Raw genomic sequence first — 72,089 nt, forward strand, 5'->3', positions numbered from 1 at the left:
CTTATGAACAGGGTGTGTAGACCGATGCTGGATCGGTAGGTGATCGTTTTCATTGATGATATCCTGGTCTACTCTAAGACCAGGGAGCAGCACGAACATCACTTAAGGGAGGTGCTGGAGACCCTAAGGACGGAGAAGTTGTATGCCAATTTCTCCAAGTGTGATTTCTTGCTGCGAGAGGTACAATTCTTGAGGCATATCATCAACCAGGAGGGTATTTCGGTTGATCCAGCCAAGGCTGAGGCTGTGATGTGGTGGGAAGTACCAAAGAATGAATCAGAGATTCGTAGCTTCCTGGGTTTAGTGGGTTATTACCGAAGATTTATCCAGGATTTCTCCAAGATTGCGGTGCAGTTGGCCTTCGAGACCTTGAGGCGGAGATTGTGAGAGGCTCCGATCCTTGTTCTACCATAGGGATTAGATGATCTGGTGGTGTACTGTGACGCATCGATCTCAGGATTAGGTGCGGTACTGATGCAGAGAGGGCACGTGATAGCATATGCCTCACGACAGTTGAAGCCGCATGAGGCAAATTACCCTACTCACGATCTGGAACTGGGGGTAGTGGTGTTTTCCCTCAAGATTTGGAGGCATTACTTGTATGGAGTGCGGTGTACCATTTACACCGACCACAAGAGTCTAAAGTATTTGATGGACCAACAGAACCTCAACATGCGACAAAGAAGGTGGTTGGACGTGCTAAAAGACTATGATTGCGAAATTCTATACCACTCAGGGAAGGCGAACGTAGTGGCAGACACTTTGAGCCGTAAGACGGCAGGTTCCCCGATTGGGAGTGTGTGTTTGAGGATGACGGTGATCTCTCCATTGTTGGATATGATCAACGAGGCTCAGGTTGAGGGAGTGAAGAAAGATAATTGGAAGGTAGAGAGGATCCGAGGACAATATCCTTTGTTTGTTAAGGATAATCGTGGTCTCTTGACGCAGTGTGGCCGGGTGTGGGTACCGGTGACTGGGAGAGTGAGACAGAAGATATTATAGGAAGCGAATAAGTCCAAGTTCTCTATACATCCAGGAGCTATGAAAATGTATAGGGACTTGAGGCTGAGTTATTGTTGGCCATGCATGAAGCGGGAAATTGCTTGGTTTGTAAAGCAGTGCTTGACTTGCAGGAAGGTCAAGGTCGAGCATCATCGGCCTCATGGTAAGGTCCAGCCACTACCCATTCTCATGTGGAAGTGGGAGGAGATCACGATGGACTTCATTACGAAGTTGCCAAGGACGGTGAGGGGTGTGGATGCCATATGGGTGATTGTGGATAGACTGACGAAGAGTGCCCATTTCATTCCGATATCCGAAAGTATATCCGCAGAGAAGTTGGCGGATATTTACGTGCGTGAGGTGGTGGCTAGACATGGGGTTCCTGTGTCGGTAGTTTCTGATCGTGATGTTCGGTTCACATCCAGGTTCTGGAAGAAATTCCATGAGGAGTTGGGCACTCAGCTACATTTTAGCATGGCGTACCACCCCCAGACCGACGGTCAGAGTGAGAGAACGATCCAGACACTGGAGGATATGCTACGGGCATGCGTGTTGGATTTTGGAGGGAGTTGGGATACGTATCTCCCACTGGCAGAGTTTTCGTACAACAACAGTTATCATGCCAGTATCGATCGAGCTCCGTTCAAGATGTATACGGTCGGAGGTGCAGGACCCCGGTTTGTTGGGATGAGATTAGACACCGGGTCATGGGAAGCACTGAGGTAGTGCTCAAGACTACCGGGCTGATTCAGCAGGTACGCGACCGACTGCGAGTCGCGCAGAGCCGTCAGAAAAGCTATGCTGACCGACGGCGATCAGATCTTGAGTTTCAGGTAGGGGATTTCGTGTTGCTGAAGGTGTCGCCCTAGAAAGGGATCATCAGGTTTCGGAAGAGGGGCAAGTTGGAGCCTCGGTATATAGGCCCGTTCAGGATCACAGCCTGGGTGGGCAAGGTGGCATATCGCTTGGATCTGCCAGAGGAGCTTAGCCAGATTCACAACACATTCCATGTGTCGCAACTTCGGAAGTGTGTCACAGACGAGGCTGCGGTTGTCTCGTTGGATGATATCCATGTGGATGAGAGCTTGAACTACATCGAGAAGTCCGTTGCCATCTTCAATAGGAAGACGAAGGTTCTTCGGAATAAGGAAGTAAGACTGGTGAAAGTGCAATGGCAACATCGGAAGGGTTCCGAATGGACTTGGGAACCGGAAGAGGAGATGCGAGAACATTACCCCGATTTGTTTGGGTCAGCAGACTTCGAGGACGAAGTCTAGTTCAAGTGGGGGAGACTTGTAACACCTAGTTTGATTTGGAAAGGTTTTATGCATGGACTCGGCGAGTTGGGAGATCAACTCGTCGAGTAGGGTCGTGGTATCATGGAACGCGGGACGGGACCGACTCGGTGAGTCGAAGGCTCGACTCGGCAAGTCCAAGCTGTTTAAAGAAAACCCTAAATTTTGGGGTTTGCCCCTATATAAACGACATTATACACCTTTGTAGCCTCCCTTAACATCATAAGAGATCGTTTACGGCCGCAAACACTTGGGTGTGTGAAGTAAGAGCTTTGGGAGCTTAAATCTTGGGGTTGTGGAAGGAATTCCAAGCTTGAAGAAGAAGTATCAAGGGGAAAACACTAGATCTAGCATCTAGTTCGTCTTGGGCATTGAATTGAGGTATGAATCTGTTACCTTAAGCCTAGATTCTATTTGAGAGTTGTGACCAACTTTGAGGAAATGGAAGCAAGCTTAGATCTGGACCTATCACAAGGATATGGTTCCAGATCTGGACTTTCTTAGGTCCCAAATATCATAAAGTCACACCTTTTTATAAGCTTATCCCCTCTCCATGCATTAAAACCTTGTTTGAAGGTTAGTTTTGGCGTTATGGCCATGTGAGGCTATGCATGCACGTAAAGTTTGCAACTTTACGTGACATCTTCACTAGGAGAGTATGGATCTGAAGTTTGAAACCTTAAATCCCACTGGAAAGAACCGAATACGTGAGAACTCGTCGAGTCCCTCTGGTGACTCGGCGAGTCGAGAGGGTTTTCTCATTTACGACCAAGGGTTCACGGTCAAGGGTGTACGGTTGGTGGTTTACGGCCGTGAACATCAAGGAACTCGACGAGTCCCTCGGGTGACTCAGCGAGTCGATGAGTTAAGCAGGGAACCCGACGAGTGACTGATTGTACTCGATGAGTCAAGGTCAATATGGACTGTTGACCTTAACTATAGACCTTGACTTTGACCAGGGTTGACCCTGGGGGTATTTATGGGATTATGCTGAGTTATTTACTCATTGATTATAGACAGTTTGGGAGGAGCAGCGTGGGATATATCTGACTACAGTTTTTCAGTTCAGCCTTTGAGAGGTGAGTCTTCTCACCATATCAATGGGTCTAAAGCACCAAGGCCGACCCATTTTATGAGATACGGTTATTGATTGAATGTGCGATATGATAGTATTATATTTGCATGGAAGACCTTGAGGCGGATTCCCGTGGCATTTGGTATTGGACATTGGAGGGTTTCCATGGCACCCTAAAATATTTGCTTTTATAGTTTGCATTATGTCTTGTTTGGTAGGAAGACCTTGTGGGGGTTCCCAAGGCAGGAAGACCTTGTGGGGGTTCCCAAGGCAGGAGGGCCATGTGGGGGTTCCCATGGCAGATAAAGACCACGTGGGGGTTCCTGGGGCATTTGGTATAAGACACGGGAGGGTTTCCAGGGCTTCCTTATTTGTCGAATGCATGAATTATGTGATATATGTAGCGTATGGCTAATTCGATATGTGTTATGTGGTTTATGTGTGGGATATGTTCTAGCGGACTCACTAAGAATTTGCTTATAGTTTGTGGATTTGTTTCAGGTTCATCTGAGTCCAAGGGCAAGGGCAAAGCTTAATGGCGCGGCGTGCACTCTCTCTCAAGCGATCTTATGGGACACTCTGATATTTGAAAATAAAGTTGTAATGAATATCGATTTGAAACAATTGTTTTGGAAATTCTTGATTTATGGAAATGTGTTTGGTTAATTAATAATAAATTTTTTTTTAGAAAAATTGGGTCGTTACAATTTTCGACTTCATGTTTAAACTCTTTGAACTTTTCAAAGGTTTTTGACTTATGCTTGATTAAGTAGATATATCCATATCTGCTATAATCATCGGTAAAAGTCACATAAAATTGATTCGCATACCTTGTGGTGGATCTGAAGCGTCCACACACATCCGTGTGTATGAGATCCGGTTCAGCCTTTGAGAGGTGAGTCTTCTCACCATATCAATGGGTCTAAGGCACCAAGGCCGACCCATTTTATGAGATACGGTTATTGATTGAATGTGCGATATGATAGTATTATATTTGCATGGAAGACCTTGAGGCGGATTCCCGTGGCATTTGGTATTGGACCTTGGAGGGTTTCCATGGCACCCTAAAATATTTGCTTGTATAGTTTGCATTATGTCTTGTTTGGTAGGAAGACCTTGTGGTGGTTCCCAAGGCAGGAAGACCTTGCGGGGGTTCCCAAGGCAGGAGGGCCATGTAGGGGTTCCCATGGCAGAAAAAGACCACGTGGGGGTTCCCGGGGTATTTGGTATAAGACACGGTAGGGTTTCCAGGGCTTCCTTATTTGTCGAATGCATGAATTATGTGATATATGTAGCGTATGGCTAATTCGATATGTGTTATGTGGTTTGTGTGTGGGATATGCTCTGGGGGACTAACTAAGAATTTGCTTATAGTTTGTGGATTTGTTTCAGGTTCATCTGAGTCCAAGGGCAAGGGCAAAGCTTGATGGGGCGGCATGCACTCTCTCTCAAGCGATCTTATGGGACACTCTGATATTTGAAAATAAAGTTGTAATGAATATCGATTTGAAACAATTGTTTTGGAAATTCTTGATTTATGGAAATGTGTTTGGTTAATTAATAATAAATTTTTTTTTTGAAAAATTGGGTCGTTACAATTTTCGACTTCATGTTTAAACTCTTTGAACTTTTCAAAGGTTTTTGACTTATGCTTGATTAAGTAGATATATCCATATCTGCTATAATCATCGGTAAAAGTCACATAAAATTGATTCGCATACCTTGTGGTGGATCTGAAGCGTCCACACACATCCGTGTGTATGAGATCCAACAATCCCTCACCTCTTTTACATGAACTTGTGAAAGGTGATTTAGTCATCTTTCCAAGCAAACAAGACTCGCATGTATCATCTGACCTTAAGTCAAATGATTCCAACACTCCATCCTTTTAGAGTCGGGCAATGCGCTTCTTGTTGACATGTCCAAGACGACAATGCCACAAGCATGCTTTGTCTAAACCATTAGACGCATCAATTTGTAACACACTATTTCCTAAATTTTCTACTATCATCACAGTTTCATATACACCATCACAAGGCAATACTTCAAAATAAAATACACCATTATGATAAGCATTAATAGAACCATTCTCATTATTAAAAGAATATCTAAAACCTTGTCTGTACAAACCATGAAATGAAATAATATTCCTTATCATTTCTGACGAGTAGCAACAATTATTTAAATCTAAACTTAACCCACTACTAAGCACTAAATAGTAAATCCCAATTTTGGTAATAGGAGACGATCTTCTATTGCCCATAATCAGGTTCATCTTCCCATGCTCCACATCCTCACTTCTTCTTAGTCCCTACAAGTCAGGTCAAATGTGAAAATTACATCCTGTATCAAGGACCCAAGAATTAGAATGCGATGAGTTTTTAGATTGAATAGTGTAAATACCTGCCGAGATTGGCTTGATCTTGCCATCCTTTATATCTTGCAAGTACTTGGGGCAGCTTCTCATTCAATGCCCTTTGTCATGGCAGTAGAAGCAGGTATCCTCTTTTGGATCAGAGGAGGGGGCTTTAGAACTAGGCTTGCCTTTACGACCATTACTTGACGACCCAGCTTGAGACTTTCCCTTCCAGTTATGTTTCGAGGGAGCTTTCCTTTTTTTCCCCTTCCCTTGACCAATGGCCAAGACGGGAGTAGCAGCAGTAGGAGTGGAGTCAATACTCTTTGTCTTCAATCCACTCTCAGAGGTTCTCAGTAAGCCTTGAAGTTGACTAAACGTGACTTCCTCTTTGTTCAAATGATAAGTCATTTTGAACTGATCATAACAAGGAGGTAAAGAGTGCAAGACTATGTCAATAGCCAGCTCCTCATCGAAGTTCATGTTAAGTTTCAGCAAACTATCCACATAGCGCTGCATGCGTTGCAGGTGGGTCGTGACGGACTCTCCGTCCTTCATCTTGGTGGTTATGAATGACTTGACTATCTCATACCTTTCTTGACATGCTATTTGATTGTACTTCTCCATCAAGTCCTTACACATCTCATAGGGCCAATAGTCGTCATAAAACCGTTGTAGCTCAGGAGTCATAGTTGCCACCATGATACACGACACTTTGGTCGCATCTTTGCAATGGGCCCTATACTCAGCTATTTCTTCAGGAGTAGCTTTTGTTTCATCTATCTCGTTCAACTCTTTGTTGAGGACGTATTCTTTGTCCTCGAATCGCAAGGCCATCCTTATATTGCGCATCCAATCATTGAAATTGGATCCATCGAATGTTACCTTGGCACAAATGCTCAAGAGCGAGAAAGTGTCTGAGGAGTTATTGTTAGAGGAACCAGAAGTATTGTTGGAAGTTGACATCTACAAAAGAAGAAATACATAAAAATGATTAGATAATGGAATCCTTAATATAACACCCAAATGAAATATTAAGGCTAGGACCCAACATAATAATTCACAATTCAGAAAAGGGATACCGTAATCCAATTGTAAATTATTTGAAGGTAGGTAAATGATGATTTATCAATTTCACCACGAAAAACGAAATTTAAATGAATTAGGTTTTTAAATGAAATTCCTAGATCTTTTGAGATTCATTAATTGCACTATTCAATGACATGTTTAATCTCGCTTATGTCATTTATATTTGTGACTGGGATACCGAGGATCACAAACAAGGTGTGAATAACCATGCAAATTAGTTTAGTACTCTCGATATCATTTATCACCTAATCAATGTGCCGGTTAACCACACACGCTTCATTGATCTATGATAATTTACGAGCTACTCATTTCCATCCTTTATCATTCCATATTAGTGCGTCGATTAACCACACACGCTCCACTAACGACTTTAATAAAGTGCAATGTGCAATTTCTTGGATTAGCATCAAATTCACATTTCCCTAAAGTAACTAAGATTGAGAATTTTTTATAAAAATATTTAGTTACTTCATATTTTCATTATACTTATTAATGAGAATTTAATGTCCTATCCTACCCGTTCGGCTAACGACCCTCCACTAGTCAAGAGCGCGGTGGGTAAGAATGGATACCCAATGAGGGTCATTTATAAGTCGCTTCCTTAAACACCCCTTATAGACCAGCTTCATGAATGAGGCCTACTAACGGTAAGACTGACATTTTCTTATATATATATATATATATATATATATATATATATATATATATATATATATATATATATATAAACTTTTAATCTTACAATAAATATATAAGGGTGTATTTTAAACTTTTAAAATACTAGGGTTCTAGAATTTAAGATTTCAAAATTAAACTTTTAATTAAATTTTAAATTCCAAAACCAAATGGGTATTTTTAAAACTTTTCAAAAATACTAGGTTAAATCCTTTTTAATAATTAAACTAATAAATTAATTTTGTGTTTATCAAAAATTTTAACCAAATCATGGAATCATGATAAGGATATAAGATTACAAATTTAATTTACCAATTTTAGACCATCAAAAATTTTAACCTAATCATGGAATCATGATAAGCTAGTGAGGCTCTCAAATTTCAAAATTCTCTGGAGACTTTGCAAAAGAATAACTTGATGAAGCAAATGCAACATTAGGCAAGGAAAAACAGGAGTCAGGCAAGAAAGCTCTAAAAAAGATGTTAGTTATAACAAATTATTTAAATTACTTTCTGTCATTTGTTGAGTAAATAATATTTTTATATTAAGTATGTCAAATTTATTTTCTTAAATTACTTTTGTCATGCGCATAGTTCTTAACTTCATAAAGAATTGTTAAAAGTAAAATAATAATAATAATAATAATAATAATAATAATAATAATAATAATAAAATAATAAAATTATCGAATCAAAACGAATTAAATAAATTGTTAATTGATATTTACGTTAAAAGGTTCTATATAAACAAGCCACGTGACTAATTAAAGTAATTCATGTGATGGTCGTACGATATTAGTTGGGTTTGAAAAATCTTACCCAAATGTATTTAAAAGAAGATGAAATAACACAAAAGTTGAGCAATGTTTCCAAAGTTGATCGATTCAATCATTAAAATTATTTTTGGTTTTATGGGGTATAAGGTAGGTTACGACCGACTCTTTTAGCCCCTTCAACCTCTAATAACCGGTACACCTTGCGACATGTGGTCATTTAGGCCTGACGAAACTCACATTATACCCCCATAAAGCCAAAGAAATAAGTTTGGGGATCATTTAAACCAAAACTCACAAAATCGAGTTCAATCGATACTTTCATCCCCGATTCTCTCCATCCCCGATCTTCAAAACTTTCTAGTCTCTGAAAACAGTTTTATTGGAAATTTCCAAAATCAATTCCAAGAATGCCCTTCGGTTTCGATTCTTGATCTTTCTTTTAACCAGTTCACTTCACTGGAACTGTTCCGGCGAGTATTGCTTCTTGCCAGAAGTTGGTGTACTTAAATCTCCAGAATAACCAACTCACCGAGAAATCCCAATTCCAATTTCTATGATGGGCACGCTCGATATTCTTGATCTGTCCAACAATTCCTTAACAAGCGGTATCCCCAAAAACTTCGGGAATTCTCCGGCATTGGAGTCGCTGAACGTATCTTACATCAGACTTCAAGGCCCAGTTCCGGTAAATGGTATACAAATAGAAGCCATTTCGAGGACAGATCCGAGATGGGAAAAGGAGAATGGCCATGGCGTTTCAGAAACTCAATTTTAACAGCAGTGACATCCTGAATTGCATAAAAGAATTGAACGTGATCGGAATGTGTTCGAAGAAGAATACAAGAAAACAAATCCTTAACAGAAGTAATCGATCTGAATTAGGAAACTGCAAACTCTCAAAGTTCCTCTTGCAATAAAGTGTTAGAAATGCATGTTTTTAAGTTTTGGTTTAAATGGTCCCTCAATTTATTTTTTTGGTTTTATGGGGGCATAAAGTGAGTTTTGTCAGGTCTAAATGGCCACATGTCGCATGATGTATTGGTTATTAGAGGTTGAATGGACTAAAAGAGCAATTCATAACCTACCTTATACCCCTATAAAGGCAGAAAATAACTTTATGAATTGAATCGACCGACTCTGAAAATATTGTAGGACTTTTGTTTCCCCTAAAAATGATTATTACAAATATTGAAATAAGCAACTTTGATGGTGAAGGCTTGAAGCAAGTTCTTGAACATGCTAAATGGACGATTAAAGACTTCCGTGGTCAAATAACCTAATCACCAATATAATTCTACGACTTTCTTATGTCCAATTAAACTTTTAAAAATAATTTAATCACCAATTTATCACGTATGAGTCATAAGTCGTGCTATGATCAGCTATATATATATATATATATATATATATATATATATATATATATATATATATATATATATATATATATTTAATTAAGAGAATATAGTTTTATATACAAGGTAACTTATGTTCATAAATAAACTGGTCATATCTCTATTTTAATAGGCATCCTAATTAATGCATATTTTATTTTCCTTTTATCATGTGTCACATTATTATGTCTCCTAATTAATGCATGTCATTTGTCAACTCCATTTCAAATTTCAAAATTTAAATTTCTCACTCTAATTAAATTAAATTAATAATATTAGAATAAAAATTAAAATAAAATTAATACAAATTATAAAATGATATAATTTCACATATTTATTTAAATCAATGATTAAAATTTATATAACTAAAAAAAATCTCTTAATTAATAATTTATTTAAAATAATTAATTAAAATTTTTGAGATTTTACTATAAAAATTTAATTAATTTTGTAACCGTGGTTCCCACGGGTTATAAACTAGTAACTATCAATAAAAATAAATGTATACACTTAATTTAAGTTACAAAACTATTCTAGATTCATAATTAATAGGGTTAATGTCATAAAAGTCCTTAGGTTTTCAAAAAATTGTTGGTTTTACCCTTTGATGTGTTTTGGGCTCGTTAAAGCCGGATATTTGATTTAATTACTGCACTTATGCCCTTCTAGGGGGTTTCCCAGTCAACTGCCGGTCACATAGAACCCATCTAACCCACTGATCTATAGATGCCTAAAATCATCTCCATTTCCATCACCTTCGCATCTGCAAATCGAATTTTCTGTCTATAGATATTCAAACTCTCCTCATCTCAACTATCACCATCTCTATTCTCCATAACTAAAGGTGCACACAGCAGCCCCTCACCACCGTTTCATCCTCTTCTCCGTCCCCTATTCTCTCTGTTCATCATGCTTTCCAAAAGCATCAAACCTGAAATCCACCATTGTTACCATCATTGAAATCCACCACCGATGTCATATCTACATTGATATCGTCCACATGATACTTCAAAAATACATTGATATCGTCCACTACCACCTCCACTAACACTCTTCTCTTCATTCACCCTATTCACCAATCACCATGGTCATCTTGGAAATACAAAAGAACACAAAAATACACACATAACACATAAATCAGTAGCAAATCATACATTGTGTGTTGTGTGAAAATTTTAATCACAAAACAGATATTAGTGAACCCCAAAATGGATGTGTTTTCCTAAAATCAAAGATGAAGAGGTCTGAATCGGTTGATGAACAGGTGCGACCTTGACTCCAAGGTCTGAATTGGGTGATGAAGGTGATGAACACGTGATGAACCCCTTTTCTCTGATTCATGTTCCAATGATGGAATCTGATGTATGTGAGCATGACAGAAGTAGGGTAGCTCCTTATATCAATCTGGAAAATCGAAAGGGAAAGATGGTGGAGGAGATCAATCCGTTCATCACCCAATGTCGATCTGAATCGAATTTCATGGAGGAAGAAAAGTCTGATCAGTCACATGCCCTAATCTTCAAGGTCTGAATCGGGTTTCATGGTGGTTGGGGTTCGATTTAGAAGAGAAGAAGAAGAAGGGAGACCATCATGGTTTGATTCATTGCACGCGAGGTTAGATTCAGAAGATAAGAGCAAAGAGAAGAAGAGGAAGAAGGAGGTCTGGGGATGAAGATGACGGTGGGTGGGGATTGAAGCAACGTGAGAGTGTAACCGGATAACCTGTTGGTTACCTGTTAAATGGCGATTTTGACGCAATTACTCTAAATATCCGGCTTTAATGAGCCTAAAACACTTCAAAGGGTAAAACCAACAATTATTTGAAAACTTAAGGGCTTTTATAACAATAGTCCTAATTAATAAGCAAAAAAACGTTATAATTGTGTGAAACTTTACTAAAAATTTGTATTGAAAATAAATTTGATCTTACCGTGTATTTTACATTTCTTAAAGATAATTTTATGTAGGGAAAATTTCACATATATCCTTACAAACCCTTACAAAAATTAAGAATTAGGTTTATATCCTTTCAAAATTCATATATATATATATATATATATATATATATATATATATATATATATATATATATATATATATATCCTTGTTAACCTAGTAAACTCACATTTATATCCAAGTTTATAATTTAAAGAGATATAAAGTAATTTAATATCAAAAAATATATTTAAAATCAAAAATACATATAGATTTACCAAAATACCCTTTAAACATTATTAAAGATTAGAACTAAATGCATTTAATTAGGATTAAACCTAATTAATTAGGATTAAACCTAATTAAATGTGGGAAAAGTCCACCACGTGAAACAGAACAGAAAAACCCTCCAATATCGAATACTGCCATATCGACGTGAAGAACTCCAAAGTCGACTTGCGGTTTGCGTTTCTTCATCATTCGACTTGCATTTTGCGTTTCTTCATCTTGTGTTCTTCATCGCAGTGGACTAATAAAGTCCGTCTTTTTCATCACAGGTATTATTTTTTCCTCATTTGATTAATTTTGATTGTATAGGCGCATTTTAATCACAGGTATATTTTTAGTCTCTCTGATCATAGTGTTTTTTCAAGATTCTGTATTAAACTGTAAATTCCAAGTTATCTACTAATTATTTGGTATGCTTAGAAATAACGACAAATTCAGAATGCATATTGCGAAATCCCAACTGCTAACTCTATTATAACTTTTCATCTTTTGAGATGAGTTTTTGCTTTGAGCAGTCAAACAAGTTTCATCTTCATCTTCACTGCTTTCAACATGGTTTCAACATCATCACCTTCATCTTCAGTCATGTATTTCACACTCTAAAAATATATGAGAAAAACCTGGTAAGAAAATGGGGAAGACAGAAAATAAAAGCTAGTAAAAATATTGTAGGGCATAGGATTTCATTCACAGAAATAGTAGAGCCAATAAATCAATAAGGAGTGGTAATTTCTCATTCAATTTTCCATTAATTTGTTCAATTAAGCACAAGAATTAACATTGACAACTCTAAATCAGTGTCCCCAAATGCAGAAGCATCAGTAAACACTGCAGCAAAAAAAAAGTATAACTTTTTGATGTAAACTACACAAATTACTTGAAGGGTATCACTGTAATTTACCATCAAGTTGAGTAAGATGTTGTAGCTCAAATGGGTCAGCAAATACTCCAGAGGGCAGTCTCTATAACTATGGCCTTACAACATCGATTCAGACTAGCAAAGAAAAACGACAGACAATGAGCATAAATCACAAATGCATGAACTCGATTTGTTCAAAAACAAGTTGAATTGATTGGCTTTCTCGATGGTTTCAAATATATCTCCATTTGAGCTCTTAAAATACTCCCTCCAGTAATACGTTCGTAAAGCAGATTTCGAAGCTGCCATTGTAACTACCTCGCCTCCATCAAACTCGAAAGGAAATCCACAAAGATCAAATACTTTGATTATTTGAAAGATATTTGACAGGTTGTACCCGATGATCAAAAACCCGATTCGATTGCACCCTACAAATTAAAAAGCTTCGATTGTGAAACAAATTTGATAGAAATTAGGGAATAACAAAATAATAGAAGAAAAGAACAACAACTAAGAGGGAAGAGGGTGATGGAGACCGGAAGATGGGAGGGAGAGATGAAACTCGATTTTTGGCGATGGAGAAAGGTGCTTGGTTGGCTGATCGATCACGACGACGGAGGATTCAATTTTCCCCTCAGCCTAATTAACAATTTCTAGCAATAAAAAGGAATACGATTTAATTTTGGATATAATGTGTAAAGGGTATTTTGGTAAATTTATATGTATTTTTGATTTTAAATATAATTTTTGATATTAAATTAATTTATATCTCTTTAAATTATAAAATTGGATATAAATGTGAGTTTATTAGGTTAATAAGGATATACATGTAATAAGAAATTTTGAAATGATATAAACGTAATTCTTAATGTTTGTAAGGATATCCTTTTCTCTAATATAGTACTTCATTTTATAATAGTTTTTATTTTAGATTAAATCAATTATTTCATTTAACTAAAACTCTATTTTAAATTAAAGTCCACACTATCATATTTTGAGGGTTGTAACGACAACCCAGGTCCCCAAATATGTGTAATTTTAAAGTTTCTTGAAATTTCTTATTTTTGTGATTCTGATTTTGGGATTTTGAATTTTGATTAGGAATTCCGATTTCTTACACTATGAAATTTGTTTTTTTTATCAAATCTTATTCTGTCATTCTAAATTTCGATTTCTCTAATGATGATTCTGTTGTATTTCGATGTCTTCCGCTGTCATTCTAAATTTCACATTTTTTATTATTGTGTATTGAGCTTTTTCAACTGAATTCCGCAGAGGTTATTAACAGCCAACAAGAATAGGTGTTTGTCTCGTATGCCACCGGTAGTTGCTAGTTTAAGGCATTAATACTAATTTTGTTGTTGGGAAATGTCATGTCTTCAAAACGTGCACCAACATGGGGAATTGATGGATAATCTTTGGTGTTACTAGATTTGTTGTTGTATATTAATCGATGTACCTTGTTATTTCATGTTTTGTCCCCAAAGTTCGGTTGTTTTTTTTTGTGACGTAAGTAAGATTTTAACTGATGAGATCTACGTGGCAGCATATTGCTCAAGTTATGTCCCTATAACTAGGGTTGTTCACTATTTTGATAAAACTGGATTGTCCAATTGGACAATTTGGATTGTACTATTTGGTTCGGATATTCGGATTTTTGGATTGGTTTTCAACAAAACCGAATTATTATTTTGGATTTCGGATTGGATTTGGTTTATAAAATAAGAACCAAATATTCCAAAGAAACCGAATAAATATTTATTATTTATTTATTTATAATATATATATCTATAGTTATTTATTAATTTTGTAATTTATTTTTTCAAATAGGTTCAAAACGTCTCACCCGATAAAAAAACATTAATATGCATTTTCTCTAAAAAGTTTTATATCTATAAAATATTTAACTATAATATATTTTCTTAGTAATTGTTTATAAATTTTAAATCACAACTAAATAATTTGTTTTTGTTTTTTGTGTAAGTTGAGTAATATTATAATTATATGTCGTTTTAAAATGTTTCGGTTTTTGAAAACCGAATTATAAAAACCGATCCAACCGAATTGTAATTGGATTGGATCAGATCGGATTTGAATTTAGTTTGGACTATTCGGATCAATGTTTTGAAAACCGAAATCAATTTGGATTCACACTATTGGATCGGATCAAACCGATCCATCCAAACGAACACCCCTACCTATAACCCACACAAATGAGCAATTGCGTATTGATAAGGGCAAACATTAAAAACATATTTTTTTTTTAATTGTTCCTACCATTTTGGTTCATACTTTCTGATGTTAAATTGTTATCGACTTGTTACAAAGGTTAAAAATAGAAAAATAATCTTTTTTTGCAAAGTAACTTTTTTATTCATTCTGATGATCATATGCCTTTTGGGTACTTTAGTTTTGGACCTGTTTCTAACAAAATTAAAAATTATCATAATCGTTTACTGATATTGTTAGACCAAAGGTGTATCCATCTTTCAACACTTATTTTTTCATTGTCACGTCAGTTTTCCATTCTTTCATCTTTTACTTACCAAAATACAGCAAATTGTCACCCTTCATTATCTTTAATTTTTTTTTAATGTATATATTTTATACAAATATTATACTTGTTTTTGTAGGGAATTAAAAACCATGAATTTTAATATATTTTTTATAATGTTTAATATATATATATATATATATATATATATATATATATATATATATATATATATATATATATATATATATATATATATATATATATATATATATAGGGCTACGTTATAATGTGGATGGACAACTATTATGCGGATATGTGGACAATGATATTCTATGAGAAATACTAAGAGAATAGGTTGTTTAATAATGTGAATACGTTCAACCTCACACAATTATTGTCATTTTCATGCATTCTCACTAATTCTTATTCATTTTTTTTCTCACACATCATCTTTTACTCATTTTCATTCTTACAGAATACGACTCAATAAACATTCTGACATAATGAGAATAATAATAAAAAAAAATATATAATAACCTTATAGACGATTTAATTAAGGTGAATGCATGATAATGACAATAGTTATGTAAGATTAAACGTATTCACATTATCAAAACAACATATTTTCTTTGTCATTCTCACATAATAGCATTTTCCACTCGTCCGCACAATAGATGTTAATCCACATTTGAACATAGATCTCTCTCTCTCTCTCTCTCTCTCTATATATATATATATATATATATATATATATATATATATATTAAAAAAGCTTGAAAAAAAAATGTTGACCAATCATACGAATAGAGAGTGAACGGGGTAGCCTCCCCCCACTCCCTAAACCACAGTGGCGGTGTAGTGTTCTGACCATGGTTCCGGTTCCCCCGCACATCTTCTCGCTACATTCCTCCGACCTTATATACATTTATTAATTTATTATATGAAAAAACAAATAAGATGTTAAATTCATTTTAATATCTCTTTAAACCTAACCGAATTACCCAACACCGATTAAACCATGTTATTTGGATTGGTTTGAGTTTTAAAGTTTTAAAAAACTAATTAATTCAAATCGAATAAACTAAAAACCAAGTAAACTGACCAAGTAACACCCTTTCAAGAGCATTATTTTTTATTTTGCCCTGACCTCAAATAAACTTGTAACGGATCTGAACATAGACAACCACACATTCATACATGCATATCAATTTAATGAATTTATAAAACAAACAGTTTAATGATTTTACATTTTGATGTTCTTACTGGGCCTTAAATTCTGAATTCTGAATTCTTCATCGTAAAGGTGGGCCTTGTTTACCACTTATAGACCCAATCACCCAAATATCAAGAAAAACAGAAATGGGTTGACGAAACTATGAACCGGCCGTTGTTAATAAAATATAAAGTAACCAGCCAATATTTTATTTGGCAATAATATAGAGTTGTCGTTTATGATCAATTCAAGTATATGATTATTTGTTTATGATTTATTAAAAAATTTTAAATTTATTAGAGGTTGAATTTTTCATTAAACTCTCGAATTTTAGAATACCTCTTGACATGCAATTATTAAGAATTTAATTCCCTTCAAGATCCCGGATGAATTAAAAAGACAAAAAAAAAAAAGTCGAGCAAGCATGCCAAATCAAAAGGTTCGAAAGAGATTTAATATTCATTTTTTGATTCGATTATGAGCAAAACCAAACCAAACCAATTCGATTCTCAGCCAATCATTTCCTTTAATTAAGTTATTTTTGGTAATTAATAAAAAATAATCTTAAAAATTAGATTAACAATATATAGGGGTAAAAGGGTAATTTTATTTCGAAATAATTATGGAAATAAGAGAAATTTTGGGATTCTTAAATTTTCTAAATTTTAAATTTCAGATTTATTGAAATTCATATATTCAAAAAATACTAAATTTTTAAAATTTGAGTTATAACTTAAATTTCGAAATAATATTCACTATAGAATATATTATACTAATATTCACTATAAAATATATTATACACTTTCCAAATACCAATTAACAAATGCATATTCACAACAGAATATACATATATCAATTCATATGTATTAATAACATAACAAATTCTTTATTGAATATGGATATAAACATAAATTTGTATATACTAAAGGCATAACAAAATATTAACATACATACAAATATGAACCTATACTAAAAATAGACAAAGAAATTATATAGGTTCTATGCATTCTATTATTTTTTGGTTCTTAGTCTTAACTATATTTCTTTCTCGACTTTGCCTATTTTCTTTTGTGAGTTCTTTTTACCTATAAATACAAAACAAAAAAAACATAAATAATAAGTTGTATGAAAAAATTCATTACTGAAATAACAAAAGAAAACTTAATGGTTTATGTTATAGAACAAATTCATAACAGAATAAACATATATTCATTAATAATCTATTATTAATATGACAATTAGCATTTTAAATTCAAAATAGAAATTCTAATAACAATTCGTTGAAGATTAAATTTTATCATTTTAAATTCAAAATAGAATTTCTAATAATTATTCGCTAAAGATTAAATTCACAACAGAATATTTAATAGAAAGTCTAAATTGAAAAGAGATTTTCTAATAGCAAATCAAGTTTTCTAAAAAACAACATTGATACAAGAATTATTGCATGTTACTTTGAAAAACCTTAAAAAAACAAGAAAAATCTACAAGAAATATTAGTTTCTTATATAGTAGGTTAACTGGGAACTTAATGTACACATATGGTGATTTAACGTTGTGAAAGGGAAAATGGATAAAAAAAATATATTCATTTGACATAGCCTGTCAAGTGGGGACTAAGCAAAAACTAGTGGACAAACGAAATATTATGGCAAAGGAAATGGAAATATTATTTATAGTTTTATTCAAGTAGCATGGTTATTAGTTTGCAAAGGATAACAAGGTGGGCATGTTTTTACACACTAATAAAATCATGTCAGAAAAGTTTTCATATCTATATATTTTTTCTAAATTGAAAAGCAGTGCCAATATTTAGTTTTTTAGATAATAGGTGTCCTCATTAAACAGAGAAGTAAAACACATCAAAAAAAATGAACAATGGGATTAAAAAAGGTAAGTGTGTCTGTCGAAAGAAATTTTCTTACCACAAAATTACATTGATGGTTTTCTGCCTGTTTATCAATTTCCCGGAAGATAATTGGAGAAATGTAATGAAGATACACAAGTCTAAACGATTGAAAGTTTTCAAGAAATCCACATGAAACCAACAACATGCTACTGCTCATCTCACTTCTTTACCGAAAAATCCCATTAATTAATATCCTTGTACATGCATCGATTCCCTTGCCGGTAAAATCAACTGACCTCAATCAGGTCGAATAGCACCCATATACCACTCCCTGCCTCGACCGGTGATACGACCGGGCATTAGAACCAACCCTGATGATCTCTCATTTTTCCCAGAAAAAGAAACAACTTATAATCATCGTCGACATCAATCGGTTTGTGACGAAAACTTCAGAGAATTAGGGTTCTGATTGGTAACACAGTTAAGATCGGAAAAAAGAGAAAAGAAAATGAAGATCAGCAAAGCATAAAAGAGAAAAACACACTTGTTGATGCCTTGATCGAAAACGACAATGACGAGGGGATAAATGGACCGACGGAGAGAGGAATGACTGAAAGTGGTGTCGGTGACCACAGAAGGAAGCGTTTGGTCAGTTTTCATCATCATAGACGTATAAATGGCAGCTAATCTCTCCAAAATCCAAACCCTAATTGGAGAGATAAACACTAATTTCCAAAAATACACGATTATTTATTAACGACATATGTAAAATACCACAAATGCCCTTTTATTTTCTTTTTTATTATAAAATTAAATAGATAAAATGATTGGTTGACAAATGTTCTCACGTTCTCACAATAATCTTTGTTTTTATTTGAACTTACCTCTCTCTCTCTCTCTCTCTCTCTCTCTCTATATATATATATATATATATATATATATATATATATATATATATATATATATATAAAGAGAGAGAGAGAGAGAGAGAGAGAGATAGGTTCAAATGTTTCTAACAACTATTGTGTGCATGAATGCACCAATAGGAATTTAGGAATAATTAATTAATTAAAAATTGTATTAAGGGTAATTATGTAACTTTAGCATGATAATTAAAATAAAATCCCTTAATACATGGAAATTACCATAAAAATATGTTTGACCAATTATTTAACCCTAGCCTCTCATATATACGTATTCTATTTCTGTCTCCTCTCATTTTCTTAGTGACGTTGTCGACGATGTGAATTGGGGGAAAAGGACTTCGATCCTCGTCTGATCGAGAAAGAGAAGATGAACGAAGGCAACAAGGCTGCTCGGGCAGCTCTACGCTTCTTCTTCCTCGGAAGGGATATGCGAAATCTGTTCCTCTTCTACTCCAGCCGTGAGGTGCGAATCGGAGGAGATTAGCGACTTCAGGTTAGTGTTTTGTTTATTGAGTTTGACTGGAAGAAAAGAAAACGAAAAAGAACTCGATCAAAATAAGGGAAAAACGAACGAAATGCAATAATAGGGGTGGATTGATGATGGATGCCCACTGCGAACAGGGAGTAGGAAAGTGGTGGTTCGGTGGGAGGAACTGACGTCAGTAGCAGCTCACATGGGGCGTTTTCGTTGCTCGATCGAATGGGAGAAAGGAAGGTTATCCCGAGTTCTTGATTGATTGAAGAGGGAAGACATCTGAGCCAAAGTAGAAAGAACGAAGGCAGCAAGACACTCATCGACCATGGCAGTCGTTTGGGTGGCTCCTCTTCCACATAAAATATGAACGGGATCAGCAACAGGTAACCTTCTTCCTTCATTTTTTTGTGATTCTTGACAGAATCGATATACCTAAGTGGTTGTTTGGGATTTGGTGTTTGATAGGGGTAAATGGAGCAGCCTATCTCCTGTGAACCATCTTCAGTTTCTTTCTCGTTATTGGCGGTGGGAAAATAAAGGGACAAAAATAGCAGCGGCCGGCGACGGTGGAGGAGGTGTTCAAGGTGGCCAATAGGTAAGTGGAATGGGGGCTGCTCCGGCAGCCTCCCTGTTGCTTCTGTTTACTTTTTTTTACTGAAATCAATGGAGTTTTGGTGGGTTTTGGGTTTGATTTTTGACAGGAAATGAACAAGGGAAGATGAAATGTGATGAGGCTGCTTCTTCTTGACAGGAAAATGAAAGAATGAAAGAATCTGTAAGCTGCTATTAAGTTTAAATTCTTTAGGAATATTCAAAACCATTCTGCAAGACTGGTTTGTTCTGTAAGAATATTATTGTTGTATTCTGATAGTATTGTAGTTAATTAGTTATATATTTAATGTGCAGTTGTTACAAGTGTATCACTACAAAATATTTGGCAACGAATTTGTGATAGAAATGGCTTGAAGACCTGATAGGAAAGACTCCTTGTATAAAATCATTCCCATGCAATACAATTCTGATAGAATCTCAATCTTACAAAATGTCAATCTCATAGAATGCTAGCATATTTTTGAAGTGGCTTAGAGGTTAAACATACACAAGACATTTAGAAACGAAACAAGAAAGTGAATGAAGATTCTTTCAAGAATGCCGATATTTTTTTGCAAGAGATTTCAAGAATGAATGTAGTTTATGTTCATAGTTGTATTCTTTAAGAATGTATGTAATTACTTATTCTAAACTATTAAATTTCTTCTTATATAAAAGTTGTATTCATTAAAAATTATTGGTCCTGATAATATGTGTTTATAATATAATGTTCATAGTTATATACCATTCTGACAGAATTACAAAATATCATTTTAACAAAATAACATTCTGATAGAATAAAATCCGGTTATGTTTACAAATTACGTTTGAAATTAAATTAATTTGATAAAAATCAGATTTTTTAAATCAAAATCATTAATTATCCCATAAATCTCGATTTTTCCTTTTTTAATTTTGTCTCAATTGACTAAAATGACCTTATACTGAAATTTATATGATTATATGGTACATGTTACCCTATTGTACTATTATAGACCCTCAGATCGTTACCTTTGATTATATTCCATCCGATGATCCAGATCTATGCATTCTCGCACACAATAGTTCTATAAAACAAAATAACCTAACCCTACATTATATATATATATATATATATATATATATATATATATATATATATATATATATATATATATATATATAAACCTAAACTATAGAACATGGTTATCATCATTAAATTTCATATATTTTGACTAGGGATAAGCTCGGTTCCAAACCTGGATGCAACCCGATAGGAACCGAACCGTAAAAAACCTAAACCAATATATGTACTTCGGTTCTGATATCGGTTCTAGGTATTCGGTTCCATTACCGCAAACCTAACATTCGAATGATGACTTTTATTCATTCGTGTCATTGCACGTGGTTTACTAGACTCATGTTTTTTAAAGTATTGTAGTTAGATTAAATATGTTACTTATGGCATAGTAAAAAATAAATAACAAATCAATAGAAAACAATAAAAGTTTTGTCCAATGGTAAAATATAATTTAGAAGATAAAATAAAATATAATAAAATTATGAGCGTCAAATATATAAAATATAAAAAATATATTAATCACTCAATATATATTGAGTAGTCAATAAAAAAACAAATAAACTATATGTTCTTGTTGGTTGTAAAACAATTTTAAAACATTCTAAAAGAAGTTTAAAAACTTTCTGAAAATGTTGTAAAAAAATATTAATAATGTTGTAAAAGACATTATAGAAAGTATAAAAATAGTTGTAAAAAGTTTATACAAAAATTACATTTTTTATAAAAAAATCAAAAAAGAAGTTAAAAAAAATCTTTAAAAAATTTAGTTTGTAAAAAAAATTAATTTTATGGCAAATTTATTAAAAAAATTTGGAAACTTTAGACATAAATTGTAACAAAATTAAAACTTAGACCAAAAATATAAAATTACGAAATAACTTTTTATAAATGGTATAACAAGTAAAAATAAAAAGAAATGTATCTACTTCTGTAATAAAATCGGTTTATTGAGAATATATTGAAAACAATTATATATCTTCTAAAAACCAAAGTCGGTGGCCCTGACTTTAGTTTTCAACCCTTCAAGTTTTTAACAACTTAATTTTCATCCTTTAATAAGTTTTTAACAACTTAATTTTCATCCTTTAATATCTTTTGCTTAATCCCTTCAAGTTTTTTATTTTTAATTTTCACCCCTTTAATATCTTTGACTTAAAATTTTACCTTTTACTTTTCAAAATAACATTTTCATCCCTACAATTTATAAAATATCAATTTTACCCTCTTAACTTTAAAACAATTATAATATATTTTTCACCTCTTTATTTTCTAAATTTTTATGTTTATCTCTGTAGTATATAAAGTTTGACTTTTTTCTATCCATTGACACTTTCTATTCGTCTACTTTGTAAAATTATATTTTCCGTCCGCCTATTTTTTTAAATATAGCATTTATACATCAACTTTGAAATTTCTAAAATGTCACTTTCAACATTTCTATTTTTTAAACTTTCGTGTTTATTCCCTTAATATATATAATCCGATTTTTCGATAGTTACCACGCTTCAATTTTATAATGTCACTTTCACACCCTCGGCTTTGGACTTTATCAAATTCGTTAATAATAAAAAAAACTAATTTGTTACATTTTTATGTATATGCCAGTATAAATTTGAGATGATCAACATTTCGGCGTAAATTTAGAACTTTCTTTCATTAATTAAAAGTAAATTACTTTATTTTATATGTATATGGTGGTATAAATTCAAAATTTTATATGTTGTAATTTTTTTTCTACGTTTTAGTTCTTATTTTTAAATATGTTTCCCGTATATAAGTCAGATCACATATAATACAGTTTTTTATTATTTTAACTTTCATTCATTAAGTGAAAAATAATATTACTTACTTATGGTGGTTGTACTTTTGTTTTTCCTCTTTTTTATTTTGTCCATTTGATTCACCCCTCAACTTTTTACCTACCTACATTTTCTACCCATATTTTGAAAAATAATGTTTTCTTATTCTTTACTTTTTTTACAATATCGTTTCTAGCTTATAAACTATGATGTCTTTAAAATATCATTTTCATCTTCTTTATTTTTCACCATCTACTTTTTAAAATGTTATTTTTTACCCTTTAATTTTTAACCTTCTACAATGTTACTTTCACCTTTTATTTTTTAAACTTCTTGTCTAACTATATCTGAGAGTTGTAGATAATCATTGTACGTTGGTACCTCCTAAAACTACAACTTTTAAAATATCAGTTTCACACTATTTATTTTCTACCATCTACTTTTTAAAATGTTTTTTACCTTTAACTTTGAACCTTCTACAATGTTACTTTCAACCCCCCCCCCCCCCCCACACACTTCATTTTTAAGCTTTCTTGTTTAACTACATCCTAGAATTATAGCTAATCATTATACGTTGGTACTTCCTGAAACTGCAACTGAATTTTTGAATGTATGAATGTACATAACTTTTCCAATCTAATATGGTGTATGTAGTATAGACATATATACTCAAAAAAATGAAAATATAAACAACTTTTTGCCTATACTTACAAAAATAACAACAAACTTTCTACTACTATTTAAATTCATTACCGCCGCCGCAATGCGCGACAGGTTTTTTTTTTTTAGAACGGCAAATCTAAACTACTCCTAATAACACCTCCTAATACAACCTATGTCTCCAATGAGACTTGAACCCTCAACCTCTAGGAGGGATGACAACATCCGGTACCGCTGGACTAGAAGCCCTTTGGTATTTGTCGTTACATATCCGTAGAAAAAGCAAATAAAAAAAGTTAAAAAATAAAATAATAGAAAGAAAGAAAAATTATACATGAGGATTCTAGCGAAAGAGAAACCCTTTGCCTTGAAGGCGCCAGAAGCCTCTGAATTCATCTACAAATACCACCACCTTCTTCATTTCCACCATCCCAACAAATTCTTTCACGATCTTTAGTGTTCAAGCTTTTCCTAACTTTCCTTTGCAAATATGTCGATAATTCCTAGCTTCTTTGGTAGCCGGCGATCCAGTGTCTTTGATCCCTTTTCTTTAGACATTTGGGATCCCTTTGACGGTTTATTGACCCCCTCCCTATCTGATGTTCGGGCAACTGTCCGTGAAACCACCCCCAGAGTTGACTGGAAGGAGACCCCAGCAGCTCACATTTTCACCGTGGATCTTCCAGGGTTGAAGAAGGAGGAGGTGAAGGTTGAGGTGGAAGAAGGTAGGATTTTACAGATCAGTGGAGAGAGGAGCAGCGAGAAAGAGGAGAAGACCGACAAGTGGCACCGTGTGGAGAGGAGCTCCGGCAAGTTTCAGAGGAGTTTCAGATTGCCGGAGAATGCAAAGGTTGATGAGATGAAGGCTTCAATGGAGAATGGCGTGTTGACTGTGACTGTGCCAAAGCAGGAGGTGAAGAAGCCTGAGGTGAAAGCCATTGAAATCTCTGGTTGAAGGTTAAATAATTGAGTGTGTTCATGAATGGGATGGAATATGGATATCTTTATATTGAATAAAAAAAATAAGATTTAAAATATGTGTGCGTGGGAAATGGGAATTAAGGAGATTGTATAAAAACATAAGTTAAAAGTTTGTAATTTGTTCTGTCATGAAATAAATTTGTTTGCGTTTATTTAGTTTTTTCTGCTCACTTTATTTCTTCACTCTCAATTATCTCTCTTTATGTTCTTTTTTCAAAGGACTAAAGGAGAGCCAAATACTGGAGTAGTCTCACCATGTTTGTGCCCATGGAGAGTGAGCCCGCTGGATAGCGAATTGACCGGATGTCGTTACCCTTATTGAACTACAAATTTGGATAATATATTTATGATATTTAGGGTTACTTTTAGTGATAGAGCCTTCTTAGATGCAACATGACGTGATTTGTTGACAAACCATCACATATTTTACTAGCCATGACAGGTTTTCAGGACATGACTTAAGACAATAAAAATTTAACTAAAACTCAATGGTTTTATGCAGGAACGGATTTAAGGGGTTCTCAGGGTGGCTAGTGCAACCCCTCAAATTTTGCAGGATAGTGTATTTTTTTGGAAAAAATTTCAGCATAATGTAAATTCTCTGGCGTGCAACCCCTAAAATCATGTATGCAACCTTTGAGATTTTGTCATGTGTCCGTTATTGTTTTATGCCCGACCAATTAGAAAAAGCAAAAAATATGCCTTGAACAAAACCAGCACCATGGCGTGCCTTGATTCGCTTTGTCAAACGTCACATCCAGTGGCAAGTCTAGAACATAAAAACTATGTAGTTCACTATTTAAGTGAAACGTTTTTTGTTATATTTTTTTATTTAAGTTTAAGTTGTATTGGACTATCTTTTATCATATTATATAAAGTAAATTGGACATTTCGGATTTTAGGCTATTGAAAAATAAAATTTTTCCTGTAGAAATCCTAATTTTTGTACATATTTTTTGTCAAAACATTAAGCTAGATCTTCTCAAATATTTAAAGTATGTCATAAATTATTATTATATATAACTATTGCTATTTTTTTATTTTAGGTGGGTCAAGTGACCCACCTTCTTTAGCTATAACCTCCCTCGTAGTTATGCCAAACATCATCGCCATGAGGATTTGTGGGGGTTGTAGTTGCACCTTGCCGCCATGGCACGTCTTTGGTGCATTTTTTTAGAACCCTGGCAAAAAAGTTATTGTTTTATTGTGATTAAACTGCAAAATTGGTTATTGTGGTTTCGTAAAAAATATGGATATGATTCAAAAAGTTTCCTACTTGGATATGTCAAAAATCATTAATTTTCTATAGTTTTGGTCCTGAAAAAATTAAAAGGACAATTTTACCGTTTTTATTTCTTCTTTCGTGTTTTGACATTTAATTTATTACTTTAATAATTAACAAATAAAAAAGTCCCCTCGTCCTTTCCCAACACCCACTTACGGTACCTTCTATCTCATACATATACATAAATAATAAAAAACCCTCAATAAAAATCCCACCTTCCTTCGTCCCATTCCCGTCTCCGCCACCTCTATTCTCATATTTACTGCCTCTATTCAGTGGCAGAGTCATGATCAAAGTAAAGGGGTACCCCATAATTTTTTTTTCTGGGGTATCACCGCAACGGCTGAGCATGGCCCGGGTTAGGTCGGTTTTGACCTAAAACCGAACCCAAACTCATCGGTTCAGTGTTTCAGTTTTCGATTTGACTTGGGTTTCCCTGGTTCGGTTCCGGTTTTAAACCTAAACCTTAATCAAATCATTAGCTAACCTCAAGTCTTGTTATATAAACATGAAGTTGAAGTATCTTTTGATACTTAAATAGATGTGGGACTCAAAGTTGATATCAAATGAAGCATGTTGACGTATGGTCCATTAGCATGTCCCAAACGTCAAGACCTGTCGCGCCAGCCTTGTTAGGCGCTTGCCTGCCAGCCTTGTCTGGCGCCCGCGTCAGGAGCTCTCATGGCGCCCCCGGGCGGTCTTACCCAGCTCTTTGCTAGTTGTGTCTGATTTGGGCTGGCCCAAGGCCTGACCCAACTCTCCCTTGACCTAATTTTCCATATAAATAAAACATAACCTCCTTCGGAGGAGGACCTTTTCCATTACACTCAGTCATCTCCCACCTTGGGAGATCAGCCTCCATGGCCAAACTCACACCAAACACACCAAGATGTTTCTCTCCGGCTAGGAAGAACCATCTCATATCTACCAACCAATCTAACTTGATCGTCAGAGCTTGCTCCTGGTGCACATTCCCTGGGGCAACTTTAACGACTTTGATGTGATGGCAGCTTAGGTATCTCACCGGGAACTCGCTAACGGCACCACTTCCAGATCTCCGATCCAGATCCGAGACATCAAGACTCGGCGGCCTGAGCTCATGTCGCAACATTTTGCATCATCTATGGGAACAAGAGCGAACAGTTATCATCTCTTGGTCTCAACCTCATTTTCACCACCGATCTGTTCAGATCTGTTGTTCTTCGCTTCAGGTGTGCTCAGATCTGTTCATTTCAGCCATTATCTGTTCAGATCCGTTCGGCTCTTTCCAGGATCTGTCCATATATGTTTCCCGAACGTTTAGATCTCTAGTTATGCTTCGTTTTTTCCCTCGTATCTCTATATCTGCTTCGTTTTGCTCATCAAAATGTTTTTTAAGCACAAGAAAAGTTTCTCAGATCACTTTTCGTTTATATTTTGGTGACTTATTCAGAAAGTTGGGGAGGAAAGAAAGTTTTATGAGTTCTTACACCTTTACCAGTTCATATTCCCAGAAAACTATTTTTAGTTTAGCTTTTCATGAATATTTGATATTCTATGAAGCATATGCCCATAAAATCTCATATGCCTTAGACTCAAACCCTAGCTCCTTTGAAGGTCTTGACTCATTAAGCCTTTAAAATCTCATCCCATCGACCCAAAACACAGATCTGATGTCCAAGGGTGGATAAATCACGTAAAGTTTCTAACTTTACATCCATGCATGCGTGAAATACTCTCCAAGATCCATTTTAGCCTTCATTGTGGACATAATGCACGAATGGGACATGGAGGCTATAAACTTTTTCAACTTTAATTTTTCTAGAGGTCTTATAGAGGCCAGATCTACACTCCTAACCTCTGGAAACCTCTTATCTTGGGACATCCAACCCAAAGTCCCAAAAAAAGCCCTAAACTACCAAAATATGAGATCTAAAACACTACATTTCAAGGTTATGGCTTTATACCTTCAAAATGCAGCTCTTGATGTAGAGTTTCCGGATCCAAGATCACTCCTCCAAGATTGCCACTTCTCTCTTCAAGGCTTCCTTCAAAATCACACCACATCACTCAAAACTTTAATGAACAAGAGGGGGAGGCGGTTCTAGGGTTTCTCTGAGTAAGGAGGCTGGTAAGGAGGCCAGACCTAATGGTTAAGTTCTTTAAATAGGGTTCTAAACCCAAAAAATTAGGGTTTTCCTTTACAGTGTCTACTCGTCGAGTTGGGGCCTTCCAACTCGTCGAGTAGACCCTAACTTCCGCGTCCAATATCGATATCTACACGTCGATTTGGGCTCCCTAACTCGTCGAGTCCCAGTGCAAAACCCTAAAAACTTAAAAGAATATATATATATATATATATATATATATATATATATATATATGGAACAAGTGTTACACCTACGCTACCCACATCAGAATGGGGTGAAATCAGCTAGGTATAGCCCATACAAGAAACACCTTGAAGATGGCTATCAATGCTCATGCAAAACAGACTATGTAGATGATTAATTGGTGGCATCCCACCAAGACACAATAGAAATGCCACGACATCCATGTTGCATATTCATATAGCAGCCTCGCTCTATATGTTATCATCGGGAGGACTTGTTGATGTCAGGTCCATTAACATGGCCTAGACAACTCTGGCGCACCGGCCGGATAGTAGAGAGGCACTAGAGCGGAGCTTGCCTCTTGGAAGCACAAGACGGGAGGCCCATCCCCAAACTTTGAACACGCATAATTTACGCCACATTCACTCCTAGAGCGAGGAGGAAAGGCAGAACAAGACACACCAAGGGCGAGAGCAATGTGATCTAACTCCAAGTGGATAATCACACCCCAACAGTTAGCTCTTCGTCATGGGCCCATTTTCGTGTCAAAGTTTATTATTATTCGAGCTTGATATTATTTCAATAAGAGGTTGTGCACATTTACCAAGTGATAATAAGGACTGATCATCCGCGTCACTTGAGTGAAATAGATGTGAGGATGAAACCAATAGGCTTTAAAGGCTCATAACCATTCCCTAAACGCCTCGAGGTGACGATCTCGACTTAACTTAGATAACTAGGACCAGAGTACAACTCTCATCGGCCCGAGATTTAGAACAAAGTATTAAGGGGTAACTAGAAAAATTTTCCTAAAGGTGAATACCCTAATAAAAGTGAACCAGCCAAGGTCCATAAAAAATTCTAGCCAAGGCTTTAGCCTAAAAACATAGGCTAATGACTCGAAGAAGGGACGAACCCCGAGCTCGCGAGCGGGAACTCCCGGGCCAAAACAAAAAAACTTTGGTTAAGTATGAACCCTAAATTGTTAAACCGAATAACTTTCCCCTATGAAAGGGAAGCATCCTTCGAGTCTTAACACCCCACAAAGCATTTGAGGTTCTTCAAAATGGATTGCATAGATTTGAGGTTTGAAATGGTCTTATTTATGTTTTATAATTCTAGTTTTAAAACATATGATATCATGATAATTGCATGCATCCAATTAATCATGGTATCAATTTTCTAAAAAAATCACATTTGAGGTTCAAATATAAAATCTGGTTTAATATTTTGACGCAGTTCAATTTTAACGATATTATCCAATATTAAGTTTGAGGTTGAGCCATATAGAACCTTATTTGTTACTTAATAAAACTTCATTTTATTATTAATATTTTGGAGTTTGAATAAGTTATAAAATCACCATTTTAGACTTATAATTTTACAATTTCAAAATTTGTCATTAAAATTTTAATAAAACCGGTTTTTATTTTAAAGTTATAACTTGTTACATTTTATGTTCTCATTTCTGAAAATTGAAAACCAAACTCCATGTGATGTATATTTTGTCCAAAAAATAGTTTGATTTTGTGAAAAGTTAAATATCAACCACACAAAATATTTACTTGAAAAATAAACAACACAATCATGCATTTAACATAAACAAACCTTAATCTAGTTAACACTTTTGTAATCCAACACAAAAGTTTTAAGTCCTTCCTAAGGGACAAAGGAATCAAATATTACAACTTGTTCTTCATGTGATATTCAAGCTCCCACTTGAAATGACAACTAACTTTGTTGCAATTTAATAAAGATTTTATAAAAGTTATGAACTTTTATAAAGATTTTATAAAAGTTATGAACTTTTATAAAATGCTCATAAAACTGTGGGTCTTCATGGTTCTTCAAGAAATGGCATCCATCTTCATATTGTTACATATTTTATAAAATAAATCTAGTATAAAACTAATCTATTACATAAAAATAACAAGAATAAAAAAACTAGCTACTTTTATTACATACTTTATGAATAAAATAATATTACAAACCATATTTAACCAAATCACACAAACAACAACACAAATGGTCCAAGGCTTGTTTATGCACTCTAATATACATATAAATATAAATCAACCTTTGTTTTTCTAAGACAACTTTAAGAATTAAGAAGTTGTCAAAGAAAATATGTATGAACTTATTTTTTATACAAAAACAAGTTATCCATATTCTCCAAAAACTAAGATTTCCAAAAATCATAAAATTTAACCAAACTTGCAAGGTGGATCTGATACTAATTGTTTGATTTTATTTCAAAAATAGTTTCTTAAACTAGAAAATTGGAAAACGGAAGACTTAATTTTTCTAAAATAACATAAGCTAGTTTACACCCAAGGATCATCTTGCAAGTTATAGAAAGATTAAAACGCCAACCAAAGAAAGGACGAAAAAATAACAACCTTTGTAGTTTTTTGGGTCCTCGTGGGAGGTTTGGAAGTTGATGAAGAATGTATGAACTTTTGAGACACCAACATAAAACCAACTCTATGTAGATGCTAGTCAAAACTCTTAAGTTGTAAGTCAATATCCAAATATGACTTAAAGAAAGCAAAATGCAAGCAAGTAATCTTCTAACACTTCTTTGCAAGAGGAGATATGAGAGAGTATGAGAGATATACGGTTTTAGTGAGTAAAAAATGAATGAATGAAAGCCTTCATAAAGCTAAATCATTACCCAAGAGTTCCTAACACTTTAAGCACTTTATACCCTAAATCCTACATGTCTCCTATGCCTCTTAAGTCATGCTTACTTTCCCTTATTATATTCAAAAGACCATATCTTGTTTCCTAGAAACTAGCTTGTCTTTTTATATATAAAAAAGAAGAGAAGTTTATAAAATTCTTATAACTCTTTATAAAATATAAACTTTAACTTTTAGCTAAAAGACAAAAGAGTCTTTCTAGTCCAAAATAATGTACATGACTTAATAAATCATACCATATGATATATTATGTTATTTTCTAATGAAAATTAATATTTCCATGAAATAAATAATTTCCAATTAATTATAAGAGTTTATTAAATATTTATTAAAATGAATTTCTAATAAATAATCAATTGTATCAAGTTGTTGTTAGTGTGACCCATTAGTATCATATATTAATTAGCAATATCACTTTAATATGACCCTTGAACATACTAGATCTTTCAGATAACAAGTTTATATAATACACGAAAATGGCTGAGTTTACATGTATGTGGTGATGTGGGATAGAATAGCTCGGAAAATAAAACAAAGGTAAACAAAAGATATGTAAGGAGCGAGAATCATTCCTAAGACCTTTGCTTCAATAAGCCAGCACCTTAACCAGCAGACCAGTTGTTTGTTTGTGTTTATAAGTGAAGGAATGCATATATATACACTACATAAAATGAAATTTTTCTTAAAAAATTACGCTACCAAAAAATTTTGAGGGGCATCCCGGGCTCTACATTGGATCTGCCTCTGCCTCTATTCCCCTTGCCATTACTAGCAGTTGCTTCCTCTTCATTCAAGCATTGATCTCAAGTTTGAGATAGAGAGAAAGATGAGTCAAGAACCAAACCTGCGGCTCAGGATTCCATCATCTTCTAGACCTTCTCCATCAACGACCTCATCTCCGCCCAATCTTGCAGTCCAATACTTGGATTTTTTCTGTTGTTTTTGTGCATTCGATTTTTTCAGGGATAAAGAGAGTAAATCATATCCACCTTCATCTGGGTATAAAATCAGGGGTATGGTTATTTGGATCTCCCCTCTATGATTATATGTCATCACCACTCATCGTGAACTTCGTTCGATGATCTTCATCAACTAACGATGTTGAGTTTTCATCTTCTTAGTTTTCACAAAGGCGATAGTGATGTTGGTGGGTTTTCAGCTTGATTCAGAGTGTGTATGTATGCTGGAAGTATGTGACGAAGGCACCAAAGTAATCTGTTATAGTGACCAAGCACTACTAACCGGAGAAGAGGAAGGCATCGTGTACATTGAGGAACAAAATATCAGAGTAACAGGAACTGGTGTTGCTTTAGGTGAAAGATAAGGCGAAGGGTAGTTGGGGTATGGATTAGGAGCTCTTGAAGAAAAACAACGACATGTTGTTTAGTGAGGTAAAGATAACCTTTGTTTACTCGATCATGAATCACTGAAAGCAAAACCATTACTAATGAAATAGTAATCTGCATTACACGTTTGATTTTGTATTTTTTGTAGTTACATGGATTCTTTAGTGGAAGAGATGGGATAGAGACATCAGTGATGGTGTTGCTCGACAGGAAGGAGAAGGGAGAGGGAAAGAAAGTCAAAGAGAAAGAGTGAGAGTGAGAGAATGGGAAGGTATGAGTGGTGGGATGGGTGAGGTAGCTTAATTTATTTTTTTATTTTTAAATTAAAAATGTATTAACATAAATATAGAAAAAGCAAAAATGGAAATTAAAAGGATAAAACAGACTTTCGAAGTTGTTCATAGGAATTTTGTAACGTCCCAAAAATATGACCCAAAAATTTCATTTTTAAATTTATAAAACGGTAATCCAAAACATTTTCATACAACCAAGAAAGACCAAAGTGTATCACTACATCACAAAATATCAGAGTAATTCTCAAAATGCGGAATAAAGTGATGTGTGCTCTACAATCATCCTGGGTTCTTCCCTTTCGAACCAGAAGTACCTGAAACATAAACTGAAAACCGTAAGCACAAAGCTTAGTGAGTTCCCCAAACTACCACATACCACACATAATAAACACATACTAGGCTCCCACCTTACATCGGGCCTCGCCCGTCATCGAGTCCCATTCGGCCACGGGCCCCGCCCGGCATCGAGCCCTGCTCGGACTACATACCCGTCATTCATTAGGCCCCACCTGACATTGGGCCCCGCCTGGTACACAAATAAACATATAAACATATAATCATGCTAACACATGCAATAATCACAAAGACAATAGCATACAATACAGTCATCGGGCCTCGCCCGACATCGAACCCCACTCGGTATACATACCAACACATAACACATGCAAGAGTCACGCAGACATCTAGCATCCTAACAAAATAATCAGGGGTCAGCATTGGTGCCTTCGACCCGCTAAACCCAGCGAGGAAACTCACCTCAAACTGCTGAATCTCATAGATAAATCTCTGGCTACTGGTCCGCTAAAATCTTCGCGCTATCAACATAAAATAACATCAATTAATATTTGGATCTCGATTCACATTAAGAGTCCGAACTAGGGTAAAATACCTTTCTACCCTCTACCTAACTTGGCCCAAGCCAACTATCCAAAAGGCCCAAATTCCAAAGTGATCACCACAAGCCCAAATATGGCCCAATATTCCAAATTAGGCCCAAATGCCTTCATAGGCCTTTAACCAAAAGAGTCCAGTAAAATAGCATCAGCCCAAAAATAGAATTATGATGGCCCAACAAGGCCCTAGACTCCTAAGGTCCAATATGGGCTCAATACCGAAAAGCCCAAAATTCTGAAGCCCACTGATGAGTATGTGGGGCGTACTCAGATCGTACACTTTAGCGTATATGCTCTGGGGATAGTATGTGCAACGTACCAACTTGTACGCTCAGAGTACTCCCCAGTTGGCCATCCCACATCATTAAGCACTTAATCCGTTCAGCCCCTACTCCATACTCTCAGAATTTGTCTCAAAAGATGATTTATCATGTAAAATTGTCAGCTTTACGTGCATGAATGGCTTAATGGGGCTCTAAAGCTCAAAAGAGCTTAACAAATGGTCTCAACACATGCAAAAGTCCATAAACACCTCAAAGCTTGCATTTTTATGGACAAAAGGACCAAAAGAAACGTAGATCTACCACCAATCACTTCTGGAGTGAATCAAGAAACTCATCAATCACTCCAAGGACTCAAAAAAGCATAAAATAGCCACATAACTAGATCTAGCATCATAGATTAGCAAGTTGTGAGATTTTTACCTTAAAAATCTATCAAGTGAAGAGCTAATCCCAGATCCTCAAGCTCTAAGCACAACTCCAAGTGGTCCACTTCTTCTTCTCCTTCACAAAGCAACAACAAACACTCTTTATGGCCCAAAACTCTCAAGAACACACTAGGGTTTCGATTTCTGGATAAAGGAAGGTGGAGGCTGGCTAAACATGACCAAATGAGGCTATCACAAAGATTAAATAGGGTGCAAACCCTAAAAATTAGGGTTTCACTCATGCCCACGTATGTCATGCATACTCCACATACGCCCAGCGTACGTTGTTAAGACCCGAGATCCAGCATTGCACTGGTACGCCCAACGTACTCCAACTTTCCTGAAGTTGGTAAATCTGCCCCCTAGGGACCAATTTGCAAAATATTAACATACTAAGGGTCTAAACTGAAAAGTACTTGAATCGGGTGTTACAAATTTTCCGATGACTCCACCAATACGAGAGGCATGACAGAGGAGGCAGAAGAAGCATGTACAGTTGACATGGACGGTAAGAGGCAGTTGTTTTGGTTTGTAACGCTTAGGACCACCATTGATAGTGTCGCTGCCGGTGGTGGGAGGACCTTTGAAGGGTTCAAACCTTATAGGTGAGGCAATGATCGGATAAGAATTGAAAGGGCTCAGAGGTCGCTAGGTGTGGCAGCAATTGGATGAAAACGAAAAAGGAGACTACCAAAAAAAGTTTTTAACCTATTAACAGGTAAAATTAGAGTTTTTTTTATAATCATTATTTTTATAAACAGAGTTTATGCCCTTAAAATGCAAAATAATAATAATAATAATAATAATAATAATAATAATAATAATAATAATAATAATAATAATAATAATAGAAATAACAATAATAACAATAACAATAATAATAATAATAACAATAATAACTAGGCCTGAAAATTGGGTTGGCATCGGGTTGGCGGGTTGGCGGGTCAAAATACCTTGACCCAACCCAATCTATATAATATATGGGTTGGTGGGTTGGCGGGTTGAAAACATCAACCCAACCCAACCCATATAACTTGTATAAGTATATGGGTTCATGGGTCGAATCCAACCCGTATAACCCATTTAATAAGCAACACATTTTAAAATGAAATTGAAAAATACAAATAAAATGAAGTCATAAAGTCTTAAACATTCAACATAAAGTCATAAACATAAAGCCATAAACATCCAAATAAAATTGAAAATCAACGCATTCATGCAAAGTGTAATTGTTCAAACATATCCAAAAATCAAATGCAATAATTCGTTTATGCTACAATTCCCATTTCTTCCTCCAACATCGACTTCTTCAAGATGACCTTCAAATAAAAACAATATGCAAAATTAAATTTATGATCTTTGGAAAGCTACATAAATAATTATACCAAAAAAACTCACCAAATGACAACCTAAAGTATGTTGGAATTTGTAGCCTCCGTATTGTCTTCGTTGATGTTTAAATTGATTACATTTTGAGTTAGGTTGTCAACATCCACATTCAAAACAACTGCACAAGGAATAGGAAAAAAAGAACAATGAATACATAATTTTAGTTAAAACGAATAAATTATGAAATATTACCTTTTTCTCCAAACAACCAATCCATAGTACAAACCAAAGCTTCAACCACATCAGGCTTCATGGAACTTCGATATTCATTTAGAATTCTTCCACCAAGACTAAAAGTCGATTCAAATGCTACTGTTGAAACGGGAAAAAAGTATATCCAAAGCTAATTTAGCTAATTTTGGATACCTATATTGTTGGGCTTTCCATAAGTCAAGCATGTTAATAGAAGAAGTTCTTTTAGCTCTTGGCTCAAAAAGGTATACATGTAATTGACTTGTGGTATTGGAACCCGAATCATCATTATCATATTCTTCAAACTCCTATAATTAAGAATAATATATATAAAAACGAATTAGTAATTTAGTATATTTAAAAACTAAACTATAAAAGCAAATTTAATGATAATTAGAAAATGTGATTTACCTCAAGAATGTTGTTTTGAATAGAATCTCCCCCAACATTACTTTGTCTAATGTTGTCATTGCTCCCTTGATGTGATGTCGAGTCGAATGTGGTTGCATTTTTTGAAGCTTGCTCATATTAATCATAAAGTTCATAAAGGGCACTCTCAATAGCCTTAAATTGTGATGAACCTTCTCCATAAAGTTTTTTATAGCAAAAGTCAACCAACGTCAACTTATATCCAAGATCAAACACCACGGCTATAGCTAACAGAAGATTAAAATCAGCCCAATATTTGTTGAACTTATTCCACATTTGAGTAGCTATTTTTTTCATATACTCATCAGGACTTTTCATCTCTTCAACCAACTTCAAATGTATTTCAAAGATTTGAGGGAAATACAAATTTGAAGTAGGATAAAGAGATCCTGAGAACTGAAGAGTCGCATCATCAAACACTTTCAGAAAGCTACACATTTTCTCAACTCTTTCCCATTCATCAGAGGACGGACAATCTTGAAAGTTAGAATCACTCAAACTAAGATGCGAAAAGGCTAGTCGTGTAACACCCATAAAAATCATGCCAATTTAAACTTTTTGAAACATTTAAAAACCAATAATTATTACAATTTGTTTTCAAAATAGTATCATGTCAGAGTATCCCCAGAATCAAATTATAAAAATATAAGGAGGTGCACGATCACGCCTTCGCCTTCCCGCAATCATCAAAAGTACCTGAAACATAATCAACAACTGTAAGCCTGAAGCTTAGTGAGTTCCCCCAAAATACCAACGCCATACAAATATAACCATGTCATATAAACAGCATGAATAATAAGCCATCAGCCTGACTGGACCACCTCACAGGCCATCAGTCTATCTGGACCGCTCTCCGAGCCATCGGCATGTCTGGACCGCCTCTCAGGGCCTTCAGCCTACCCGGACCGCTCGTCGGGCCTTTGACCTGACTAGTACGCCCTAACCGGGTCTGCATTCTATCCGGTCCGCCCTGGGTATGTTGGCATAAGCACAAAGCATGACCGCCTCAACCCAACCCCCAATCAAACAATCATGTGCACATAAATGTCATACACTAGCTAGCATGTACAGATAGTCATACAGATCTAACAGATCACTAACATAGTATCATCCTATAACCAAGATACCGATCTAACAGATCACTAACATAGTATCATCCTATAACAAGGATACCGATCTAACAAATCACTAACATAGAATAATCTTATAACCAGGATACCGATCTAACAGATCACTAACACAGCAACCATCCTATAACTAGGATACAAATCATAAAGGGTCGGTGTCACAACTAGCAAAATTAAGGTTGAAAGGAGTGATTCATGTGCAAAACCATTTCCTCTATGTAACTTTATAACATCAAATTTTCAAAATTCAAAATACAATGTTATTGAGTTCATACTTACATACGTTGTGATTCAAGTCGAAACAACCTCGTACAAGCCCAAAAACTTGATCCAATAGCTAAGTCCGATCAATTTTGGGCCTTAGCCCAAGAATAATCGGCCCAAAACCCCTATTGGACCAAGACTTTTTCATTGGGCCCTATTGGGCCGATAACTCCTTCTTTAGGCCTTATTGGGCCGAAAACCACTATTGGGCCTTCCATTGGGCCGAAAACACTTCAATGGGCCTTGTTAGGCCGAAAACCTCTATTGGACCCTCCTATTGGGCCGAAAACTCCTATTGGGCCAAGTCAAAACAAAACACCACTCTTTTTGGGCCACCCTTTTTGGGCCGAGAACCCTAGGGTTCGGTTAAGTCAAAAAAAAAAGGATGGGGATTAAGGAGTTGCCACCTCCTTATTACCCAACATACTCCCATGCCTTTTAACCTCCATGCAACCACGCAAATCCCATCAACCTTGATGAAGGTCAACTCTCTTTTCCCTCTCTCTTCCTTATGTGCAGCCGATCACATACACACACACACACACTTCACAACTTCAATTTCATCACTTAGCTCTCAAGAACATCCTCCTTCTTCTCTCCAAAAATCTCGAGTTCATCATCATCAAAAATCGATTCTAGGCTTATTGGTAAGTCCATGTTAAACTCAAAGTGTTTTATTACATGTTTATGCTAAGAACATTCCATTTACACAATCATTTTGTTGTGTGTTAAGCCTTTAGAACACTATTTTCGAGTGACCTCTCCAAGACAAGATAGGCTCGAAATTTCCTTCTTCTCCTTCCTCTACATCTCGAAAATCAACCAAGGTGAGCTTCATACCCCACTATTTTCGTGAGTTTCATCCTTGAGGGGGGGATACAAGTCAAGTTTTGTTTAAATCTTTGGATATTTGCATGCACTTGTGTGTTTATGTAGCTACTTGTGTTTGAAATGTTGATTACCTCATGCTAACACTCCATAAACTCGAGATTTACAAGTCTTCAAATAAAAAGGGGGGCTTAAGGTATGTTAAAAATCAAAGAGAATGTTAATAACATATTTGTGTTGTAAAAGTTTGTAGAGTCATGTTAAAACACCTAAAATGGCGAAAATATTGGTGCTACACTCAAAACTGGTTAACTTTTGGACATATGCATTTTTAACACTTATATTTATACAAATATTTGGATGTAACAAATTTCAAGACTTTATGTGTATTTTGTGGAAACCGTGACTTATTAAGGTCACAACAAAATAGTATATGTTATTTTACAAAACTCTCAGACAAATTTTGGTATGGTGAACGAACTACAAAACTTGTTATTTTACTAAAAATGATTTTTCTAGTAAAATAGTCGTAATATGTTGTCATCATTTTAATGGTTTAAAAACTTAGAGGATTATGCTATTTACACAACATATATTTCAAGTAGATAAGCCTTAATGATTATTTATAAAAAGTGTTATAAATAATTTAACCAAAACGGTATACAAAACAGAAATATTACGACAGAAATACAGAAATATTACGACAGAAATATTTGCGTGTCATAATCTGTCCATCATAAAGCTTTTAAAAGTACAAGTTATAAGCTGTATGTCATAAAGCTGTAAAACGCGCGTCATAAAACTGTGGTCTTCACTCTAAAGATTTGGAGCTGTGGTCTTCACAGACCACAAAAGCCTCCAGGATATCCTGAACCAAAAAAAATTAAACATGAGACAGCGGCAATGGGTGGAGCTACTAAACGACTATGAATGTGAGATCCGGTACCATCCGGGCAAGGCCAATGTGATGGCCGATGCCCTAAGCAGAAAAGAATACTCGGGTCACTGGGTAAGAACACTAACGATGACCATCCATTCCTACTTGTCTTCGCAAATCAATAAGGCTCAATTGGAAGCCTTGAAGCCGGAGAACATCGCAAACGAAGCCTTGCGTGGGATGGACAATAATCTCACAATCAAAGAGGACAGAGCTTACTATCTCATGGACTGGATCTGGACCCCAAAATTTGGAGGGTTCAGAGACGTGGTCATGAATGAAGCACACAAGACAAGGTACTCCGTCCATCCGGGTTCCGACAAAATGTATTTAGACCTCAAACAACAATATTGGTGGCCGAATATGAAGGCATAAATTGCTACCTACATGGGCAAGTGCCTGACTTGCGCCAAGGTGAAGGTAGAATATCAAAAGCCCTCGGGACTCCTTCAACAACCGAAGATACCTGAGTGGAAATGGGAGAGAATCACAATGGATTTCATAACCAAATTTCCCAAGACGACAGACAGATTGGATGTCGTCTGGGTGATTGTCTATCGGTTGACCAAATCCGCCCATTTCCTGCCAATTAAGGAAACATATAAAATGGAAAAGCTTACTCAGATCTACATAAAAGAGGTTGTGAGATTACATGGCGTGCCAATATCTATTATCTCGGACAGAGATAGTAGGTTTATCTCCCGGTTTTGGCAGTCGCTACACAGGTCGATGGGAACCCAGCTCGATATGAGCACTGCCTACCATCCCCAGACAGATGGGCAAAGTGAGAGGACCATCCAAAGCTTGGAAGATATGCTCCTATCATGTCTGATAGACTTCGACAAAGCATGGGATACCCATTTGACCCTAATCGAATTCCCGTACAACAATAGCTATCACACAAGCATCAAGGTAGCTCCCTTTGAGGCCCTTTATGGACGAAAATGCCGATCACCTCTCTGTTGGGAGGAGTTAGGAGACACACAATTGGCAAAAGGGCAGGTACCAAACAACACTCTCACTGGGCCCAAGATTATCAGGGAAACAACTAAGAAGATTATTCACATCAGTGAACGAATCCATGCATCTCGAGACCGACAGAATATACGCTTTGGAAGGCGGCGATCGCATACTGCTAAAGGTCTCTCCATGGAAAGGGATGATACGCTTTGGAAGGCGGGGAAAATTGAATCCAAGATACATCGGACCATTTGAAATCCTTGCTAGGATTGGTCCGATGGCTTACAAGCTGCAATTACCACTAGAGCTCAGCAATGTACACCCTGTCTTTCATGTGTCAAACCTAAAGAAATTCTTATCTGACGAGACTCTCATTGTCGCGCTTGACGAAATTGAGGTGAATGAAAACCTCCACTTTGTAGAGGAACCAGTTGAAATCATGTATAGAGAAGTGAAAAGAACAAAGCAAAGTCGCATTCCCATTGTGAAGGTCCGATGGAGCGCCAAGCGAGGATCAGAATTCACCTGGGAACGCGAAGACCAGATGATGCAAAAGCACTCGCAACTTTTCCCTAGTTCTTGAAGGCTGCTCCAGAACAAATTTCGGGACAAAATTCCCTCTAACGGGGGGATGATGTCACAACAAGCAAAATTAGGGTTGAAAGGAGTGATTCATGTGCAAAACCATTTCCTCTATGTAACTTTATAACATCAAATTTTCAAAATTCAAACTACAATGTTATTGAGTTCATACTTACATACGTTGTGATTCAAGTCGAAACAACCTCGTACAAGCCCAAAAACTTGATCTAATAGCTAAGTCCGATCAATTTTGGGCCTTAGCCCAAGAATTCTCGGCCCAAAACCCCTATTGGACAAAGACATTTACATTGGGCCTTATTGGGCCGATAACTCCTTCTTTGGGCCTTATTGGGCCGAAAACCTTTTATTGAGCATTAGTGGGACGAAAACCATTATTGGGCCTTCCATTGGGATGAAAACACTTCAATGGGCCTTGTTAAGCCGAAAACCTCTATTGGACCCTCCTATTGTGCCAAGTCAAAACCAAACACCACTTTTTTGGGCCACCCTTTTAGGCCGAGAACCCAAGGGTTCGGTTAAGTCAAAAAAAAAGGATGGGGATTAAGGAGTTGCCACCTCCTTATTACCCAACATACTCCCATGCCTTTTAACTTCCATGCAACCATGCAAATCCCATCAACCTTGATGAAGGTCAACTCTCTTTTCCCTCTCTCTTCCTTATGTGGAGCCGATCACATACACACACACACACTTCACAACTTCAATTTCCTCACTTAGCTCTCAAGAACATCCTGCTTCTTCTCTCAAAAAATCTCGAGTTCATCATCATCAAAAATCGATTCTAGGCTTCTTGGTAAGTCCATGTTAAACTCAAAGTGTTTTATTACATGTTTATACTAAGAACATTCCATTTACACACTCATTTTATTGTGTGTTAAGCCTTTAGAACACTATTTTGGAGTGACCTCTCCAAGACTAGCTAGGCTCGAAATTTCCTTCTTCTCCTTCCTCTACATCTCGAAAATCAACCAAAGTGAGCTTCATACCCCACTATTTTCGTGATTTTCATCCTTTGGGGGGGATACAAGTCAGGTTTTGTTTAAATCTTTGGATATTTACATGCACTTGTGTGTTTATGTAGCTACTTGTGTTTGAAATGTTGATTACCTCATGCTAACACTCCATAAACTCGAGATTTACAAGTCCTCAAATAAAAAGGAGGGGCTTAAGGTATGTTAAAAATCAAAGAGAATGTTAATAACATATTTGTGTTGTAAAAGTTTGTAGAATCATGTTAAAACACCTAAAATGGCGAAAATATGGGTGTTACACTAAAAAATGGTTAACTTTTGGACATATGCATTTTTAACACTTATATTTATACAAATATTTGGATGTAACAAATTTCAAGACTTTATGTGTATTTTGTGGAAACCGTGACTTATTAAGGTCACAACAAAATAGAACATGTTATTTTACAAAACTCTCAGACAAATTTTGGTATGGTGAACAAACTACAAAACTTGTTATTTTACTAAAAATGATTTTTCTAGTAAAATAGTCGTAATATGTTGTCATCATTTTAATGGTTTAAAAACTTAGAGGATTATGCTATTAACACAACATATATTTCAAGTAGATAAGCCCATTAATGATTATTTATAAAAAGTGTTATAAATAATTTAACCAAAACGGAATACAAAACAGAAATATTACGATAGAAATATTTGCGTGTCATAAGCTGTCCATCATAAAGCTTTTAAAAGTACAAGTTATAAGTTATATGTCATAAAGCTGTAAAACGCGCGTCATAAAATTGCAGTCACGAATTTACACTAGTAACGTTAGTTTCATTATTCAATAATCGGAGTCAAAGTTCGCGTAAATCTGTTAAGTCACTTGTGAGACTTTCCTTCGCCGTACCTACCTAGCGTACACCGCAAGTCCTGTAGTTATAACCAGAGTCTCCTGGAGGGAGAGCGAGGTAATTGTGTATAGATCTATACGGCGTTGACACCCCACACCTGAGCTGTTCGCTACAGCTAGACGGGGACAGTCTAGGGTGACAAATATCTTACCGAAACCGACGCCTGAAGGACGTCATGACAGGCATATCAGTCATATTAAGCATGGTTGTAACGACTCACATAGGGATTAACAATGTTACTTTGGATTTACGAAATTATACACTTCACTGGTTTTATAAAATATAAAACTACGCATCATTTTTGTATATTACTATCACCATCCCGGTCTTAGAGTTTTAAGACTACAATTTTTCATAAAACAGAAAATATGGGATTTTCTGGGAACACACACTCTTTTCAATTACGAACAAAAGAAAACAAAGAACACACATGTAATTATTCACAGTTTTGGAACGAGACTTACAAACCATTTTTCACAGAACATATCGGATTTTCTGGAGTTTTACAAATTATTACAATCAAAGATGTTACAAAGCTTTTTATACAAATGTATTTTTGAACTCACCAACTTGTTAGTTGACGCTTTTCAAAACGACTTGTATTCTCAGGGACTCAATAAGCAGGTATTCGGGCTATGGATTTTGGATATTTACTACATTTTGGAACATCATATTTTATGTCACTTTAGTGTAAATTTGTGAACAAATATAATCTGTAAACAATGTATGTTGGTATCTATTAATGTATGATGTTGGTTGCTTTGTTTTCAATTATATTCGTATGTGATGATACAATACAATGAAGTCATCCGCCCCCAGACGTTTCCGCCGTCCTGGTTCGGGGGTGTGACAGCCGACCTTGGTGTTGTAGACCTTGTTGACATAGTGAGAAGAACTCACTTCACAAGTAGCTCAAGATGATAATGTCAACTCCCCAAATACAGCTCTAAACTAAAACACCTACATTCACCAATAATCCACTTCCATAAATTTCCAAATTACTAAAATACCCCCGCCCCCCCCCCCCCCACCCAGAAGTCAAACTAGTCAACCCTTGGCCAAAGTCAAAGTCAACGGTCAAGGTCAATAGTCTATGTTGACCCAACTCGTCGAGTACCCACTAACTCGTCGAGTTCCTTCAGAACTCGAGAAATCGCGAAACACTAGTTGACTCGCTGAGTTTCCAGACAACTCGTTGTGTCCATGTGGTGTCCAAATGGTGGGAAAAACCCTAACTAACTCGTCGAGTCATCTCACTAACTCGCCGAGTTTTTGTAGAAACCAAAAACGGCCAGTCTTCATCCGACTCGTCGAGTTGACCATGCAAATCGTCGAGTTCCTTCAGTCCATTTCTCATTCAGATGCTTTTACGTGAAACCAAAACTCCAAACTGTAGATCTAGGCTCCTAGGGTGTTGTTATCACGTAAAGTTGCTAACTTTAAGTGCATGCAAGGTTCCATGAAGCTAAAACACTTATAACTAGCATTAGAAAGAGGTTTTGGACATGAAGGAGGGCCAAAGCTTCATAAATTCAATAACTTTATGACTATAAGGACTTAGAGGAGTCCAGATCTGAAGTTACAACTTCAGATCATGCCCAATACCCGAAATGACCCACAAATATGTTAAGGACGGCCTTAAACCCATGAACAAGGAGATCTAACACTAGAATGATCAAGGTAACAACTTGTTACCTTCAAAAGGAAGCCAAAATGAAGTAGGTACTGGATCTACAAGCTTTTCCTTGATCCAAGCTCTTGAGTCTTCAAGCTTCTTGCACAAATGCACCAAAAACACTCTTTTAGCCTCACAAACACTCAAAAATGGGATTAGATCGCTTAGGGTTTTCTTCTGGACATGAAAGGGTGGTAAGGACGCTGGGAGGAATGATTTAAGGTCCTTTAAATTGGGTGCAAACCCTAAAAATTAGGGTTTCATATTCCAGCACCAACTCGTCGAGTTGGGTCTTCCAACTCGTCAAGTAGGTCCCTAAAGTCACGCGACCATATCCGTTTCTACACGACGAGTTGGGGCATCCAACTCATCGAGTAGGCCTTTAAACATGAATATAAAGCTGTAAATTTATATCTGGGAGTCGGGGTGTTACAATTCTCCCCCACTTGAACTAGACTTCGTCCTTGAAGTCTGCTGCGGTGAACAACTCCGGATAATGCTCCTGCATCTCTGCCTCCGGCTCCCAAGTCCACTCGGATCCCCTCTGATGCTCCCATTATACCTTTACCAAAGGTGTTTCCTTGTTCCTTAGAACATTCACCTTCCTCTCCGGAATAGCCACTGGTCTCTCCACGTAATTCAGGCGCTCATCGACCTGATTGTCTTCTAAAGACACCACTGCCCCCTCATCCAGTATGCACTTCCGCAACTGTGAAACATGGAAAGTGCTATGAATCTAACTAAGCTCCTCAGGGAGATCTAGTCTATACGCCACCTTGCCATCCCTGGCAATGATCATGAATGGCCCGATGCATTGGGGACCCAATTTCCCCCTCTTCCTGAAGCGAATCACACCCTTTCAGGGTGAGACCTTCAGGAATACCTTATCACCGACCTAAAACTCCAACTCAGATCGGCGTCGGTCGGCGTAACTCTTCTGCCGACTCTGTGCAGTCTGCAACGGCTGTCTGATCTGCTGAATCATCTCGGTAGTCTGCAGGACTACCTCGGTCCGACCCATCACCCTGTGACCAACCTCGCCCCAACAGACTCGGGTGTGGCATCTCCGTCCATACAACAGCTCATAAGTTGGAGCACGAATGCTGGAGTGAAAAATTGTTGTTGTAGAAAAACTCTGCAAGGGGTAGGTAGGAGTCTCAGCTCCCACCGAAGTTAATGACGTAGACCCTCAACATATCCTTGAGGGTCTGTATAGTCCGCTCACTCTGAACATCAGTCTGCGGATGATAAGTTGTGCTAAAACGCAGCCGCGTGCCCAATTCCTCGTGGAATTTCTGCCAGAAACGGGAGGTGAACCGAACATCACGGTCTAAAACAATAGAAACTAGGACCCCATGGAGAGCGACAATCTCGCGTATATACACATCGGCCAGCTTCTCGGCAGATGAGCTCTCCCGAATGGGCAGAAAATGGGCACTCTTGGTCAATCGATCCATGATGACCCATATAGCGTTGAAACCCTTTTCCATTCTTGGCAATTTGGTGATGAAGTCCATCATGATCTGCTCCCATTTCCACATGGGAATCTCTAGAGGCTGTAGCTTTCCACGCGGCCTCTGGTGCTCAGCCTTGACCATCCTGCAGGTCAAGCACCTCTTGACGTACCAAGCAATCTCTCGCTTCATGCACGGCCACCAATAACTCAAACTCAGATCCCGGTACATCTCTGTGGCCCCCAGATGAATAGAGAAGCGAGACTTATAAGCCTCCTCTAGTACAATTTATCTGACTCCACCAGACATCGGAACCCAGACTGTAACAACGTAAATTTTCAAAACAATTTTTCATTTTTAAAACATAATTTCATTCATAAGATATCATAAGAATCCATTGTATCACATGTCATCATAATAAAACAAATCCCAAGATCGCTAATACATAAATCCCATTAGTGTGTACAGATCATGCCGGCGCCTTCCCGCGATCCTCACTGGTACCTGAAACACATCACACAAACACTGTAAGCATAAATGCTTAGTGAGTTCCCCAAAATACCACATACGCACATACGTCACTCAAGGCTATCGCTCTACAAGACCTTCCGGCCCATGTGTCTCAGGGGACTTCCGTCCCATAACCCTGATAGACCTTCCGGTCCGTATCATCTTGACCTTCCGGTCCGTACACCGTTGACCTTCTGGTCCATATCATAATACTCATAACATAACATAGCACATACATATCATACAACAACATACGTCACATATTCATCATAGCACACAAGACCTTCCGGTCACACATAATTACCACTCTAGGTAAAGTATAGTGAGAAGACTCACCTCGTACGATGTCGGATAACCTCTCGTGCTCGATAACTCGACCTAGCCTCCTCCTATCAACATAATAACATCTCTAATCAATACTTTCTCTTGACCTCATTTCTAAGGAGTGGGTAGAAGACCATTCTACCCCTCTCAGATCTCTCTCTAGAACCAGCTTGACCAAAACCCTAAGTTCAACTGAAGTCAACTCAAGTCAACGGTCAAACTTTGACCAGACTCGTCGAGTGCACTCGTGTGACTCGGCGAGTCCAGGCGTCTTCCGACTCCTCATAGATCTTCACTCGACTCGTCGAGTTAACCTTTCACTCGACGGGTTACCACTGGTCATGAATCGCGGGGCAACCCGACTCGACTCGTCGAGTCCCCTTATGGACTCGGCGAGTTCCTTCCATGGCAACACTCAAATGACCTTCTAAGGTCAGATCTGTTTCTCTAACCTATAAATCTGACCTTACCATACTCAACAATCACGTAAAGGTCCGACCTTTACACTCATGCAACGCTCAATATGCTTCCTTTGGTGAAATAGCCTCTAAAATGGCCACCTAGGCTCATATCTCTAATGGAATAGCATAAAGCAGGGAGGTTGGGGCTTTCTGGACCTCTCAAGGTCCAGATCCAGAGTTTAACACTCAAAGGGACATCATAAGCACCATATCCAAGCCAATAAAGAATAGAGAAAACCCTAGATTCAAGGGTTCTACACCAAAACAGAAGAAGGGTTCGATTTAATACCTCAAAGATGGAGTTTCCTTGCTTGAAACCATAGAATAGCAACCCCCTTGACCTTCTTTTTCTGGAATCCCCTTCTTCTTTGCAAAATCACACCAACAAGGATTAAAATAGCCCTTCTCCTCACACCACACGCTCAAGCTCACTAGGGTTTCTCTCTTTGGACTGGTAGCCGCAAATGAGGGCCATAAGGTCCCTTAAATAGGGCACAGGCCCGAGGAATTAGGGTTTCCACACACAGCGCGGACTCGTCGAGTCCACCCATCGACTCGTCGAGTCCGTTCATTAATCCAGTCAGCAAATCGCGATCCTAATCGACGAGTCTAGGAGTCAACTCGTCGAGTCCCTCCTCATAATTCAAAATAAACAATTTAAACATGGTACCTGGAAATCCGGATGTTGCAATTCTTCCCCACTAGAATCAGACTTCGCCCTCGAAGTCTCGCTCTGCAAACAACTCTGGGTGCTGCACCCGCATCTCCGCCTCCGGCTCCCAAGTCAACTCGGACCCTGTCCGATGTTGCCACTGGATCTGAACCAGGGGCACCTCCTTGTTCCTCAGAACCTTGATCTTCCGATCCAAGATCGTGATCGGCTTCTCAACATAATTCAGGCTCGCATTCACCTGAATATCCTCTAGTGGCACTACTGCCGACTCGTCGGCTATACACTTCCTCAACTGAGACACGTGGAAGGTATCATGTATCTGGCTCAACTCTGCAGGTAGCTCTAAACGATACGCTACCCTGCCCACCCTCGTGGTCACCCTGAAAGGGCCAATGTACCGGGGCCCCAGCTTGCCCCTCTTCCTGAATCGGATCACTCCTTTCCAAGGAGATACCTTCAGGAGTACGAAGTCACCAACCTGAAACTTGAGCTCGGATCGTCGCCTATCCGCATAATTCTTCTGGAGACTCTGAGCTGTCAGCAACCTCTATCTGACCTGATGTATCTGCTCCGTCATCTGAAGCACTATCTCCGTGCTACCCATTACTCGCTGCCCTACTTTTCCCCAGCAGATGGTGTTGGATTAATGTCTAAGTCCATAACTATAATTGGTAAGACTTGACCCGACCCGGCATGGTCCATTTGGGTTGCATGGCATCATGCATTTAGATAGACTATAATGAGAGAAATAACACTTAAGGTTGGTTAATATATTATAAGTTCTAATATATATTAATAAGGTTATTTAATTAGTATTGATCAAGAATTAATTTGGAATTAATTAAGTGATCAAAAGGAGACTAATTAAATATATGGGTTGATTGTGTAAATCATTCATTCTTATATATGTGGGCTTGTGATCCAAGATTCCTTATGTTGGACTAAGACCATGGGGTGATCCATGGATACTCCATGGAGGTTAAAATCCATGGAGCATAAGGAAAGGGTAAAGTTATGAGTTACATGGTGTAACCCTAATAGCCACCATATAAAAGAATCCCATGGCTCAAGAAATCGGGGACTAATGTGTGAGTGTGAGGGCTAGACGATTTCAAGGAGTGTTCAAGTTTCTCTCAAGTTATTCCAAGTGTATTTGGTGTTGTGTGAACCATTTGAGGTGTCACACTTGGGGCACTAGGCACTCAAGCTTCATGAAGACATTCTACATCAAAGAGGTATGTATTCTATCTTGTTATATTTATTATTTTGTATGCTAGATTAGGATAATACCTTGGATGTTCATAATTGTATGTATAATAGAGAAAACATAGATCCAAGGTATTTAGGGTTGCATGTACACTTAGGAGTGTTAGAATTCTCATAACCCAACAGTGGTATTAGAGCCTAGGCTTGTTTTCTTGTTATACTTGCAAAAGTAGCTGAAAAATCGAGTTGGATGCATATATTCGATTGTTTTGGCTGGAATTGGACTAGGAACATTACCCTAAGATGTTTTTGGACTTATAAACTTGTTTTTGATGTGGTAATGTTCATGCTAATCCAATTTCTAAGATAATTGTCATAATTTCAAGATTTGTATTAGTTTGTATGTTCATGCTAATTTCTTGAAGATTGATGATTTGAATTATCTTGTTCTTATGAGGTTCTTAGATTAATAGAAAAGTTGTGTGAAATAGTTGTTTTCAATCCATTTTAATCTAAGAGTTGATTCCAAAGTGTGTTTTTGTAACTTGTCCTCAAGTTATATGAAAAGTCACATTTAAGAATCATAAAACTCATAAAAGTTGGCAAAGGTTACAAAATGAAGAGTCTCTTCATTAAATTAAAAAAAAAAGTGTAACCTTAATTAGTTCCATAAGTTACAATAAAAAAAAGTTGTTTTTTTTCATTAATTAGTTTAAATTCATCCATAACTTGTCCTCAAGTTATGGAACTTGAAGAGTTTTTTTTTTAATTAAAACTACTTTAAACTCATAAGTTATGGAATTAATTAGTTTTGAATAGTTTCAAAACTTGCCCTCAAGTTTTGGAATTTGAAAAGTTTTCACTTATGAATACTTTAATTCCAAGTTAGCCCTTAGAATTTTAAAAGTTAAAATTCAACCCTTATACTTTATAATATTATAAGTTAATAATATTTATATATATGTATAAGAGTAAAGTCAGTCTTACCGTTAGTAGGCCTCATTCACGAAGCCGATCTATAAGGGGGGTATAAGGTTACTGCCTATAAAATGGCAGTTTAATGGGTGTCCACTCTCACCCACCGCTTCCTTGACTGGTGGAGGGTCGTTAGCCGAACGGGTAGGACAAGGACTATAATTCTCCTTTCATTAAAAGTATTAATGATAAATACTAAGTAACTAAACTCTTATTAATACCCAATCTTAGTTACTTAGGAAAATGTGAATTTGGTGCTAACCCATGAAATTACACTTTGCACTTTGCTTAAGTCGTTAGTGGAGCGTGTGTGGTTAACCGGCACACTAACCTGGACTTAACAAGGTAGGCAAAGGGTAACTTAATATTTATCATAGTATCGTTGGAGCGTGTGTGGTTAACCGGCACACTGATTAAGGGGTAAATATTAAGGGTACCAAGTATATTTGCATGGTTATTCACACCTTGTTTTGTGATCCTCGGCATCCCAGTCACAAGTCCTGAAGGGCACACTCGAGATTGAAACATGCCTTTGAACAGTTCAATGAATCTCAAAGATCTAGGACTTTCAAATCCAATTAAAACCTAATAAATTATTTCGTTGTCAATAAGTTTGGCTCTACTTCAGGTAAAGTCCATTGTCTAACTCTATTAAGTACATGCTGATTCTGATCGCGAAGATGGATTTCAAATGCATGGTTCGGTGATCAGAATTTTGGGCTATTACTTAAGAGTTATGATATTTATATTGCTTAGGAATAGATAACAACAAGGTTTTCATATGGATTGTAAGGATAAGTTTTTCCGCAAAGTTTTAAAATAAAAGAAAAAGGTTTTGATTTTATTTATTTTAAGTATCCTTACAATGGCATTTGTGAAAAGTTGTTGCTTATAAGATTCCATTGATAGCAATATTGGAAAAATGGATTTGATTCTTTCGGTTGTGGTAGTGTCTAATATTACCAAATAAGGAAAGATTCTCATCACCCAAGGTTCAATTGGACCGAAACTTGGAATCATGCAAGTTGTATAGTATGATGAATGAGAACTTTCAGCTTGGAAAATTAAGACTAATTCCTTATGTGAATAAGGAAAGGACTAAGGGATCGAGTACACATTCTTGTGCACTGGTCAAGTCCACCACAAAAGATCAAGAAGACTATTCGTCATGATTTACTTAAGTTCAGTAAATATGGTTATACTTATAAGTTTAAGTATAAGTCTGTAGCATTGGAGAAGTTTCAATGTGAGACAGAACGAATAAGAAGAATCAAAGTATGGCAGAAAGATAAAAGTTTCTCAAATCTGAAAAGATGGGAGAGTACTTTAGTATCATGTTTATGATCATCTTAATGATTAAGATACCATATCACAATTGGTCCTCTAAAGTCAAGAAGAGGAGTCATGAATTGTTGAAATGGTTAAATCAAAAAGATGAGTCATACTTCGTTCCAAAACAATTCTTAGATTCATACTCCAAGATTGTAACTTGAGTGATATATCTTAAAGAGGGTTTGTTAACACTAGTCAAATGTAAGAGTAAAAGGTTATCTACTCTTGTACATTTGAAATTGGTAAGTTGTGATGTTTTGGATAAAACAGAGACCAACTTAGGCCAATTGTGTAAAGTGTTAGTCTTGATAAAGAATCTACACTATCTCTTGAATATTTGACCAAGGGAGTCTTATATGTCAAGAGGACAGTGGGATTCTTAAAGCTCCTGAAAGTTTCAAGACTTAATCAAGAATAAAACCTAAAGTCCTTCACTAGCACACGACTTGAGGTTTATAACCTATCGTGTTGAAATTTTTGTGCCTATTCAAGTTGGCTTTGCATAGGAGTTCTGAGAGTTCTCAATTGGTTGCACAACTACTTGGAAGCAATGGCAGGCACCTGAGCTGCCAAATGGCAAGAATTTAAGATTGCACAAGTTTAATCAATATGAGTTTGGATTTGTCACTAACCTTGTCTTGTGATTATGGTTTTGACAAATTCATATGGATAATAACACATACACTATTAAATCTAAGTGTCATAAGGTTTCTCTCCGATTCATGAAAATGATGGTGAGGAAACACTTTCACTAAGTAGATTTTAGCTAGATAGCAATTGTGATATTTGCATTCTTAAAGTCGTTAGTGGAGCGTATGTGGTTTACCGACGCACTAACATGGACTTGTGAGAAGTGGCAAAGGTCTAAACAATTGAGACTATGATTACGGCATCCCTTTTCATAGTTCTAAAATTGTTTAGACACACATGTGAGCTATCTAAGAGAGGTGTATGATTTTGATAAAGTTTTATCAAAACAATCTAGTATCAGAAATCTGAACTTTGGTAAGAAAGTCAGTTGATTTCTGAGTACATGTCAAAGCTAGTGGGAGCATAAGTGTTATGCTAATAATCATCATGTTAGTGGGAGCATGATAATTATGACAAAGGTTGCAAGTTAGCAATGTTAATTATAGAAAACAAAAGTTTCAATTCGTGAGGTTGCAGGGGTTGAAAAAGTTGTTTTGCTATAATTAAGGGAGAGGAAATTATACTTCATTTCAATTATAAAAGCTTAGATTGAGATTTTAATCGTATTTAATCAAGGATATATATATGAATTTCATGTTGGAATGGCTCAACATAAGGAAATTCTATATATGGGTCCATTATTTGCGTTCTAAAATTTGATTATGATTACGGCATCCCTTTTCATAATCTGAATTTTGAGAACTTGGCAAATTGAAATGGAAATATTATAGCAAAAGACTGGTTTAGTCTTTATATGAGACATCATGAATCGTGTCCCATATGCTTCAGATATAGGATCGATTACATGTGCTATATTCATCCCTTCTAAAATTTTCCAAATGCCTGGGGCATTATGAAGGGAAAAGGTCTAGAATTGGATATGACTAAAATGATTAAGCAATTGTCGAGGACAATCTAAGGTTTACCAAAGATTGGTTGCTCAAGGACAGTTGGAAGTATAATGTTAATTCTGGAAGGACCATATTGACATAATCTGTAAGGAGGCAACTCTTGTTTAGAAGTGATAGTCAAAATGGAATATGGAAATGTTTCAAAGTTAGAAATTATTCAATCTGTGTAAGATTAGGAAACTTAATGAAAGAAGGATGTTTCCAATGAGCTGATCTCCTTTGGAATGCTCTATAATGATTGTTGTCAAGTCTTTCTGACTTTGTGCATAATCATTAAGAGGATCAATGCATATAAGTTTAGAATCTAACAGATTTCAGTAAATGACATGAATTTGGAATTCTTGCATTTGCAATAAGGATTTGGGACTGTGAAAAGAGGATCATTGGAGTGCTGTTCAATTGATCTATTTTACAAAGTAAAGATCATAGACAAACATAGTATGTATACTTGGTGTATGGCATGACTAGTGTTTAGAAAACATAGTGTACATGCTTGGAGCATGGGACAACTATTGTTTTAAATTCAAGTATAAAGTTGATAAAACCGAAACAATGAATAATGAGTAATCAGTATGGTGATAAATAAAAGTGTTTATTTATATTCATAGGGTTTGATACCATATTTGATTCATTTATTCTTGTGTTTCACTTTGCATGTTTTGACTTCCAGAATAACTAAGTCGCTCTTCCTGAATGATTAAGTTATTCAAACCATCCACAGTCGGTCATATGTTGGAAGTAGATATGAATCAAGACTGTCATGGGTTGTTTTGTAGAGGTCCAAGTTGGTGGACAAAGTGGTGCTACAACACTCATGAGTGCTCATAAGTTCTGAGTATTGGATTCAACCCGCGCTCATTTGAATCACTTCATGGATTTTATCACGAGTGATCATGAGACGATAATATCTTATATTCTTCAAACCTAGAGATATGAGTTGTTACTATGAGTTGGTTATACATTGATTGCACGAAAACGCATTGGTAACTCAATGTTATAAAACGTGCCTTTGTGTATGATTCAACAAGTAGTAGAACAAGACATATGAGTCGAAGTTTATCCATTCCTTTTACCTTCGGGATAAAAGCGATATCTGTGGGCCCCTCGATGATTTAAAGATGATACATGTGAGTGCTTGGCCAAGCCATGACTGATTGGATTTGTTCAATCAGTCAATCATCATGAATCGGAAATCGGGAAACAACAAATGGACAGAGAGAATGATTGATAATCCATGTCTCAGTCCATATGATATCTAGAATGGAGGAATATATGATCCCTTATCTAATGGACAAGTCATTGACAAAGGTCAGAGTTCATCGACAAGGTCAGAGTTCGACAGAAGCTTTTGAGAGCTACGATTGCTGATCGGTTCCTGAAGTCATACGCAATAATAGTTTTAGACTTATCCAAGTGGGAGACTGTTGGATTAATGTCTAAGTCCATAACTATAATTGGTAAGACTTGACCCGACCCGGCATGGTCCATTTGGGTTGCATGGCATCATGCATTTGGATAGACTATAATGAGAGAAATAACACTTAAGGTTGGTTAATATATTATAAGTTCTAATATATATTAATAAGGTTATTTAATTAGTATTGATCAAGAATTAATTTGGAATTAATTAAGTGATCAAAAGGAGACTAATTAAATATATGGGTTGATTGTGTAAATCATTCATTCTTATATATGTGGGCTTGTGATCCAAGATTCCTTATGTTGGACTAAGTCCATGGGGTGATCCATGGATACTCCATGGAGGTTAAAATCCATGGAGCATAAGGAATGGGTAAAGTTATGAGTTACATGGTGTAACCCTAATAGCCACCATATAAAAGAATCCCATGGCTCAAGAAATCGGGGACTAATGTGTGAGTGTGAGGGCTAGACGATTTCAAGGAGTGTTCAAGTTTCTCTCAAGTTATTCCAAGTGTATTTGGTGTTGTGTGAACCATTTGAGGTGTCACACTTGGGGCACTAGGCACTCAAGCTTCATGAAGACATTCTACATCAAAGAGGTATGTATTCTATCTTGTTATATTTATTATTTTGTATGCTAGATTAGGATAATACCTTGGATGTTCATAATTGTATGTATAATAGAGAAAACATAGATCCAAGGTATTTAGGGTTGCATGTACACTTAGGAGTGTTAGAATGCTCATAACCCAACAGATGGGAGTCCGATACCTCCTCCCATACAACAACTCGAAGGGAGGCATTGATGGGTTTTGAGCATTCTAACACTTCCGAAGTGTACATGCAACCCTAATAACCTTGGATCTATGTTTGTCTAATTATCATGCAAAGTTGAATTCCAAGGTTATATTCCTATCTAGCATACATGGGGAACAAATTTTAACTTGCATGAAAGATAGAATAACTTACCTTGTTGTTGCTTATGATCCTTGAAACCTAGTGAGCCTAGCACCCCAAGTGTGATGCCTCAAATGCTTCACACAACACCAAATGCTTTTGGAATGACTTTAGAGAGAATACACACTTCTAAAATCGGCCTAGCCCTTTTGTTTCTTATGTGTACACGATTTTGGTGGAGAATGGGTTTCTTATATAGTGTTGACACATCTAGGGTTACACCATGTAAACCCTAATGTGTCATGACTCTTCATTTCCATGACCCATGGGTTTGTAACTCCCATGGAGCATCCTATGGGTGGAACCCAACTTGATAATCCATGGAGCCTCTTAGCCCACTATATAAGATATGGAAGATTTACATAATCTACCCATATATTTAATTAGTTATCTTTTGATCACTTAATTAATTCTAAATTAATTCTTGATCAAACTAATTAAATAATATTATTAATATATTAGAACTTATAATATATTAATAAACCATAAGTGTTATTTCTCTCATTTTAGTTTATCCAATTGCATGGTGCCATGCAACCCAAATGGACCATGCCGGGTAGGGTCAAGTACATACCATAAATAGTTATGGACTTAGACACCTTATCCAACAGTCTCCCACTTGGATAAGTCTAATAACTATAACTGCAATACTTCAGGAACCGATCGGCAATCGTAGCTCTTTCAAGGTCTCTCGGAACTGAGAATATAATGATACGCCATTTAAGATAAGTGATCATATAATCCTCTGTTCTAGATATCAGCCGGACAAATACATGGAACAATGTCTTACTTATTGTCCAGCAGTTTGTTTCCCGATTTCCGATTTGTTTGACAAAGAACTTAATTGAACACATCAACTTAGTTCTGACCGGGCCCGGTACATAGGTCAAAACAAAATCATCGAGGGGCCCAGATATCAGCTTCTACTCCAAGAAGGAACAGATAAACTTCGACTCATATGTTTGTTCTACCACTCATTGAATTATACACAAAAGCACGTTTTATAACATCGAGTTACCAATGTGTTAACGTACAATCAATGCATAACCAACTCATAAGTAACAAATCATATCTCTAGGTTTGAAGACTTATATGATATTACCGTCTCACGATCACTCGAGATAAATTCCATGAAGTGATTCCAGTGAGCGTGGGTTGAGTCCAATGCTCAGAACTTATGAGCACTCATGAGTGTTGTAGCCATGTCCAACAACTTAGACCTCTGCAACCAATCATGATAGTCTTGATTCATACCTACTTCCGACATATGACCGACTGTGGAGGTTCGAATAATATGATATACCAAACATAATTATTCTGGAAGTCAAAACATGCAAAAGAAATATAGTATACGATCGACAAGAGATAGCAACACTTTACTCATAAATAAAACACCTTTTATTCATCATCTAATGTCAATTACACTTTACAAATTTCAAGGTTATCTAACTACTAAATCTAATATCATCCTTCAGCCCTATGCTCCGAGCATGCTGGAGATGCTTAACCCGAGTCAGTCCCTTCGTGAGGGGATCTGCTGGATTCTCATCTGATGATACCCTCTTTGCCACGAGGAGTCCTTCTTCTATTCGATGTCCGATGAAATGGTATTTTATGTCGATGTGTCTCGCTCTCCCGTGATCCCTTGGTTCCTTGGCTAAGGCAACTGCACTTTCACTATCACAGAAAATTTCCATTGGCTCTTTAATAGCTGGTACAACTCCAAGGTCTCCAATGAAGTTCTTCAGCCATATCGCCTCCTTTGCTGCCTCGCTAACTGCTATATACTCTGATTCGCAAGTTGAATCAGCCACTGTCTCTTGCTTGGAACTCTTCCAAGAAATTGCCCCTCCATTTAAGGTAAAGACCCAGCCTGACTGAGAGCGGAAATTATCCCTATCAGTCTGAAAGCTAGCATCACTATACCCTACAACTCTCAAGTCTTCACTCCCACCGAGGGTAAGGACCCAGTCCTTAGTCCTCCGTAGGTACTTGAGGATATTCTTTACCGCAGTCCAGTGTGCCTTGCCAGGGTTCCCCTGATACCTGCTAACCATGCTCAAAGCAAAGGCTACATCAGGTCGAGTACACGTCATAGCATACATGATCGATCCTACAGCCGAAGCATAAGGTATTCGACTCATTTCTGCTATCTCAACCTCAGTACTAGGGCTTTGTGTCTTACTCAATCTGGCATTACTCTGGATGGGTAACTCTCCTTTCTTGGAGTCCTGCATGCCGAATCTCTTCAACACCTTATCCAAGTAAGTACTCTGACTAAGTCCAATTAGTCTTTTACTCCGGTCTCTCAAGATCCTTATCCCTAGAATATAGGTAGCTTCTCCTAGGTCCTTCATAGAGAAACACTTCCCAAGCCAGGACTTAACTTCCTGCAGAGTTGGGATGTCATTTCCTATGAGTAGTATGTCATCCACATACAATACCAAAAAGCTAACTATACTCCCACTAGCCTTGACATATACACAAGATTCATCTTCACTCCTAGAAAAGCCAAATTCCTTGACTTTATCATCAAAGCAAAGATTCCATCTGCGAGGTGCTTGCTTTAACCCATAAATGGATTTCTCAAGCTTACACAATCTATTAGGGTACTCTGTGTTGACAAAACCCTCTGGCTGACTCATGTAAACATCCTCAGCCAACTCTCCATTAAGGAAAACGGTTTTGACATCCATTTGCCATATTTCATAGTCATGAAATGTGGCTATGGCTAACAGAACCCTAATAGACTTAATCTTGGCCACTGGAGAAAAGGTCTCATCATAATCAACTCCCGGAGTTTGTGAGAAACCCTTTGCAACCAGTCGTGCCTTATAAGTGTGTACATTACCATCCATGTCGGTCTTCTTCTTGAAGATCCATTTGCACCCTACATTCTTACGACCTGGTACATTCTCAACCAAGTTCCAAACTTGATTGTCATACATGGACTGTATCTCGCTGTCCATTGCCTCTTTCCACTTGGCTGACTCAGGGCCTGCCATGGCTTCCGCGTAACTGTTAGGTTCATCCAGACCTATCAGTGTCTCATCACTGATAAGTGTATCACCTTCCGCAGTAATATGGAATCCATAGTAATGCTCAGGTGCATTCCTAACCCTTGTGGAACGCCTCAGAGGTACAGACTTGTCAATTGGCTCAACAGAAGTTTCCTCCTCAAGTTGAGTGCTAGGGTTTGAAGTTCCTTCACCACTTGACTCTTGAATTTCTTCAAGGTCAACTTGCCTCCCACTGTCTCCTTGGCTTATGAACTCTCTCTCTCGAAAGAAAGCCCTCCTAGCTACAAAGACCACATTCTCACTAGGTCTGTAGAAGAGGTAACCAAAGGATTTCTGTGGGTAGCCGATGAAAATACACCTCTCACTTCGAGGTTCGAGCTTATCATGAGTCTCGCGTCTCATGAAAGCCTCGCAACCCCAAATCTTAATGTGGTCTAGTTTGGGTACTTTACCAGTCCACATCTCATGAGGAGTTTTGGCAACTTTCTTTGTGGGAACTAGATTAAGGATATGGGCGGCAGTCTCTAAGGCATACCCCCAAAATGAGATTGGTAGCGAAGTTCGACTCATCATGGAATGAACCATATCCAACAAGGTTCGATTACGCCTCTCAGCTACACCATTCAACTACGGTGTCCTGGGAGGTGTCAATTGTGAGACAATCCCACATTCCCTAAGATAGTCGAGGAACTCTGAACTAAGATACTCACCACCTCGATCGGATCGAAGCATCTTAATGTTCCTGCCCAATTGATTCTCGACTTCCTGTTTAAACTCTTTAAACCTCTCAAAAGTCTCTGACTTATGCTTGATTAAGTAGACATATCCATATCTACTGTAATCATCAGTAAAAGTCAAATAATAACGATTAGCATCCCTTGTGGCATGTTTGAAGGGCCCACACACATCCGTGTGTATAAGATCCAACAAACCTTCACCCCTCTCACAAGAACCTGTGAAGGGTGACTTTGTCATTTTTCCAAGTAAGCATGATTCGCAACTATCATCTGACTTTAGGTCAAATGACTCCAATACTCCATCCTTTTGGAGTTGGCCTATGTGTTTCTTGCTTATATGTCCAAGACGACAATGCCATAATGATGCTTTATCCAAGTTATTATCATTAACAGAATCAATACACAATACATTATTTCCTAAGTTATCAACCACAGATACAATTTCATACACACCATCACAAGGTAATGCTTTAAAATAAAGAACATTATTAAAGAAAGCATTAATCGAACCAACTTCATTATCAAATGAAAAGGTGAAACCTTGTTTATACAATGCATGAAAGGAAATAATATTTCTTGTCATTTCTGGCGAATAACAACATTTATTCAAATCTAAACTAAACCCACTACTTAGCGATAAAGTATAAACTCCAATCTTGGTGACAGGTAAAGCTTTCCTATTCCCCATGATTAAGTTTATTCTTCCATGCTCCACATTCTCACTTCTTCTTAGTCCCTGCAAATCAGAACAGATATGAATACCACAACCGGTATCAAGGACCCAAGAGTTAGAATGGGGTGAGTTATTAGATAAGATAGTGTAAATACCTGCATGGTTGGGTTTAACTTTCCCATCCTTCACATCTTGCTGGTACTTTGGGCAGTTCCGCTTCCAATGTGACTTTTCATGGCAATAGAAGCATTCAGCCTCTTTAGGGTCAGAAGAAGGAGTGACAAAACCTTTCTTGGTTCCACTTGAAGAAGAGCCATCAAGGGTCCTAGCCTTGGTACCCTTCGAAGAGCTCTTCCTCTTCTTCCCTCTACCTTTCCCGATTGCTAAAACCGGGGCGGAGTTTGGAGTAGGAGTGTTAACAACCGACTTACCCTTAAGACCTGTTTCTGCGGTCTTGAGGAGTCCCTGAAGTTTGCTGAGTGTGACCTCTTCCTTATTCATGTGATATGTCATGCGGAATTGATCATAGCACGATGGTAAGGAGTGCAAAATGATATCTATTGCAAGCTCCTCAGGGAAGTTCACATTAAGCTTCAGCAACCGATCCACATACCTTTGCATTTTTTGCATGTGGCTCGTGACGGATTCCCCGTCCTTCATCATGGTTGTTATGATAGATCATATGATTTCATACCTCTCTTGTCGTGCACTTTGATGGTATCTTTCCATCAGATCTTGGTGCATTTCAAAAGGGTAGAAGTCCTCATAGGACTTTTGGAGTTATGCTGTCATGGTGGCCAACATGATGCATGCCACTTTTGTAGCATCCCTTTCATGTGCCCGGAAGTCAGCGATCTCCTGGGGAGTTGCAGTGGTCTCATCAATCTCCTTAAGCTCCTTGTCAAGGACATATTCTTTGTCCTCGTAGCGGGTAATCATCCTGATGTTTCTGATCCATTCATTGAAGTTGGATCCATCAAAAGTGACTTTCCCACACAAGTTCATAAGGGTAAAGGAGCCATTAGGATTAGAGCCAGAAGCAGCATTGTTTGAAGACATCTGAAAGAAGAGAACAAGATTAGTTTAGATATTAAGAGAGTCCTTAATAAAACACCCAAATGTAATATTAAGGCTAGGATCCAATCACAATATATTATAACTTAGAAGAGGTATGCCGTAATCCAAGCTATAACATATTTGAAAGGTAGGTGAATGACGATTCACCAATTTCCACCATGAAAAACGAAATATAAATATTAGGTTTTTAATTGGTTCTTAGAAATTCCTAGATTCTTTTGAGATTCAATGAACTTTTCAAAGGCATGTTTCAATCTCGAGTGTGCCCTCCAAGTTTTGTGACTGGGATACCGAGGATCACAAAACGAGGTGTGAAGTAACCATGCAAATCACTTGGTACCCTCAAGGTTTATCACTCAATCGATGTGCCGGTAAACCACACACGCTCCACCGATGCTATGGTAAACCTTAAGTCACCCTTTACCTACCTTGTTAAGTCCAAGTTAGTGTGCCGGTTAACCACACACGCTCCACCAACGACTTAAACAAAATGTAAAGTGTAATTTCATGGATTAGCACTTTATTCACATTTTCCTAAAGTAACTAAGATTGGGAATTTAATAAAAGCATTTAGTTACTTTATAATATTCATCATACTTTTAATGAGAATTTATAAGTCCTTGTCTTACCCGTTCGGCTAACGACCCTCCACCGATCAAGGAAGCGGTGGGTGAGAGTGGACACGCATTAAGTTGCCATTTTATAGGCAACAACCTTATACCCCCCTTATAGACCGGCTTCGTGAATGAGGCGTACTAGCGGTAAGACGACTTGACGTTATACATATATATATTAGTAACTAATAATATTATAAAGTATAAGGGTTGAATTTTAACTTTTAAAATTCTAAGGGTTGGAACTAAAGTTTTAATCAAGACTTTACATGTTCCAAAACTTGAGGGCAAGTTTTGTAAACTTCCAAAACTTTTCATTTCTTATAACTTATGAATTAATTGAGTAATAAAAATGAAGACTCTTCATTTTTATAACTCTTGTGTTCTTTTAATGGCTTTAATAAAATTGAGACTTTTGGTTTTCCATAACTTGAGGACAAGTTATGGACTCCATTAAAACACATTATGATCATGAATTAAACTACCATGAAGGTTACAAACAATTCCTATGATCATCTAATCTTCATAAGTTCAAGAACATGAATATGAACACTTTCAAGAATCAAAAATTACACTTAAAAAAAACTTGTAATTTTAATAATTGCCATTGTAAATGGATTAGCATAAACATTACACCATCTAAAACAAGCTTTAAAACATCAAAACAGTTTAGGGTAATGTTTCTAGTCCATTTCCAGCAACAAATGTGCAAACTTTCATACGAGCAGAAAACAGAAAAACGATTTTTTTTCAAGCTGTTTGCACACAAAAAAAAAAACAACAAACGAACCAGGCTCTGATACCACTGATGGGTTTTGAGCATTCTAACACTTCCTAAGTGTACATGCAACCCTAATAACCTTGGATTTATGTTTGTCTAATTATCATGCAAAGTTGAATTCCAAGGTTATATTCCTATCTAGCATACATGGGGAACAAATTTTAACTTGCATGAAAGATAGAATAACTTACCTTGTTGTTGCTTATGATCCTTGAAACCTAGTGAGCCTAGCACCCCAAGTGTGATGCCTCAAATGCTTCACACAACACCAAATGCTTTTGGAATGACTTTAGAGAGAATACACACTTCTAAAATCGGCCTAGCCCTTTTTTTTCTTATGTGTACACGATTTTGGTGGAGAATGGGTTTCTTATATAGTGTTGACACATCTAAGGTTACACCATGTAAACCCTAATGTGTCATGACTCTTCATTTCCATGACCCATGGGTTTGTAACTCCCATGGAGCATCCATGGAGCATCCTATGGGTGGAACCCAACTTGATAATCCATTGAGTCTCTTAGCCCACTGTATAAGATATGGAAGATTTACATAATCTACCCATATATTTAATTAGTTATCTTTTGATCACTTAATTAATTCTAAATTAATTCTTGATCAAACTAATTAAATAATATTATTAATATATTAGAACTTATAATATATTAATAAACCATAAGTGTTATTTCTCTCATTTTAGTTTATCCAATTGCATGGTGCCATGCAACCCAAATGGACCATGCCGGGTCGGGTCAAGTACATACCAGAAATAGTTATGGACTTAGACACCTTATCCAACATGCATACCAATACTCGAATGGTGACTGTTATTATAGGAAAACTCAGCCAATGGCAAGTACGTGTCCCAACTTCCTCCGAAGTCCAACACACATGCTCGAAGCATGTCCTCGAGCGTCTGAATCGTCCGCTCACTCTGTCCGTCCGTCTGTGGGTGGTAAGCGGTGCTGAAATGCAACCTCGTACCCAACTCCTCATGGAATTTCTTCCAGAATCTGGAAGTGAAACGTACATCTCGATCTGACACAATCGAGATCGGTACTCCATGTCGCGATACCACCTCTCTCACATACATCTCTGCCAGTCTCATTGCGGAAGAGCTCTCACTGATAGCAAGGAAGTGAGCGCTCTTCGTCAGCCGGTCAACGATCACCCAAATTCCATCGACACCCCTCGCGGTCCTTGGCAATTTGGTGATAAAATCCATGGAAATCTGTTCCCACTTCCACTGGGAAACCTCGAGTGGCTGCAACTTGTCATGCGGACGTTGGTGCTCGGCCTTAACCATGCGACAGGTCAAGCACCTCTAAACAAACCACGCCACATCCCTCTTCACACAGGGCCACCAATACTCTCTCTTCAGGTCCAAATACATCTTAGTGGCCCCAGGATGGAGCAAGAACCTCGATCTGTGCGCCTCCTCCATCAGGATGGTACGTGCCCCGCCCGTAAACAGCACCCAAATCCGGCCCTGAAAGGTCATAAGCCCTCGGCTATCGGTAAAAAACTCGGATAAATGCCCAATCACCCGCTCTCTTTTGCGGTTCTCCGGTCTCACAGCCTCTGCCTGGGCCTCTCGGATGGAATCCAACACCGGAGTCATCACCGTCATCCTCATACAAATATCTCGTATCAGAGCACTCTCCGCCCTACGGCTCAGGGCATCAGCTACAACGTTAGCCTTGCCCGGGTGGTACAGGATCTCGTAGTCATAATCCTTTACCACATCCAACCATCTCCTCTGGCGCATGTTCAGGTTGGACTGATCCATCAAGTACTTCAAACTCTTGTGGTCTGTGTATATGATACACCGTACCCCATACAAATAGTGACGCCATATCTTGAGGGCGAACACCACGGCCCCCAACTCCAAATCGTGGGTGGGATACCTCATCTCGTGAGGCTTCAGCTGCCTCGATGCGTACGCTATCACGTTCCCTCTCTGCATAAGCACCGCACCCAACCCCGATATTGTTGCGTCACAATACACCACGAAATCCTCCATTCCCTCTGGAAGGGCTAACACCGGGGATTCGCACAGCTTCTGGCGAAGAGTCTCAAACGAGGTCTGCTCCTCTGGACCCCACGTAAAAGCAACGCCCTTCCGGGTCAACCTGGTGAATGGCACGGCAATCTTGGAGAAATCCTTGATAAATCTCCGATAGTAGCCGGCCAACCCCAGAAAACTCCTGATCTCGGTGGGGGATCTCGGCACCTCCCAACTCATCATCGCCTCAATCTTGGCCGGATCGACCAATATCCCATTCTGATTAACGAGATGCCCCAAGAACTAGACCTCTCGTAACCAGAAATCACACTTGGAGAATTTGGCGTAAAGCCTCTCCGATCTCAGAACCCCGAGGATCTCCCTCAAATGCTCCTCATGCTGCTCTCGGGATTTCGAATACACCAGAATATCATCGATGAACACGATCACCGATCAATCCAACATCGGCCTGCACACCCTGTTCATGAGATCCATGAACGCTGCCGGTGCATTGGTGAGCCCAAAAGGCATCACCACGAACTCGTAATGCCCATAACGAGTCCTAAACGCCGTCTTCTGGATATCCTCATCTCGCACTCTCATCTGATGATATCCAGACCTCAAATCTATCTTGGAGAACCAAGACGCTCCCTGTAACTGATCAAACATATCATCGATCCTTGGTAAGGGGTAACGGTTCTTGACCGTCAACTTGTTCAGCTCCCGGTAATCAATGCACATCCAGTGTGAACCATCCTTTTTCTTGACAAAAAGGATCGGCGCTCCCCACGGCGAGCTACTCGGTCGAATAAACCCCTTCCCCAGCAGCTCCTGAAGCTGCGAGGATAACTCTTGCATCTCTGGCGGCGCAAGGCGATAAGGCGCCTTGGCGATAGGCGCTGCCCCCGGAACCAAATCGATGCGGAACTCCACCTGCCTCTCGGGAGGCACACCCGGCAACTCCTCGGGAAAAACATCCGGGAACTCACGCACTATCGGAACATCATCAACCGAACTCGGCCTTTCTGCGGCCACTCGTGTATCCATCACATAAGCTACAAACCCGCTGCAGCCCAGCTGTAAACTCTGTCTCGCTCTGGCAGCCGAACAAAATGCTGACCCACATCGGGTGCCCTCGCCATATACAGTCAGCACTCCCCCACTATGGTCTCGTATCGTCACCGTCTGACGCTCGCAGTCTATAACCGCCCCAAATCGGCTCAACCAGTCGATACCCACTATAACGCAAACGTCCCTCATCGCAATCGGGACCAGATCTATCGGGAACTCAACACCGAATATCTCGAGTACACATCCTCGAATCACATCAGTAGCATACACCGCTCGCTCGTCAGCTATGGAAACTCGTAGAGGTCGACTCAACGCCTCTCGTCGAATACTGATGTGCTGACTAAACGCTAACGACAGAAATGATCGACTCACACTCGAGTCAAATAACACCAAAGCAGCTACAGAACTCACAAGAAAAGTACCTATGTATATCATAATATAAGCAGAAAATCTCAACTCATCATAAATAAATGAATGAATACATACCAGCCACGACATCGGGCGCTGCGCGGACCTCCTCTGCTGTCAACTGGAAGGCTTTCCCGCGAGCCTTCGGTGCCTCGGCCTTCACTGGCCGACCCTCAGTAGCTCGTGCAGTAGTAGGGGCAGATCCCTGCGCTGATCCATGTGACAGCTGTGGGCACTCGGCCCTCCGGTGACCCGTCTGGTTGCAATGAAAGCAAACCATAAATCCCTTGGGGCAGTCCTTGGCTATATGCCCCTCCTTGCCACATTTGTAGCAAGCACCCGCTCGACACACTCCATCATGTCCCTTGCCGCACTTCCCACAAGTGCGGCCCTTCTGGCCTCCAGATCTCGTATCAGCGAGCTTAGCCCGCTTGGCTGCCGGTTGTACCTGTACCGGTCGCCTGTCACTCCTCTGAGACTCGGCCTCCTCCCTGGCCTGAGTCTCTAGCTCAATCTCCCTCTTCCGGGCATTTGCCTGGAGCTCAGCAAATGTCCGGTAAGTCGATTTCGCCACGAACTCCCGAATGTCCCTCCTCAGAATGCTCAAATACCGACTCATGCGTGCCTGCTCAGACGACACGTGCTCAGGGCAAAACAACGCCCTCTCATGGAACATCCGTGTAATCACAGTCACGGACTCCGTCCCCTGCTTGAGGGACAAGAACTCATGTGCCAACCGTTCCCTCTCCACCGGGGGAACATACTCGTCTCTGAACATGGTGGTGAACCTCTCCCAGGTCACCTCTGAGATCTCTGCATGAGTGAAGTTTGCCATCACAAACTTCCACCAATCCTTCGCTCCCAAGCGGAGCTGGTTCAGAGCGAACCGTACCCTCAGATGCACTGGACACGAACAGGTGTAGAAGCATCCTTCAATATCAGAAATCCATCTCATCGCAGCACTCGGGTCCTGTGTCCCATCAAACTCTGGTGGCTTCGTGTTGCTGAATTCCCAGAACAGCAACGAGTCACCCCCCTGAGGTCTAGCAGCAGCAACAGCTGCAGTAGCTGCAGCGGCTGCAGCCTCAGTAACCGCAGCGTATCTCTCATCGAACGTCTCAATCAGAGTGGTCTTAATAGACCCAAACATCTCTGGTATCTCTGTGCGGATAGCCGCAGCCACCTCATCGTGGATCATCTGACGAAGCTCCTCGTCACTCACGCCGCTGGTCTCTGCTCTGTGGCGTGTCCCAACCATGATGTATCTGAAATACAACATAAAAATATCAGAGACTCGCTCGAGTATGCACGCACTTGATAACCCATCCCTACTTGTTCCTTAGTACCCTAAGGATTCTTACTTGGACTGCGCACATAATCCGGTGTTTTCAGTAGTACGGGCCCTATACTACCGTCCACACCGCATCAGTATTCACCCCAAGTCCTCCTCCTAGGATCCCAGATCACAAGTACTCTACTTCTCGCTAAGCACAGGCTACCCTTCGGTAGGCCCCTCATAAGCTCCTCACTGCTACCTACTCACTCTCAAGCATCTCATAGCAGCAATAATCTCCTAGGCTAAGGCATCACAAATCAGGCCACTCTAGTCCTAATATGAATACCTAGCCTACTCTAGCATACATAACATATCATATCATATTTCATAACACATAATGTAAGGGTATTTTGGGAAATCACTGTTCGGGCGCTAACTGATCGTACACACTGCTTCTTTCCGCTTTTCTCAAATTCTTTTACTTTTTAGAAAAATTGTTTCTTTTATGAAAAACTTTCTCAAATCCTCAGTTTGAGTTCAGATACGCCCGAAGGTGCATCCGAATCTCTCAAACCAAGGCTCTGATACCAACTTGTAACAACGTAAATTTTCAAAACAATTTTTCATTTTTAAAACATAATTTCATTCATAAAATATCATAAGAATCCATTGTATCACATGTCATCATAATAAAACAAATCCCAAGATCGCTAATACATAAATCCCATCAGTGTGTACAGATCATGCCGACGCCTTCCCGCGATCCTCACTGGTACCTGAAACACATCACACAAACACTGTAAGCATAAATGCTTAGTGAGTTCCCCAAAATACCACATACGCACATACACCACTCAAGGATATCGCTCTACAAGACCTTCCGGTCCATGTATCTCAGGGGACTTCCGTCCCATAACCCTGATAGACCTTCTGGTCCGTATCATCTTGACCTTCCGGTCCGTACACCGTTGACCTTCCGGTCCATATCATAATACTCATAACATAACATAGCACATACATATCATACAACAACATACGTCACATATTCATCATAGCACACAAGACCTTCCGGTCACACATAATTACCACTCTAGGTAAAGTATAGTGAGAAGACTCACCTCGTACGATGTCGGATATCCTCTCGTGCTCGATAACCCGACCTAGCCTCCTCCTATCAACATAATAACATCTCTAATCAATACTTTCTCTTGACCTCATTTCTAAGGAGTGGGTAGAAGACCATTCTACCCCTCTCAGATCTCTCTCTAGAACCAGCTTGACCAAAACCCTCAGGTCAACTGAAGTTAACTCAAGTCAACGGTCAAACTTTAACCAGACTCGTCGAGTGCACTCGTGTGACTCGGCGAGTCCAGGCGTCTTCCGACTCCTCATAGATCTTCACTCGACTCGTCGAGTTAACCTTTCACTCGACGGGTTACCACTGGTCATGAATCGCGGGGCAACCCGACTCGACTCGTCGAGTCCCCTTATGGACTCGGCGAGTTCCTTCCATGGCAACACTCAAATGACCTTCTGAGGTCAGATCTGTTTCTCTAACCTATAGATCTGACCTTACCATACTCAACAATCACGTAAAGGTCCGACCTTTAGACTCATGCAACGCTCAATATGCTTCCTTTGGTGAAATAGCCTCTAAAATGGCAACCTAGGCCCATATCTCTAATGGAATAGCATAAAGCAGGGAGGTTGGGGCTTTCTGGACCTCTCAAGGTCCAGATCCAGAGTTTAACACTTAAAGGGACATCATAAGCACCATATCCAAGTCAATAAAGAACAGAGAAAACCCTAGATTCAAGGGTTCTACACCAAAACAGAAGAAGGGTTCGATTTAATACCTCAAAGATGGAGTTTACTTGCTTGAAACCACAGAATAGCAACCCCCTTGACCTTCTTTTGCTGGAATCCCCTTCTTCTTTGCAAAAATCACACCAACAAGGATTAAAATAGCCCTTCTCCTCACACCACACGCTCAAGCTCACTAGGGTTTCTCTCTCTGGACTGGTAGCCGCAAATGAGGGCCATAAGGTCCCTTAAATAGGGCACAGGCCCAAGGAATTAGGGTTTCCACCCACAGCGCGGACTCGTCGAGTCCACCCATCGACTCGTCGAGTCCGTTCATTAATCCAGTCAGCAAATTGCGATCCTACTCGACGAGTCTAGGCGTCAACTCGTCGAGTCCCTCCTCATAATTCAAAATAAACAATTTAAACATGGTACCTGGAAATCCGGATGTTACACAGACCCGACCATAATGGGTCAACAATCCCCGACTATCCTGCACAAATCGGGTGATCTCGCCTCTAATCCTCTCAAGCTTCTAGTTCTCCTGCCGTACACCCTTAGCCTGAGCTTCCCTGATCAAGCTCACAAGTGGAGAATCCACTGATATCCTCATACATGTCACTGGAGTAGAAGATCCAGCTGACTTGCGGCTCAGAGCGTCCGCAACCACGTTTGCTTTACCCTGATGGTAAAGGATCTCGCAGTCATAATCCTTGACTACGTCCAGCCACCTGCGCTGCCTCATGTTGAGGTTCGGCTGATCCATGATGTGTCTCAAGGTCTTGTGGTCCATGTAAATGGTACAGCGGACCCCGTAGAGATAATGTCTCCAAATCTTGAGATCGAATACCACCGCTCCCAACTCCAAATCGTGTGTGGGGTATCTCGTCTCATGCGGCTTCAACTGCCGCGACGCGTAGGCTATCACCTGTCCTCTCTGCATGAGGACCACTCCCATTCCCGTGATGGATGCATCAGAGAACACTACAAAATCCTCAACTCCCTCCGGGAGAGTCAAGACTGGAGCATCGCAAAGTCGCTGTCTGAGGGTCTCAAATGCCCTCTGCTGCTCAAGGCCCCATCGGAAATCCACCCCTTCCTCGTCAGACGAGTGAGGGGTACTGCAATTTTGGAGAAATCTTGTATAAATCTTCGGTAGTACCCTACCAAGCCCAAGAAGCTCATGATATCTGAGGGATATTTTGGAACCTCCCACTGCATAACCGCCTCGATCTTGGCTGAATCGACCAAAATCCCCTCCTGGTTAACGAGATGTCCAAGGAACTGAACCTCTCGTAACCAGAACTCGCACTTTGAGAACTTGGCATAAAGTCGTTCTTGCCTCAAGACTTCCAATAGCTCCTGAATATGCTCATCGTGCTGCTCTTTGGTCTTGGAGTACACCAAGATGTCATCTATGAACACGATGACCGAGCGATCGAGCATCGGTTTGCAGACCCGATTCATCAGGTCCATAAACATTGTCGGTGCATTGGTGAGCCCAAACGGCATCACCACGAACTCGTAATGTCCATAACGAGTCTGGAACGTTGTCTTCTCCACGTCCTTCTCCCTAACCCTGACCTGATGGTACCCGGACCTCATGTCTATCTTGGAGAACCAAGATGCTCCCTATAACTGATCGAAAAGATCATCTATCCTCGGGAGTGGATAACGGTTCTTCACCGTCAACTTATTCAACTCCCAGTAGTCAATGCACATCCGGTGTGAACCATCCTTCTTCTTGACAAAGAGAATCGGTGCTCCCCATGAGGAACTTCTCGGACGAATGAACTGCTTGCCCAGCAGTTCCTGCAGCTGTGATGACAGCTCCTGCATCTCTGGTGGTGCCAATCGGTACGGCGCCTTCGCGATAGGGGCCGCACCTGGCACATGGTCGATCGTGAACTCGACCTGCCTTTCTGGAGGCACTCCGGGTTACTCCTCCGGGAACACGTCAGCAAACTCCCTGACTACTGGAACCTCTAAAACCGAGGTCTGCTCCCTGACCCGCGTCTCCACCACATATGCTAAATAACGCGCACACCCGTGCTGAATGTACTGTCGAGCCCTGGCAGCTGAGCAAAACCCTGAACCCACTCTGGTGCCCTCGCCATAGATAATCATTTCTCCCCCAATTGGGGTTCGAACTACCACCCGCTCACCCTCGCATTCGATCATGGCACCGAAGCGACTAAGCCAGTCCATACCCACAATCACACATACATCCCCCATGGGAATCGGAATCAGGTCTATCGGGAAAGATCCCCCGAAGATCTCCAATACGCAACCCCGATAGACCGAAGAAGCAAAAATTATGTGTTCGTTGGCGATAGAGACTCGCAACAGACACTCTAGCTCCCCTACTGGCAATCCGAACTCCCTACTAAATGACTGAGAGACAAATGACCGACTCGCCCCCGAGTCAAATAATACCAAAGCGGGTAAGGAGTTCACTAAGAACGTACCTAATCATAGATACAACATATAAGCATAATACATATATAATCAATAAGAAAAGGGTAGAAACATACCAGCCACCACATCCGGTGTTGTCCTAGCCTCCTCGGCTGTAAGCTGTAAGGCGCGTCCCCGAGCCTTCGGAGGCTCTGCTCTACCCTGACCCCCGTCAGTAATCCTCAGTGTAGCCGGCGCTGGAGCCTGCACCTGCCTGGCAGCGAGTTGTGGACAGTTGGTCTTCACGTGACCAACCTGATGGCAGTGGTAGCATATCTTCATATCCTGAACCGGGGCTGGCTGGAGGCAATCCCACGCAAAGTGCCCCCTCCTTGCCGCATCTGTGGCACGCACTACCCGATCTACAAACCCCAGAGTGACCCTTCCCGTACTTGCCACAAGTACGGCCATGCTGGCCTCCTGACCTAGAATCAGCGGTCTTAGACCACTTTAGCACCGGCTGTGACTGTGTCAGGACCTGCCGCTGCTCTCTCAACTGCAGCTCAATCTCTAGCTCACGCCGCCTAGCGGCCTCCTATAACTCCAAAAGTGTATCATAACGCTGGGTAGCCACAAACTGTCGGATGTCATTCTTGAGCATGCTCAAATAACGTGTCATTTGAGCCTGCTCGGAAGCAAACTCTGGG

At 38.4% G+C, this 72,089-nt stretch overlaps 1 protein-coding gene and 1 long non-coding RNA gene across 3 annotated transcripts; one reads left to right on the plus strand and one right to left on the minus strand.

Moving 5' to 3' along the window:
• Positions 1-11,955: 11,955 nt before the first annotated feature.
• LOC145116661 (uncharacterized) lies at positions 11,956-13,386 on the minus strand. 2 transcript variants are annotated; one of them, XR_013712244.1, is made up of 3 exons: positions 13,280-13,386; positions 12,786-13,171; positions 11,956-12,504 (listed from the first exon to the last, which is right to left on the minus strand). It is a non-coding gene; the product is annotated as an uncharacterized LOC145116661 (long non-coding RNA). The 2 variants fall into 2 exon arrangements; XR_013712245.1 differs by lacking the exon at positions 11,956-12,504 and having other exon boundaries at positions 12,614-13,171.
• Positions 13,387-24,192: 10,806 nt separating this feature from the next.
• On the plus strand, positions 24,193-24,950 carry LOC145113060 (17.4 kDa class I heat shock protein-like). The gene has a single exon (XM_079049164.1). The coding sequence runs from the start codon at positions 24,304-24,306 to the stop codon at positions 24,766-24,768; it is 465 nt and encodes a 154-aa protein (XP_078905290.1). The 5' UTR covers positions 24,193-24,303; the 3' UTR covers positions 24,769-24,950.
• The last annotated feature ends 47,139 nt before the right edge of the window (positions 24,951-72,089 follow it).

Source organism: Lactuca virosa, chromosome 5 (assembly GCF_052849685.1).
Source record: "Lactuca virosa cultivar CGN04683 chromosome 5, Lactuca_virosa_CGN04683_v6, whole genome shotgun sequence".
NCBI lineage: Eukaryota > Viridiplantae > Streptophyta > Magnoliopsida > Asterales > Asteraceae > Lactuca > Lactuca virosa.

Excerpts from the sequence above, each read along its gene's own strand:
- LOC145113060 (XM_079049164.1), top strand. The coding sequence starts at position 24,304 with ATGTCGATAATTCCTAGCTTCTTTGGTAGCCGGCGATCCAGTGTCTTT.